We start from the raw sequence: 72,089 nt of genomic DNA, 5'->3' as shown, positions 1-72,089 counted from the left end.
GTCAGTTAGCTAATGCTTTATTAAGCAGACCACAGGGGAATCTCCCTAGTGATACAGAGGTACCACGTAAGAGGGACCCTAAAGAGCAAATCCAATCCATTACGCTGAGATCTGGAAAAACTACAACAGGGCCAACCTCAACGTTAGTACAAGATCAGGATGATGAACCGCAAGAAATTCCAGCAGAACTTCCGTCGAATACAATTGGCATAAAACCTACTGTTGAATTGGACAAGGCTATCCCTGCAGTTGCTCCGGTATCAAAGCCATTATATCCACCACCTCCGTTTCCTAGGAGGTTAAAAAAACAGCAGCTGGATAAGCAATTTGGTAAATTCCTTGAAGTTTTCAAAAAGCTTCACATCAACATTCCGTTTGCTGAAGCACTCGAGCAAATGCCTAGCTATGCCAAGTTCATGAAGGGTATTCTGTCAAAAAAGCTAAAGCTAGAGGAGTTAGAGACAGTAGCTTTAACGGAGGAATGTAGTGCTGTGCTTCAACAAAAATTACCACCTAAGCTGAAAGACCCGGGAAGCTTTACTATCCCTTGCACTATTGGGAAGTTCTCTTTTGATAAGTGTTTGTGCGACTTGGGAGCTAGCATCAATCTGATGCCTCTATCGATCTTCACACAACTTGGCCTGCCAGAGCTCAAGCCGACAAACATGTCTTTACAGCTGGCTGATCGTTCGATCACATATCCGAGGGGTATAATTGAAGATGTGCTGGTCAAGGTTGATAAATTAATATTTCCAGCCGACTTCGTGATTCTTGATTTTGAAGAAGACAAAAGAATTCCTATCATCTTGGGTAGACCCTTCTTAGCCACCGGGCAAACTTTGATCGATGTCCAAAAAGGGGAACTTAAAATGAAAATACAAGATCAGACGGTCACGTTCAACGTATTCAATGCAATGAAATTACCAACTGATGAGGAATCTTGTTTCAGTATGGATGTACTTGATACTACGGCAGAAGCTAATAGCCAGCGGGTTTTACAGAATGATGTATTGGAAGCAATCCTTACCAATGATGAGGAATTGGACAATGAAGAAGAATTGGAAGAAATCCATCATCTTAACTCATCACCTTGGCGAAGGAATTTTGAACCACCTGTCGAATCTCTTGGCTTGGAGGAACAAAAGGAAGATCATAAACCATTACAACCATCAGTGATCGAAGCACCTAAACTTGAACTTAAACCGTTACCGGATCACTTGAGGTATGCTTTTCTTGGTGAAGGTTCTACTCTTCCTGTTATTATTGCAGCTAACTTGTCAGGTGAGGACGAGGAAAAACTTTTGAGGGTGCTAAGGGAATTCAAAACAACAATTGGTTGGACTATAGCTGATATCAAGGGAATCAGCCCATCTTTTTGTCAACACAAAATTCTCATTGAAGAAGGAAGCAAACCGTCAGTGGAACAACAGAGAAGGTTAAATCCTATCATGAAGGAAGTTGTAAAGAAAGAGATTCTTAAATGGCTCGATGCAGGTATCATATATCCAATTTCAGATAGCTCATGGGTGAGTCCAGTACAATGTGTGCCTAAGAAAGGAGGCATGACAGTAGTAGCCAACGAAAAAGGGGAACTCATCTCAACTAAAACTGTCACTGGTTGGAGGATTTGCATGGACTACAGAAAGCTAAATAAAGCTACAAGGAAAGATCACTTCCCTCTGCCTTTTATTGATCAGATGCTTGACAGGTTGGCTGGTCATGAATTCTATTGCCTGTTGGATGGGTATTCTGGCTATAATCAGATTGCTATTTCTCCGGAGGATCAAGAAAAGACAACCTTTATATGCCCTTATGGTACATTTGCATTCCGAAGAGTACCTTTTGGCTTATGCGGTGCACCAGCCACTTTTCAAAGGTGCATGATGGCAATATTCTCAGAGATGATCGGCATCAATGTGGAGGTATTCATGGACGATTTTTCTGTATTTGGAACATCTTATGACGAATGCCTCACGAATCTGAGAATGGTTCTTAAGCGCTGTGTGGAGACTAATCTGATTCTCAATTGGGAAAAATGCCATTTCATGGTGCAAGAAGGAATCATATTGGGACATAAAGTATCTGCCAAGGGACTGGAAGTTGATAAAGCAAAAGTGGAAACAATTAAAAATCTCCCTCCACCACTCTCGGTTAAGGGCATCCGAAGCTTCCTTGGTCATGCAGGTTTCTATCGGAGGTTCATCAAAGACTTCTCAAAAATTTCCAAACCTCTTTGCAATCTGTTAGAGAAAGACATTCCATTCAAATTTGATGAGGAGTGCTTGGAAGCATTTGAAATTTTGAAAAAGAAGTTGACATCAGCACCTATTGTTCGCAAAAATCTACACGCAAGCGCACGTGATCACAAGTAATATATTTGTTCGTTCCCACAGAGACTGGTGAATTAAGAATACGCACCTATGCAACAATGTATGAATAATTTTCACTGCCAAGACAATTAACAAGGATGGGTTCTTTTATACTAATAACTAAATTTACTAATCAAATTCAGAATAGGAAAACACATGGGATTCTAACTTCATTATCGAATTCATCTAGAATTGAAATTACTGATTAACATGTGACTGTTGATCCTAATCAGACAACACGAAAGTAATACATGCCAACTCTCGTTGCACACATATCATACCAATCAAAACCCACAATTAAGACAGAAATCTCATGGACACCAACAAAGCTCATACCCTATATCTCTATAGCGGTAGTGTAAGCAGAGAGGTTTAATAACAGGTCGTCTATCGTGATTACACAGGGTGATAAAAATAGTTCAAGTCTACCACAAATTATGTTTCATTCACATAATCCTATGTTTACATGGCATAGTTCTAAATTCAATCATCCACTCTCGCTTCAGAAAGAATTAACAAACAACTTAGAAGTTAGCTACGCTTCTAAGAAGAATAAGCACGGCTCATGCAAAGAAATCAACGTACGTCACAAAATCAATCAAACAATCTCGTTACTAATCTACATCGATAAATCCATTAGAATCCCATGAAGGCGGTTAGTTCATAATCGAACTAATCGACATCATGGGTTCTAACGAAAACATGATAAATAAAAGACGAGAATTAAACGGAATAAAAGTACTTGAATTAATAATAAAGAACACAACGTTACAGATTTGATGTTCACGATCTCGCTCGAAACTGTCACTTCCTCGCGAAGAACGATCCAATACAAAACTGATAATGTGCTTGATTACAAAAGAAAACTAACTATGAAATTGTTCCGATATTCTAACTACTTCGAGGCTAGGGTTTTTACACTTGAGAATTTAAAATGCTTTGACTAAGTCAACCGGGCCTCGTCCGCTGCGAAAATCCATCAGAAAAGCTGTAAAAATCGGCCCGGACACTTCTGGAGGGCGCGGCCGTGCTAAACTAGCGCAGGCGCGCTAGTGGCAGCAGTAGGTAGCGCGGGCGCGCTAGAGGTTAGCGCGGGCGCGCTACTGTCTACCACTGGCAGCCCCATTCTTCGTTTTTCAGCTCGTTCTCGCGTGCATGTCCTTCCTCGCTCTAGTACCACTTCCGTAGGTGATCACGGTTGCATTTAGCACATGCAACAAGCCCTTTAAACCCCTAGATAGCTCTAGTGGACGAGTGTGCTCTCGTGAGGGTTTGTAGAAGATATACCCACAAAATCCCAAGTCGCGATGAATCCACAATTCTCTATTCTTGCAAATAATGCACCAAAAACAACTTAAAATGATAGAAAATCACTTCATCACCTCAACTCGTGACCTGCACAGAAAAACACTAAAAACACATCAAAAGACACTAAACACTTAAGTACAACCACCCAATTTAAGTGGAACTGAAGGCTTATAAGTGTGTATAAATACCACTTATCACACCCCCAAACTTAAACTGATGCTTGTCCTCAAGCGTCAACGACACTATACAATAATACAATGCAATGCATGAATGCAACTACGTGATGAATGAGTAAACTATGAAATAATTGCCTTGCCAATTATAATACCTCAGATTGTGCTAATGTTCTCGAATTTCATCTCTCTCGCTACTAAGTCAATTACTCTTCTTTTTACAAGTGTGGAGTGCCAGTGTGTGCAAGCATGCTCTTTTATTGAGACAAGACAAAAACTACTACTCACACAGAATCCCCATCAAGAATCGTAAAAGTTTAAAACTAACACCCCGTCACTCAAGTCCAACTAAAAGCCAAGGTCCCAAAGAATGTCCACACCCTTCTATTTTATTCACTACTATTTTTTTTTCTTTTTTTTTATTTTTATTGGTGATTAATTGCTCGGTCTAAGGTCAGAGCGCTTCGCAGTGTAAATGCGTTACGAACACCACAAGACTTCACACACCAATTATTCACTCTATTCTAGTGGTTTATTTAACCGTGCAATGGTTGAGATCCCTAAAGATTTATACACTAGTACCCATGTAGCGAGTGTTGGGTCAACAATCCCAAACCACGAAGGGCTTTAGGTTGTTAGGTACAAAGTCCCCTCAGACTTAATTACTCGAGTACTAATGAGCTCAACCTAGTTAATTCTACCACTTATTTTTTTTTAGTGAATTTATTTACTACTTTTTTTTTCTTTTTCTTTTTTTTTTTTTAGAAAGGTATATCTACTCCTCAGTTCCCCCAAACTTAAGATTTACAGACCTAAGCTGAAGGATGCTCAATTCAATCCTAGAATTCATGGAATTTCGTCTAAATCCTATCTCAAGAACATATGTGAATTACAATTTCCAACACAAGCAATTTCCAAGTACTAACCTAGCATTGCAATTGAAACTACTAATCAAGATCTACGCACATATCTCATCATAGGCAATTAACTTGGCTTAACTTCATAATTCATGCAAATGCTCGTGATACTAACTACGACAATTACCACTAAACATGTAAAATAAAATAAAATATGAGAAAATTAAAAAAAAACGTGAGAGATAATCAAAGCAAAAAAAAACGTGAACTACATGAACTAAAAATAACATAATATATGCTCTTCCTTAGATTACCACCCCCAAACTTAAAATTTTCAATGTCCCCATTGAAAGTGATAAAAAGGCTAGAGCACCCACATACCTACTCGGAGTCCGAGTCCTCCCCCTCCTCCGCTGGAGGTGAATCAGGTGGAGGATACTGCATCCCTGCTCCGAATACTGGCCACTGAACTGTGACCCCCTGTGCCTGGAAAGCACTACCAAGAGCCTGTGTCAAGTCAAAAGCAAACCTCTGGTGGATGTCATGCATGGTGTCCATCCGTCTCGCTAATCGGCGATAATGAACATCTCCCATCGGCTCGGAGCTCCTCTCCGTCTGTGAAGTACCAGCTCCAGAAGCTCTAGTACGCTCCCTCCTAATGAACTCTGGACGTCCCCCTGGCATCTCATCATATATATACCCGAGACCTCGAGGGTGGGGAACTCCTCCATCCCACTCCGTCATCCAACGGATCGCCGAATGATCAATAGGTGCTGCTAGCAACTGTAATTGCTCGTTGGCTGGCCAACGAACACCGCTTGATCGACAGAGCTTCGTAACAATTGTGCCATATGGAATAGCACCAGTGGTTCCTCCCTGTAAGAACCTCAGAATCCCCTGATGAATAACATGTCCCAGATCAATATACTTGCCCGAGACAATCCCAAAGAGCAGAATAGCTCTATCCACTGTCACCTCATGCCCATGTGAAGATGGCATGATGTTAGCACAGATGAAGGCGTTCCACGCCTTCGCATACCGGTTCAACGCGGCTGCAGGAAAAGAAACATGTGCCGGCAAAGGAGGTGCAGTCATCTTCCAATTCGTATCCGGCACACCCATATCATACACCAACCGCTCAAGATCAACCGGATCATCATCAAACCGGCGTTTTGCACGCCCAATCCTCTCCACAACCCAATCTTCTTCATTACGGCGCTTGGCACGCCCCCCAATCACTCTACGGATCGCCTCCGCACTATAATCCACACGGATTCCTCGCACCACCGTGAACCCATCGCGATTCTCCTTGGCATTAGCATAAAACTCTCGAATAATAGCCAAGGGAACCGCCTCCGGAGCCTCGCAAAAAGATTCCCAACCCCGTTCTTGAATCATGTTCAAGAGCTCACCATCTTCCGCCGTGGGTAGGAATCCCCTCTCCTTAACTATCGACTTATTCATAAGCCGTTGAAACTCGGTTCGTGCACCATCGGAGGTGAACTCAACCTCACCCATCGAGGAAGAATCGCTAGATGTAGGGGCTTGGGTGCTTGGTCCTTTTGATCTTCGGGCTCTTTTGGGTGCCATTGATAGAGATTTAGAGTTGCAAGAGATTTGTGTGTAGTGGGTTTGAGAGATTTGGAGGTAGTTGTGTGGATGAATGTGTATATATAATTAGGGTTTATAGAATTGTAATAGGAATTGGAGATGGGTTTTGTGTTTATATAAGGATTTGAGAGCTGAGTTAGGGTTATAGAGGATATATTTCGGGCTAGGCATGCAAAATTAGGATTGTGGGCTTTTAAAAACGGAAAATAAAATATTTTTGGGAGAAATTCGGACTCCTGGGCAGTCAGTAGCGCGGTCGCGCTAAGTGTAGCGCGGGCGCGCTGTTCACTTTAGCGCGGGCGCGCTGGACACTAGCGCGGGCGCGCTAGTGTCTGACACCCGGGGCTGAAATTTCTCGATTTTTGTGTTTTTGAGGTTTACAACGGTACAAAATGGTTCCAATGCGTGGGTTGCCTCCCACGAAGCGCTTGTTTAACGTCGTTAGCTCGACGTGAAGTCCTGAATTAATCCGATTCCGATGAAGTATCCTGTGGAGGATACCTCGTTCCATAATCAAACGAATCCCAAGTAACATTCACATCTAATGCTAAGAATGCTTCAGCAAGAGAGTCCGTTAATATATCAGCAAAGCGACCAATTCGTTCTTCCACCGCATCAATACGCCTGATTATCCTTCGGTACTGTACCTCATTCAATGTTGAATCAGCAGGTGATTGAATCACAGATTGACTACTCGCACTGCTAGAGAGTAGAGGACAAGTGTCTCCACATGCATTAGGAATTGAGTCTGAGTGAGCTCTAATTCTGTGCCAATTAGTCATCTGAATTTCCTGAGTGACTTCGACCGCTTCATCATTCTCTGATTCTTCCTCTTTTGGAATTTTCCACTTTAGGTCTCTGTGCTCAGCAGCAGCCAGGTTCTCTATCAGTTCGTAAGCCTCATCGAAGCTTTTGCTCCACAAGTTTCCTCCAGCTGCCATGTCTAACTCTGCTCTACATTGATCATTAAGACCCCTGTAGAAATAATGAATTGCCATTCCAGGAGGCATGCCATCTTCATTGAGATTTTCGAGAATCTTCTTGAATCGGTCCCAAGCTAAACAAAGATATTCTCCCGAGAATTGAGAGAATTTACTTTCGGTGTTTCTGATAGCTGATACTTTAATTAGAGGATAGAACCTGGTACAGAATATTTTCTCCAACTGGTTCCAGCTATTAGTAGTGCTTGCCGAGAGAGATAGAAACCACGATCGTGCTACATCACGTAGCGTGAACGGGAAGAGTCTCAGCTTCACCAGATCCATAGGTCCGATATTGAAATCCAATGCAATAATGAATTTCTCGAAATTCCTTAGATGCAGGTTTAGGTCCTCAAGAACAGATCCCCCAAATTGAATAGTATCCTGCAGCTTGAGAATGATTGATGGCTTGATTCGAATACCACTGGCTGATATCGCTGGCTCAATTGTGTCAGCCTGATTATCATTGATTTTCAACCGAGAAAATCCACGTGACGCCTCACCAACTGCTGTCCTAGCATAATCCATTGTTTCAGAATCAGAAGAAGAAGATGAATCCATTGCTTCCTTATGAGCTTTAGAGTGTGTTAGCATAAACGCGATCCAAGTACCTGAAATAAAGAAAAGAAGAAAAGTGAGAAGAGAATAGAATCCTAGTCAGTGAATTTTAATGCACACTGATGACAAGTACATAAACTAATTAATTAACACCGAGTCCCCGGCAGCGGCGCCAAAAACTTGTTCGCAAAAATCTACACGCAAGCGCACGTGATCACAAGTAATATATTTGTTCGTTCCCACAGAGACTGGTGAATTAAGAATACGCACCTATGCAACAATGTATGCATAATTTTCACTGCCAAGACAATTAACAAGGATGGGTTCTTTTATACTAATAACTAAATTTACTAATCAAATTCAGAATAGGAAAACACATGGGATTCTAACTTCATTATCGAATTCATCTAGAATTGAAATTACTGATTAACATGTGACTGTTGATCCTAATCAGACAACACGAAAGTAATACATGCCAACTCTCGTTGCACACATATCATACCAATCAAAATCCACAATTAAGACAGAAATCTCATGGACACCAACAAAGCTCAGACCCTATATCTCTATAGCGGTAGTGTAAGCAGAGAGGTTTAATAACAGGTCGTCTATCGTGATTACACAGGGTGATTAAAATAGTTCAAGTCTACCACAAATTATGTTTCATTCACATAATCCTATGTTTACATGGCATAGTTCTAAATTCAATCATCCACTCTCGCTTCAGAAAGAATTAACAAACAACTTAGAAGTTAGCTACGCTTCTAAGAAGAATAAGCACGGCTCATGCAAAGAAATCAACGTACGTCACAAAATCAATCAAACAATCTCGTTACTAATCTACATCGATAAATCCATTAGAATCCCATGAAGGCGGTTAGTTCATAATCGAACTAATCGACATCATGGGTTCTAACGAAAACATGATAAATAAAAGACGAGAATTAAACGGAATAAAAGTACTTGAATTAATAATAAAGAACACAACGTTACAGATTTGATGTTCACGATCTCGCTCGAAACTGTCACTTCCTCGCGAAGAACGATCCAATACAAAACTGATAATGTGCTTGATTACAAAAGAAAACTAACTATGAAATTGTTCCGATATTCTAACTACTTCGAGGCTAGGGTTTTTACACTTGAGAATTTAAAATGCTTTGACTAAGTCAACCGGGCCTCGTCCGCTGCGAAAATCCATCAGAAAAGCTGTAAAAATCGGCCCGGACACTTCTGGAGGGCGCGGCCGCGCTAAACTAGCGCAGGCGCGCTAGTGGCAGCAGTAGGTAGCGCGGGCGCGCTAGAGGTTAGCGCGGGCGCGCTACTGTCTGCCACTGGCAGCCCCATTCTTCGTTTTTCAGCTCGTTCTCGCGTGCATGTCCTTCCTCGCTCTAGTACCACTTCCGTAGGTGATCACGGTTGCATTTAGCACATGCAACAAGCCCTTTAAACCCCTAGATAGCTCTAGTGGACGAGTGTGCTCTCGTGAGGGTTTGTAGAAGATATACCCACAAAATCCCAAGTCGCGAGTTCTCTATTCTTGCAAATAATGCACCAAAAACAACTTAAAATGATAGAAAATCACTTCATCACCTCAACTCGTGACCTGCACAGAAAAACACTAAAAACACATCAAAAGACACTAAACACTTAAGTACAACCACCCAATTTAAGTGGAACTGAAGGCTTATAAGTGTGTATAAATACCACTTATCACCTATCATCACTGCACCGGATTGGAGTAAACCATTCGAATTAATGTGTGATGCCAGCGATTATGCTGTAGGAGCTGTACTGGGCCAGCGTACAAGTAATGTGTTTCATGTTATCTATTATGCCAGCAAAACATTAAATGATGCACAATTGAACTACACTAATACTGAAAAAGAACTTCTAGCTATTGTTTTTAGCTTTGAGAAGTTCAGGTCTTATCTTCTTGGAACAAGGGTAGTGGTATACACTGATCATGCAGCCATTCGGTATCTCATTTCAAAGAAGGATTCCAAACCAAGGCTAATTCGTTGGGTTCTATTACTCCAAGAGTTTGATGTAGAAATTAAAGATCGGAAGGGCACAGAAAATCAGGTAGCGGATCATTTATCCCGACTAGAAGATCATAGCAAACAAACTACCGACAACACTCTAATCAATGAATTCTTCCCAGATGAACAGTTGTTTGGAGTTGAGGCAGAAGAGCCATGGTTTGCTGACATTGTAAATTATCTGGTGAGTAAGGTCATTCCTCCAGAATTCTCTTATGCTCAACGCAAGAAATTCCTTCACGATGTGAAATGGTATATTTGGGATGAACCCTTTCTGTTTAAACAAGGAGTCGATCAGATTCTCAGACGGTGTATTCCTAATAATGAAGTTGAGGGAGTTTTGCGCGAGTGCCATTCCACTGGTTATGGGGGCCATTATAGCGGAGAGAAGACAGCAAAGAGGGTACTTCAAGCAGGTTTTTACTGGCCAACTCTGTTTAAAGATTCTCATCAATTTGTGTTGGGTTGCGATCGATGTCAACGTACAGGTAATATTTCTAGGAGGAATGAAATGCCTCTTAAAATGCTTTTGGAAGTCGAAATATTTGATGTTTGGGGTATTGACTTTATGGGACCGTTCGTTTCGTCTTGCAACAACCAGTATATTCTATTAGTAGTTGATTACGTGTCTAAATGGGTGGAGGTGAAAGCCTTACCTACAAATGATGCTAAGGTGGTCTTGCAATTTCTACAAAAACAAATCTTTACCCGTTTCGGAGTCCCTAGAGTCATTATCAGTGATGAAGGTTCTCATTTCTGCAATCGGAAATTCACAACCGTGATGACGAGGTATAACATCAATCATCGGGTTGCTACTGCTTATCATCCTCAAACGAATGGTCAAGCTGAAGTGTCTAACAGAGAGATAAAACGCATATTAGAGAAGGTGGTTAACCCTTCTAGGAAAGACTGGTCCTTGCGATTAGATGAGGCTGCTTGGGCTTATCGAACAGCTTACAAAACACCGTTGGGTACTTCTCCATTTCAGCTAGTGTTTGGGAAAGCTTGTCACTTACCAGTAGAGTTGGAACATAAAGCTTATTGGGCACTAAAGAAGTTGAATTTCGACTTACAGTTAGCGGGAGAGAAACGCATGATTCAACTCAATGAGTTGGAGGAGTTCCGCCTCCGTGCTTATGAAAATAACAAACTCTACAAAGAGAAGGTCAAAAGATTGCATGATCAGCGGTTGATACAAAAATCCTTTGTGGTAGGATAATTGGTTCTATTGTATAACTCTCGGTTGAAGCTGTTTCCAGGGAAACTCAAGTCACGCTGGTCGGGGCCGTTTACAGTCAAGACGGTATTCCCCCACGGTGCGGTAGAAATCTATGCCAAATCACCAGATGAATCATTTAAAGTTAATGGTCAACGGTTGAAGCCTTACTTTGGCGGAAATGTGAATCGTGAGGTACAAACCACGATTCTTCAATCGGAATCGGATTAATTCAGGACTTCACGTCGAGCTAACGACGTTAAACAAGCGCTTCGTGGGAGGCAACCCACGCATTGGAACCACACTGTACCGTTGTAAACCTCAAAAAACGCAAAAAACGAGAAAATTCGGCCCTGGGTGTCAGACACTAGCGCGCCCGCGCTAGTGTCCAGCGCGCCCGCGCTAAAGTGTCCAGCGCGCCCGCGCTACACATAGCGCGGCCGCGCTACTGACTGTCCAGAAACTCGATTTTCTCCCAAAAATATTTTCTTTTCGTTTTTAAAAGCCCATAATCCTAATTTTGCATGCCTAGCCCGAAATATATCCTCCAAAACCCTAACTCAGCTCTCAAAATCCTATATAAACACGAAACCCATCTCCAATTCCTATTCTAATTCTATAAACCCTAATTATATATATACACATCCATACACACAACCACCATCAAATCTCTCAAACCCACTACACATAAACCTCTTGCAACTCTAAATCTCTACCAATGGCACCCAAAAGAGCCCGAAGATCACAGGGACCAAGCACCCAAGCCCCTGCATCTAGCGATTCTTCCTCGATGGGTGAGGTTGAGTTCACCTCCGATGGTGCACGAACCGAGTTTCAACGGCTTATGAATAAGTCGATAGTCAAGGAGAGGGGATTCTTACCCACGGCGGAAGATGGTGAGCTCTTAAACATGATCCAAGAAAGGGGATGGGAGTCTTTTTGCGAGGCTCCGGAGGCGGTTCCCTTGGCTATTATTCGCGAGTTCTATTCTAATGCCAAGGAGAATCGCGATGGTTTCACGGTGGTGCGAGGAATCCGTGTGGATTATAGTGCGGAAGCGATCCGTAGAGTGATTGGGGGCGTGCCAAGCGCCGTAATGAAGAAGATTGGGTTGTTGAGAGGATTGGGCGTGCCAAACGCCGGTTTGATGATGATCCGGTTGATCTTGAGCGGTTGGTGTATGATATGTGTGTACCGGATATGAATTGGAAGATGACTGCACCTCCTTTGCCGGCACATGTTTCTTTTCCAGCAGCCGCTTTGAACCGGTATGCGAAGGCGTGGAACGCCTTCATCTGTGCTAACATCATGCCATCTTCACATGGGCATGAGGTGACAGTGGATAGAGCTATTCTGCTCTTTGGAATTGTCTCGGGCAAGTATATTGATCTGGGACATGTTATTCATCAGGGGATTCTGAGGTTCTTACAGGGAGGAACCACGGGTGCCATTCCATACGGCACAATTGTTACGAAGCTCTGTCGATCAAGCGGTGTTCGTTGGCCGGCCAACGAGCAATTACAGTTGCCAGCAGCACCTATTGATCATTCGGCGATCAGTCGGATGACGGAGTGGGATGGAGGAGTTCCCCACCCTCGAGGCCTCGGGTACTTATATGATGAGATGCCAGGGGGACGTCCAGGATTTATTAGGAGGGAGCAGACCAGAGCTTCTGGAGCTGGTACTTCTCAGACGGAGAGGAGCTCTGAACCGATGGGAGATGTTCATTATCGCCGATTAACGAGACGGATGGACACCATGCATGACATCCACCAGAGGTTTGCATTTGATCTGACACAAGCTCTTGGTACTGCTTTCCAGGCACAGGGGGTCACAGTTCAGTGGCCAGTTTTCGGAGCAGGGATGCAGTATCCTCCACCTGATTCACCTCCAGCAGAGGAGGGGGAGGACTCGGACTCCGAGTAGGTATGTGGGTGCTTTAGCCTTTTTATCACTTTCAATGGGGACATTGAAAATTTTAAGTTTGGGGGTGGTAATCTAAGGAAGAGCATATATTATGTTATCATTGCATGTGTTAGTTAGTTCATGTAGTTCACGTTGTTTTTTTTTTCTCATGTTTTTCTATTTTTCTCATATTTTTTATTTATTTTTATTTTATTTTATTTTACATGTTTAGTGGTAATTGTCGTAGTAGTATCACGAGCATTTGCATGAATTATGAAGTTAAGCCAAGTTAATTGCCTATGATGAGTTATGTGCGTAGTTCTTGATTAGTAGTTTCAATTGCAATGCTAGGTTAGTACTTGGAAATTGCTTGTGTTGGAAATTGTAATTCACATATGTTCTTGAGATAGGATTTAGACGAAATTCCATGAATTCTAGGATTGAATTGAACACCCTTCAGCTTAGATCTGTAAATCTTAAGTTTGGGGGAACTGAGGAGTAGATATACCTTTCTAGAAAAAAGAAAAAAAAAAGAAAAAAAAAAGAAATAGTAGTAAATAAATTCACTAGAAAAATAAGTGGTAGAATTAACTAGGTTGAGCTCATTAGTACTCGAGTAATTAAGTCTGAGGGGACTTTGTGCCTAACAACCTAAAGCCCTTCGTGGTTTGGGATTGTTGACCCAACGCTCGCTACATGGGTACTAGTGCATAAATCTTTAGGGATCTCAACCATTGCACAGTTAAATAAACCACTAGAATAAAGTGAATAATTGGTGTGTGAAGTCTTGTGGTGTTCGTAACGCATTTACACTGCGAAGCGCTCTGACCTTAGACCGAGCAATGAATCACCAATAATAAAAAAAAATATAGATAGTGAATAAAATAGAAGGGTGTGGACATTCTTTGGGACCTTGGTTTTTAGTTGGACTTGAGTGACGGGGCGTTAGTTTTAAACTTTTACGATTCTTGATTGGGATTCTGTGGGAGTAGTAGTTTTTGTCTTGTCTCAGTAAAAGAGCATGCTTGCACACATTGGCACTCCACACTTGTAAATAGAAGAGTAATTGACTTGGTAGCGAGAGAAGTGAAATTCGAGAACATTAGCACAATCTGAGGCATTATAATTGGCAAGGCGATTACTTCATAGTTTACTCATTCATCACGTAGTTGCATTCATGCATTGCATTGTATTATTGTAAAGTGTCGTTGACGCTTGAGGACAAGCATCAGTTTAAGTTTGGGGGTGTGATAAGTGGTATTTATACACACTTATAGGCCTTCATTTCCACTTAAATTGGTTGGTTGTACTTAAGTGTTTAGTGTCTTTTGATGTGTTTTTAGTGTTTTTCTGTGCAGGTCAGGAGTTGAGGTGATGAAGTGATTTTCTATCATTTTAGGTTGTTTTTGGTGCATTATCTGCAAGAATAGAGAATTGTGGATTCATCGCGACTTGGGATTTTGTGGGTACATCTTCTACAAACCCTCACGAGAACACACTCGTCCACTAGAGCTATCTAGGGGTTTAAAGGGCTTGTTGCATGTGCTAAATGCAACCGTGATCACCTACGGAAGTGGTACTAGAGCGAGGAAGGACATGCACGCGAGAACGAGCAGAATTGGAGAAGTTGGCCATCCGGGGGCAGACACTAGCGCGCCCGCGCTAGTGCCTAGCGCGCCCGCGCTACCTCACAGTCCACTAGCGCGCCTGCGCTAGTTTAGCGCGGCTGCGCCCAGCAGAAGTGTTCCGGGCCGATTTTTACAGCTTTTCTGATGGATTTTAGCAGCGGTCGAGGCCCGGTTGACTTGGTCAATTTATTTTAACTTCTCATGTGTAAAACCCTAGCCTCCAAGTAGTTTTAGTAGAGAGAACAATATCATAGTTAGTTTAATTTTTCAAGCACATTATCAGTTTTGTAGTAGATCGTTCTGCGCGAGGAAGTGACAGTTTCGAGCGAGATCGTGAACATCAATTCTGTAACGTTGTGATCTTTATTATTAATTCAAGCATTTTTATTCATATTAATTCTTGTCTGTTATTTATCATGCTTTCATTAGAACCCATGATGTCGATTAGTTCGATTATGAACTAACCGCCTTCATGGGATTCTAATGGATTTATCGATGTAGTCTAGTAACGAATATTAGTTGCTTGATGTTGCGACGTACGTTGAATTCTTTGCATGAGCCGTGCTTATTCTTCTTAGGAGCGTAGCTAACTTCTAAGTTGTTTGTTAATTCTTTCTGAAGCGAGAGTGGATGATTGAATTTAGAACTATGCCATGTAAACATAGGATTATGTGAATGAAGCATAATTTGTGGTAGACTTGAACTATTTTTATCACCCTGTGTAATCACGATAGACGACCTGCTATTAAACCTCTCTGCTTACACTACCGCTATAGAGATATAGGGTCTGAGCTTTGTTGGTGTCCATGAAATTTCTGTCTTAATTGCGGATTTTGATTGGTAGGATATGTGTGCAACGAGAGTTGGCATGTATTACTTTCGTGTTGTCTGATTAGGATCAACAGTCGCATGTTAATCAGTAATTTCAATTCTAGATGAATTCGATAATGAAGTTAGAATCCCATGTGTTTTCCTATTCTGAATTTGATTAGTAAATTTAATTATTAGTATAAAAGAACACATCCTTGTTAAGTGTCTTGGCAGTGAACATTACTCATACATTGTTGCATAGGTGCGTATTCTTAATTCACCAGTCTCTGTGGGATCGAACTTAATATATTACTTGTGATCACGTGCGCTTGCGTGTAGATTTTTGCGAACATGAAGCTAAAAGTTGTTTCCAACTTCAATCTAGTCAATAATGAAGCTACAAGTTGTTTCCGGGCTCAAACGAGTCAAGAATGAAACTACAAGTTGATTACAATTTCAAAGAACCGAAACTGAAGCTACATGTTGTTTTTAACTTCAAACGAGTCTGGAATGAAACTACAAGTTGTTTCCAACTTCAATCTAGTCAATAATGAAGCTACAAGTTGTTTCCGGGCTTAAACGAGTCAAGAATGAAACTACAAGTTGATTACAATTTCAAACAACCAAAAATGAAGCCACAAGTTGTTTTTAACTTCAAACGAGTCTAGAATGAAGCTACAAGTTGTTTCCAACTACAATCTAGTCAATAATGAAGCTACAAGTTGTTTCCGGGCTCAAACGAGTCAAGAATGCAACTACAAGTTGATTAAAATTTCGAACAACCGAAAATGAAGCTACAAGTTATTTTTAACTTCAAAGGAGTCTGGAATGAACCTACAAGTTGTTTCCAACTTCAATCTCGTCAATAACGAAGCTACAAGTTGTTTCTGGGCTCAAACGAGTCAAGAATGAAACTACAAGTTGATTACAATTTCAAACAACCGAAAATGAACTGGAATGAAGCTAAAAGTTGTTTTCAACTTCAATCTACAAATAATGAAGCTACAAGTTGTTTCCGGGCATAAACGAGTCATGAATGGAACTACAATTGATTCCAATTTTAAACACCCGAAAATGAAGGAACAAGTTGTTTTGAACTTCAAACGAGTCTGGAATGAAGCTACAAGTTGTTTTTAACTTCAAACGAGTCTGGATTGAAGCTACAAGTTGTTTCCAACTTCAATCTGCCAATAATGAAGCTACAAGTTTTTTCCGTGCTCAACCGAGTCAAGAATGAAACTACAAGTTGATTCCAATTTCAAACAACCGAATATGAATGTACAAGTTGTTTTCAACTTCAAACGAGTCTGGAATGAAGCTAAAAGTTGTTTCCAACTTCAATCTAGTCAATAATGAAGCTACAAGTTGTTTCCGGGCTCAAACGAGTCAAGAATGAAACTACAAGTTGATTACAATTTCAAACAACCGAAAATCAAGCTTCAAGTTGCTTTTAACTTCAAACGAGTCTGGAATGAAGCTAAAAGTTGTTTCTAACTTCAATCTACCAATAATGAAGCTACAAGTTGTTTCCAGGCTCAAACGAGTCAAGAATGGAACTACAATTGATTCCAATTTTAAACACCCGAAAATGAAGGCACAAGTTGTTTTCAACTTCAAACGAGTCTGGAATGAAGCAACAAGTTGTTTTTAACTTCAAACGAGTCTGGATTGAAGCTACAAGTTGTTTCCAACTTCAATCTGCCAATAATGAAGCTACAAGTTATTTCCGTGCTCAAACGAGTCCAGAATGAAACTACAAGTTGATTAAAATTTCGAACAACCGAAAATGAAGCTACAAGTTGTTTTTAACTTCAAACGAGTCTGGAATGAAGCTACAAGTTGTTTCCAACTTCAAAGTCAATAATGAAGCTACAAGTTGTTTCCGGGCTCAAACGAGTCAAGAATGAATCTACAAGTTGATTACAATTTCAAACAACCGAAAATGAAGCCACAAGTTGTTTTTAGCTTCAAACGAGTCTGGAATGAAGCTAAAAGTTGTTTCCAACTTCAATATACCAATAATGAAGCTACAAGTTGTTTCCGGGCTCAAACGAGTCAAGAATGGAACTACAAATTGATTCCAATTTTAAACAACCGAAAATGAAGGCACAAGTTGTTTTCAACTTCAAACGAGTCTGGAATGAAGCTACAAGTTGTTTTTAACTTCAAACGAGTCTGGAATGAAGCTACAACTTGTTTCCAACTTCAATCTACCAATAATGAAGCTACAAGTTATTTCCGGGCTCAAACGAGTCAAGAATGAAACTACAAGTTGATTCCAATTTCAAACAACCGAAAATGAAGGCACAAGTTGTTTTTAACTTCAAGCGAGCCTGGAATGAAGCTACAAGTTGTTTCCAACTTCAATCTAGTCAACAATGAAGCTACAAGTTGTTTCCGGGCTCAAACGAGTCAAGAATGAAACTACAAGTTGATTGCAATTTCAAACAACCAAAAATGAATGTACAAGTTGTTTTCAATTTCAAACGAGTCTGGAATGAAGCTAAAAGTTGTTTCCAACTTCAATCTAGTCAATAATGAAGCTACAAGTTGTTTCCGGGCTCAAACGAGTCAAGAATGAAACTACAAGTTGATTACAATTTCAAAGAACCGAAACTGAAGCTACATGTTGTTTTTAACTTCAAACGAGTCTGGAATGAAACTACAAGTTGTTTCCAACTTCAATCTAGTCAATAATGAAGCTACAAGTTGTTTCCGGGCTTAAACGAGTCAAGAATGAAACTACAAGTTGATTACAATTTCAAACAACCAAAAATGAAGCCACAAGTTGTTTTAACTTCAAACGAGTCTAGAATGAAGCTACAAGTTGTTTCCAACTACAATCTAGTCACTAATGAAGCTACAAGTTGTTTCCGGGCTCAAACGAGTCAAGAATGCAACTACAAGTTGATTAAAATTTCGAACAACCGAAAATGAAGCTACAAGTTGTTTTTAACTTCAAACGAGTCTGGAATGAACCTACAAGTTGTTTCCAACTTCAATCTCGTCAATAACGAAGCTACAAGTTGTTTCTAGGCTCAAACGAGTCAAAAATGAAACTACAAGTTGATTACAATTTCAAAATACCGAAAATGAAGCCACAAGTTGTTTTTAGCTTCAAACGAGTCTGGAATGAAGCTAAAAGTTGTTTTCAACTTCAATCTACAAATAATGAAGCTACAAGTTGTTTCCGGGCATAAACGAGTCATGAATGGAACTACAATTGATTCCAATTTTAAACACCCGAAAATGAAGGAACAAGTTGTTTTGAACTTCAAACGAGTCTGGAATGAAGCTACAAGTTGTTTTTAACTTCAAACGAGTCTGGATTGAAGCTACAAGTTGTTTCCAACTTCAATCTGCCAATAATGAAGCTACAAGTTATTTCCGTGCTCAAACGAGTCAAGAATGAAACTACAAGTTGATTCCAATTTCAAACAACCGAATATGAATGTACAAGTTGTTTTCAACTTCAAACGAGTCTGGAATGAAGCTAAAAGTTGTTTCCAACTTCAATCTAGTCAATAATGAAGCTACAAGTTGTTTCCGGGCTCAAACGAGTCAAGAATGAAACTACAAGTTGATTACAATTTCAAACAACCGAAAATCAAGCTCCAAGTTGTTTTTAACTTCAAACGAGTCTGGAATGAAGCTAAAAGTTGTTTCTAACTTCAATCTACCAATAATGAAGCTACAAGTTGTTTCCAGGCTCAAACGAGTCAAGAATGGAACTACAATTGATTCCAATTTTAAACACCCGAAAATGAAGGCACAAGTTGTTTTCAACTTCAAACGAGTCTGGAATGAAGCAACAAGTTGTTTTTAACTTCAAACGAGTCTGGATTGAAGCTACAAGTTGTTTCCAACTTCAATCTGCCAATAATGAAGCTACAAGTTATTTCCGTGCTCAAACGAGTCCAGAATGAAACTACAAGTTGATTAAAATTTCGAACAACCGAAAATGAAGCTACAAGTTGTTTTTAACTTCAAACGAGTCTGGAATGAAACTACAAGTTGTTTCCAACTTCAAAGTCAATAATGAAGCTACAAGTTGTTTCCGGGCTCAAACGAGTCAAGAATGAATCTACAAGTTGATTACAATTTCAAACAACCGAAAATGAAGCCACAAGTTGTTTTTAGCTTCAAACGAGTCTGGAATGAAGCTAAAAGTTGTTTCCAACTTCAATATACCAATAATGAAGCTACATGTTGTTTCCGGGCTCAAACGAGTCAAGAATGGAACTACAAATTGATTCCAATTTTAAACAACCGAAAATGAAGGCACAAGTTGTTTTCAACTTCAAACGAGTCTGGAATGAAGCTACAAGTTGTTTTTAACTTCAAACGAGTCTGGAATGAAGCTACAACTTGTTTCCAACTTCAATCTACCAATAATGAAGCTACAAGTTATTTCCGGGCTCAAACGAGTCAAGAATGAAACTACAAGTTGATTCCAATTTCAAACAACCGAAAATGAAGGCACAAGTTGTTTTTAAATTCAAATGAGTCTAGAATGAAGCTAAAAGTTGTTTCCAACTTCAATCTACCAACAATGAAGCTACAAGTTGTTTCCGGGCTCAAACGAGTCAAGAATGAAACTACAAGTTGATTCCAATTTCAAACAACCGAAAATGAATGTACAAGTTGTTTTCAATTTCAAACGAGTCTGGAATGAAGCTAAAAGTTGTTTCCAACTTCAATCTAGTCAATAATGAAGCTACAAGTTGTTTCCGGGCTCGAACGAGTCAAGAATGAAACTACAAGTTGATTACAATTTCAAACAACCGAAAATGAAGCTACAAGTTGTTTTTAACTTCAAACGAGTCTAGAATGAAGCTAAAAGTTGTTTTTAACTTCAAACGAGTCTGGAATGAAGCTACAAGTTGTTTCCAACTTCAATCTACCAATAATGAAGCTACAAGTTATTTCCAGGCTCAAACGAGTCAAGAATGAAACTACAAGTTGATTCCAATTTCAAACAACCGAAAATGAAGGCACATGTTGTTTTTAACTTCAAGAGAGCCTGGAATGAAGCTACAAGTTGTTTCCAACTTCAATCTAGTCAATAATGAAGCTACAAGTTGTTTCCGGGCTCAAACGAGTCAAGAATGAAACTACAAGTTGATTACAATTTCAAACAACCGAAAATGAAACTACAAGTTGTTTTTAACTTCAAACGAGTCTAGAATGAAGCTAAAAGTTGTTTCCAACTTCAACCTACCAACAATGAAGCTACATGTTGTTTCCGGGCTCAAACGAGTCAAGAATGAAACTACAAGTTGATTGCAATTTCAAACAACCAAAAATGAATGTACAAGTTGTTTTCGATTTCAAACGAGTCTGGAATGAAGCTAAAAGTTGTTTCCAACTTCAATCTAGTCAATAATGAAGCAACAAGTTGTTTCCGGGCTCAAACGAGTCAAGAATGAAACTACAAGTTGATTACAATTTCAAAGAACCGAAACTGAAGCTACATGTTGTTTTTAACTTCAAACGAGTCTGGAATGAAACTACAAGTTGTTTCCAACTTCAATCTAGTCAATAATGAAGCTACAAGTTGTTTCCGGGCTTAAACGAGTCAAGAATGAAACTACAAGTTGATTACAACTTCAAACAACCAAAAATGAAGCCACAAGTTGTTTTTAACTTCAAACGAGTCTAGAATGAAGCTACAAGTTGTTTCCAACTACAATCTAGTCAATAATGAAGCTACAAGTTGTTTCCGGGCTCAAACGAGTCAAGAATGCAACTACAAGTTGATTACAATTTCAAACAACCGAAAATGAAGCCACAAGTTGTTTTTAGCTTCAAACGAGTCTGGAATGAAGCTAAAAGTTGTTTCCAACTTTAATCTACCAATAATGAAGCTACAAGTTGTTTCCAGGCTCAAACGAGTCAAGAATGGAACTACAATTGATTCCAATTTTAAACACCCGAAAATGAAGGCACAAGTTGTTTTCAACTTCAAACGAGTCTGGAATGAAGCAACAAGTTGTTTTTAACTTCAAACGAGTCTGGATTGAAGCTACAAGTTGTTTCCAACTTCAATCTGCCAATAATGAAGCTACAAGTTATTTCCGTGCTCAAACGAGTCAAGAATGAAACTACAAGTTGATTCCAATTTCAAACAACCGAATATGAATGTACAAGTTGTTTTCAACTTCAAACGAGTCTGGAATGAAACTAAAAGTTGTTTCCAACTTCAATCTAGTCAATAATGAAGCTACAAGTTGTTTCCGGGCTCAAACGAGTCAAGAACGAAACTACAAGTTGATTACAATTTCAAACAACCGAAAATCAAGCTACAAGTTGTTTTTAACTTCAAACGAGTCTGGAATGAAGCTAAAAGTTGTTTCCAACTTCAATCTAACAATAATGAAGCTACAAGTTGTTTCCAGGCTCAAACGAGTCAAGAATGGAACTACAATTGATTCCAATTTTAAACACCCGAAAATGAAGGCACAAGTTGTTTTCAACTTCAAACGAGTCTGGAATGAAGCAACAAGTTGTTTTTAACTTCAAACGAGTCTGGATTGAAGCTACAAGTTGTTTCCAACTTCAATCTGCCAATAATGAAGCTACAAGTCATTTCCGTGCTCAAACGAGTCAAGAATGAAACTACAAGTTGATTCCAATTTCAAACAACCGAAAATGAATGTACAAGTTGTTTTCAACTTCAAACGAGTCTGGAATGAAGCTAAAAGTTGTTTCCAACTTCAATCTAGTCAATAATGAAGCTACAAGTTGTTTCCAGGCTCAAACGAGTCAAGAATGAAACTACAAGTTGATTACAATTTGAAACAACCGAAAATCAAGCTACAAGTTGTTTTTAACTTCAAACGAGTCTGGAATGAAGCTAAAAGTTGTTTCCAACTTCAATCTACAACCAATGAAGCTACAAGTTGTTTCCGGGCTCAAACGAGTCAAGAAGGAAACTACAAGTTGATTCCAATTTCAAACAACCGAAAATGAATGTACAAGTTGTTTTCAACTTCAAACGAGTCTGGAATGAAGCTAAAAGTTGTTTCCAACTTCAATCCAGTCAATAATGAAGCTACAAGTTGTTTCCGGGCTCAAACGAGTCAAGGATGAAACTACAAGTTGATTATAATTTCAAACAACCGAAAATCAAGCTACAAGTTGTTTTTAGCTTCAAACGAGTCTGGAATGAAGCTAAAAGTTGTTTCCAACTTCAATCTACAAATAATGAAGCTACAAGTTGTTTCCGGGCTCAAACGAGTCAAGAATGGAACTACAAATTGATTCCAATTTTAAACACCCGAAAATGAAGGCACAAGTTGTTTTCAACTTCAAACGAGTCTGGAATGAAGCTACAAGTTGTTTTTAACTTCAAACGAGTCTGGAATGAAGCTACAAGTTGTTTCCAACTTCAATCTACCAATAATGAAGCTACAAGTTATTTCCGGGCTAAAACGAGTCAAGAATGAAACTACAAGTTGATTCCAATTTCAAACAACCGAAAATGAAGGCACAAGTTGTTTTTAACTTCAAACGAGCCTGGAATGAAGCTACAAGTTAATTCCAACTTCAATCTAGTCAATAATGAAGCTACAAGTTGTTTCCGGACTCAAACGAGTCAAGAATGCAACTACAAGTTGATTAAAATTTCAAACAACCGAAAATGAAGCTACAAGTTGTTTTTAACTTCAAACGAGTCTGGAATGAAGCTACAAGTTGTTTCCAACTTTAATCTCGTCAATAATGAAGCTACAAGTTGTTTCCGGGCTCAAACGAGTCAAGAATGAAACTACAAGTTGATTCTAATTTCAAACAACCGAAAATCAATGTACAAGTTGTTTTCAACTTCAAACGAGTCTGGAATGAAGCTAAAATTTGTTTCCAACCTCAATTTAGTCAATAATGAAGCTACAAGTTGTTTCCAGGCTCAAACGAGTCAAGAATGAAACTATAAGTTGATTACAATTTCAAACAACCGAAAATCAAGCTACAAGTTGTTTTTAACTTCAAAAAAGTCTGGAATGAAGCTAAAAGTTTTTTCCAACTTCAATCTACAACCAATGAAGCTACAAGTTGTTTCCGGGCTCAAACGAGTCAAGAAGGAAACTACAAGTTGATTCCAATTTCAAACAACCGAAAATGAATGTACAAGTTGTTTTCAACTTCAAACGAGTCTGGAATGAAGCTAAAAGTTGTTTCCAACTTCAATCCAGTCAATAATGAAGCTACAAGTTGTTTCCGGGCTCAAACGAGTCAAGGATGAAACTACAAGTTGATTACAATTTCAAACAACCGAAAATCAAGCTACAAGTTGTTTTTAACTTCAAAAAAGTCTGGAATGAAGCTAAAAGTTTTTTCCAACTTCAATCTACAACCAATGAAGCTACAAGTTGTTTCCGGGCTCAAACGAGTCAAGAAGGAAACTACAAGTTGATTCCAATTTCAAACAACCGAAAATCAATGTACAAGTTGTTTTCAACTTCAAACGAGTCTGGAATGAAGCTAAAATTTGTTTCCAACTTCAATCTAGTCAATAATGAAGCTACAAGTTGTTTCCAGGCTCAAACGAGTCAAGAATGAAACTACAAGTTGATTACAATTTGAAACAACCGAAAATCAAGCTACAAGTTGTTTTTAACTTCAAACGAGTCTGGAATGAAGCTAAAAGTTGTTTCCAACTTCAATCTACAACCAATGAAGCTACAAGTTGTTTCCGGGCTCAAACGAGTCAAGAAGGAAACTACAAGTTGATTCCAATTTCAAACAACCGAAAATGAATGTACAAGTTGTTTTCAACTTCAAACGAGTCTGGAATGAAGCTAAAAGTTGTTTCCAACTTCAATCCAGTCAATAATGAAGCTACAAGTTGTTTCCGGGCTCAAACGAGTCAAGGATGAAACTACAAGTTGATTATAATTTCAAACAACCGAAAATCAAGCTACAAGTTGTTTTTAGCTTCAAACGAGTCTGGAATGAAGCTAAAAGTTGTTTCCAACTTCAATCTACAAATAATGAAGCTACAAGTTGTTTCCGGGCTCAAACGAGTCAAGAATGGAACTACAAATTGATTCCAATTTTAAACACCCGAAAATGAAGGCACAAGTTGTTTTCAACTTCAAACGAGTCTGGAATGAAGCTACAAGTTGTTTTTAACTTCAAACGAGTCTGGAATGAAGCTACAAGTTGTTTCCAACTTCAATCTACCAATAATGAAGCTACAAGTTATTTCCGGGCTAAAACGAGTCAAGAATGAAACTACAAGTTGATTCCAATTTCAAACAACCGAAAATGAAGGCACAAGTTGTTTTTAACTTCAAACGAGCCTGGAATGAAGCTACAAGTTAATTCCAACTTCAATCTAGTCAATAATGAAGCTACAAGTTGTTTCCGGACTCAAACGAGTCAAGAATGCAACTACAAGTTGATTAAAATTTCAAACAACCGAAAATGAAGCTACAAGTTGTTTTTAACTTCAAACGAGTCTGGAATGAAGCTACAAGTTGTTTCCAACTTTAATCTCGTCAATAATGAAGCTACAAGTTGTTTCCGGGCTCAAACGAGTCAAGAATGAAACTACAAGTTGATTCTAATTTCAAACAACCGAAAATCAATGTACAAGTTGTTTTCAACTTCAAACGAGTCTGGAATGAAGCTAAAATTTGTTTCCAACCTCAATCTAGTCAATAATGAAGCTACAAGTTGTTTCCAGGCTCAAACGAGTCAAGAATGAAACTATAAGTTGATTACAATTTCAAACAACCGAAAATCAAGCTACAAGTTGTTTTTAACTTCAAAAAAGTCTGGAATGAAGCTAAAAGTTTTTTCCAACTTTAATCTACCAATAATGAAGCTACAAGTTGTTTGCGGGCTCAAACGAGTCAAAAATGAAACTACAAGTTGATTCCAATTTCAAACAACCGAAAATGAATGTACAATTTGTTTTCAACTTCAAACGAGTCTGGAATGAAGCTAAAAGTTGTTTTCAACTTCAGTCTAGTCAATAATGAAGCTACAAGTTGTTTTCGGGCTCAAACGAGTCAAGAATGAAACTACAAGTTGATTACAATTTCAAAGATCCGAAAATGAAGCTACATGTTGTTTTTAACTTCAAACGAGCCTGGAATGAAGCTACAAGTTGTTTCCAACTTCAATCTAGTTAATAATGAAGCTACAAGTTGTTTCCGGGCTCAAACGAGTCAAGAATGAAACTACAAGTTGATTACAATTTCAAACAACCGAAAATGAAGCTACAAGTTGTTTTTAAACTTCAAACGAGTCTAGAATGAAGCTAAAAGTTGTTTCCGACTTCAATCTACCAACAATGAATCTACAAGTTTTTTCCGGCCTCAAACGAGTCAAGAATGAAACTACAAGTTGATTCCAATTTCAAACAACCGAAAATGAATGTACAAGTTGTTTTCAACTTCAAACGAGTCTGGAATGAAGCTAAAAGTTGTTTCCAACTTCAATCCAGTCAATAGTGAAGCTACAAGTTGTTTCCGGGCTCAAACGAGTCAAGGATGAAACTACAAGTTGATTATAATTTCAAACAACCGAAAATCAAGCTACAAGTTGTTTTTAGCTTCAAACGAGTCTGGAATGAAGCTAAAAGTTGTTTCCAACTTAAATCTACAAATAATGAAGCTACAAGTTGTTTCCGGGCTCAAACGAGTCAAGAATGGAACTACAAATTAATTCCAATTTTAAACACCCGAAAATGAAGGCACAAGTTGTTTTCAACTTCAAACGAGTCTGGAATGAAGCTACAAGTTGTTTTTAACTTCAAACGAGTCTGGAATGAAGCTACAAGTTGTTTCCAACTTCAATCTACCAATAATGAAGCTACAAGTTATTTCCGGGCTAAAACGAGTCAAGAATGAAACTACAAGTTGATTCCAATTTCAAACAACCGAAAATGAAGGCACAAGTTGTTTTTAACTTCAAACGAGCCTGGAATGAAGCTACAAGTTATTTCCAACTTCAATCTAGTCAATAATGAAGCTACAAGTTGTTTCCGGACTCAAACGAGTCAAGAATGCAACTACAAGTTGATTAAAATTTCAAACAACCGAAAATGAAGCTACAAGTTGTTTTTAACTTCAAACGAGTCTGGAATGAAGCTACAAGTTGTTTCCAACTTTAATCTCGTCAATAATGAAGCTACAAGTTGTTTCCGGGCTCAAACGAGTCAAGAATGAAACTACAAGTTGATTCTAATTTCAAACAACCGAAAATCAATGTACAAGTTGTTTTCAACTTCAAACGAGTCTGGAATGAAGCTAAAATTTGTTTCCAACCTCAATCTAGTCAATAATGAAGCTACAAGTTGTTTCCAGGCTCAAACGAGTCAAGAATGAAACTTTAAGTTGATTACAATTTCAAACAACCGAAAATCAAGCTACAAGTTGTTTTTAACTTCAAAAAAGTCTGGAATGAAGCTAAAAGTTTTTTCCAACTTTAATCTACCAATAATGAAGCTACAAGTTGTTTGCGGGCTCAAACGAGTCAAAAATGAAACTACAAGTTGATTCCAATTTCAAACAACCGAAAATGAATGTACAATTTGTTTTCAACTTCAAACGAGTCTGGAATGAAGCTAAAAGTTGTTTTCAACTTCAGTCTAGTCAATAATGAAGCTACAAGTTGTTTTCGGGCTCAAACGAGTCAAGAATGAAACTACAAGTTGATTACAATTTCAAAGATCCGAAAATGAAGCTACATGTTGTTTTTAACTTCAAACGAGCCTGGAATGAAGCTACAAGTTGTTTCCAACTTCAATCTAGTTAATAATGAAGCTACAAGTTGTTTCCGGGCTCAAACGAGTCAAGAATGAAACTACAAGTTGATTACAATTTCAAACAACCGAAAATGAAGCTACAAGTTGTTTTTAAACTTCAAACGAGTCTAGAATGAAGCTAAAAGTTGTTTCCGACTTCAATCTACCAACAATGAATCTACAAGTTGTTTCCGGCCTCAAACGAGTCAAGAATGAAACTACAAGTTGATTCCAATTTCAAACAACCGAAAATGAATGTACAAGTTGTTTTCAACTTCAAACGAGTCTGGAATGAAGCTAAAAGTTGTTTCCAACTTCAGTCTAGTCAATAATGAAGCTACAAGTTGTTTCCGGGCTTAAACGAGTCAAGAATAAAACTACAAGTTGATTACAATTTCAAACAACCGAAAATGAAGCCACAATTTGTTTTAACTTCAAACGAGTCTAGAATGAAGCTACAAGTTGTTTCCAACTTCAATCTAGTCAATAATGAAGCTACAAGTTGTTTCCGGGCTCAAACGAGTCAAGAATGCAACTACAAGTTGATTAAAATTTCGAACAACCGAAAATGAAGCTACAAATTGTTTTTAACTTCAAATGAGTCTGGAATGAAGCTACAAGTTATTTCCAACTACAATCTCGTCAATAATGAAGCTACAAGTTGTTTTCGGGCTCAAACGAGTCAAGAATGAAACTACAAGTTGATTACAATTTCAAAGATCCGAAAATGAAGCTACATGTTGTTTTTAACTTCAAACGAGCCTGGAATGAAGCTACAAGTTGTTTCCAACTTCAATCTAGTTAATAATGAAGCTACAAGTTGTTTCCGGGCTCAAACGAGTCAAGAATGAAACTACAAGTTGATTACAATTTCAAACAACCGAAAATGAAGCTACAAGTTGTTTTTAAACTTCAAACGAGTCTAGAATGAAGCTAAAAGTTGTTTCCGACTTCAATCTACCAACAATGAATCTACAAGTTGTTTCCGGCCTCAAACGAGTCAAGAATGAAACTACAAGTTGATTCCAATTTCAAACAACCGAAAATGAATGTACAAGTTGTTTTCAACTTCAAACGAGTCTGGAATGAAGCTAAAAGTTGTTTCCAACTTCAGTCTAGTCAATAATGAAGCTACAAGTTGTTTCCGGGCTTAAACGAGTCAAGAATAAAACTACAAGTTGATTACAATTTCAAACAACCGAAAATGAAGCCACAATTTGTTTTAACTTCAAACGAGTCTAGAATGAAGCTACAAGTTGTTTCCAACTTCAATCTAGTCAATAATGAAGCTACAAGTTGTTTCCGGGCTCAAACGAGTCAAGAATGCAACTACAAGTTGATTAAAATTTCGAACAACCGAAAATGAAGCTACAAATTGTTTTTAACTTCAAATGAGTCTGGAATGAAGCTACAAGTTATTTCCAACTACAATCTCGTCAATAATGAAGCTACAAGTTGTTTCCAGGCTCAAACGAGTCAAGAATGAAACTACAAGTTGATTACAATTTCAAACAACCGAAAATGAAGCCACAAGTTGTTTTTAGCTTCAAACGAGTCTGGAATGAAGCTAAAAGTTGTTTCCAACTTCATTCTACAAATAATGAAGCTACAAGTTGTTTCCAGGCTCAAACGAGTCAAGAATGGAACTACAAATTGATTCCAATTTTAAACACCCGAAAATGAAGGCACAAGTTGTTTTCAACTTCAAACGAGTCTGGAATGAAGCTACAAGTTGTTTCAAACTTGAATCTAGTCAATAATGAAGCTACAAGTTGTTTCCGGGCTCAAACGAGTCAAGAATGAAACTACAAGTTGATTACAATTTCAAACAACCGAAAATCAAGCTCCAAGTTGTTTTTAACTTCAAACGAGTCTGGAATGAAGCTAAAAGTTGTTTCTAACTTCAATCTACCAATAATGAAGCTACAAGTTGTTTCCGGGCTCAAACGAGTCAAGAATGGAACTACAATTGATTCCAATTTTAAACACCCGAAAATGAAGGCACAAGTTGTTTTCAACTTCAAACGAGTCTGAAATGAAGCAACAAGTTGTTTTTAACTTCAAACGAGTCTGGATTGAAGCTACAAGTTGTTTCCAACTTCAATCTGCCAATAATGAAGCTACAAGTTATTTCCGTGCTCAAACGAGTCCAGAATGAAACTACAAGTTGATTAAAATTTCGAACAACCGAAAATGAAGCTACAAGTTGTTTTTAACTTCAAACGAGTCTGGAATGAAACTACAAGTTGTTTCCAACTTCAAAGTCAATAATGAAGCTACAAGTTGTTTCCGGGCTCAAACGAGTCAAGAATGAATCTACAAGTTGATTACAATTTCAAACAACCGAAAATGAAGCCACAAGTTGTTTTTAGCTTCAAACGAGTCTGGAATGAAGCTAAAAGTTGTTTCCAACTTCAATATACCAATAATGAAGCTACAAGTTGTTTCCGGGCTCAAACGAGTCAAGAATGGAACTACAAATTGATTCCAATTTTAAACAACCGAAAATGAAGGCACAAGTTGTTTTCAACTTCAAACGAGTCTGGAATGAAGCTACAAGTTGTTTTTAACTTCAAACGAGTCTGGAATGAAGCTACAACTTGTTTCCAACTTCAATCTACCAATAATGAAGCTACAAGTTATTTCCGGGCTCAAACGAGTCAAGAATGAAACTACAAGTTGATTCCAATTTCAAACAACCGAAAATGAAGGCACAAGTTGTTTTTAAATTCAAATGAGTCTAGAATGAAGCTAAAAGTTGTTTCCAACTTCAATCTACCAACAATGAAGCTACAAGTTGTTTCCGGGCTCAAACGAGTCAAGAATGAAACTACAAGTTGATTCCAATTTCAAACAACCGAAAATGAATGTACAAGTCGAGTCTGGAATGAAGCTAAAAGTTGTTTCCAACTTCAATCTAGTCAATAATGAAGCTACAAGTTGTTTCCGGGCTCGAACGAGTCAAGAATGAAACTACAAGTTGATTACAATTTCAAACAACCGAAAATGAAGCTACAAGTTGTTTTTAACTTCAAACGAGTCTAGAATGAAGCTAAAAGTTGTTTTTAACTTCAAACGAGTCTGGAATGAAGCTACAAGTTGTTTCCAACTTCAATCTACCAATAATGAAGCTACAAGTTATTTCCAGGCTCAAACGAGTCAAGAATGAAACTACAAGTTGATTCCAATTTCAAACAACCGAAAATGAAGGCACATGTTGTTTTTAACTTCAAGAGAGCCTGGAATGAAGCTACAAGTTGTTTCCAACTTCAATCTAGTCAATAATGAAGCTACAAGTTGTTTCCGGGCTCAAACGAGTCAAGAATGAAACTACAAGTTGATTACAATTTCAAACAACCGAAAATGAAACTACAAGTTGTTTTTAACTTCAAACGAGTCTAGAATGAAGCTAAAAGTTGTTTCCAACTTCAACCTACCAACAATGAAGCTACATGTTGTTTCCGGGCTCAAACGAGTCAAGAATGAAACTACAAGTTGATTGCAATTTCAAACAACCAAAAATGAATGTACAAGTTGTTTTCGATTTCAAACGAGTCTGGAATGAAGCTAAAAGTTGTTTCCAACTTCAATCTAGTCAATAATGAAGCAACAAGTTGTTTCCGGGCTCAAACGAGTCAAGAATGAAACTACAAGTTGATTACAATTTCAAAGAACCGAAACTGAAGCTACATGTTGTTTTTAACTTCAAACGAGTCTGGAATGAAACTACAAGTTGTTTCCAACTTCAATCTAGTCAATAATGAAGCTACAAGTTGTTTCCGGGCTTAAACGAGTCAAGAATGAAACTACAAGTTGATTACAATTTCAAACAACCAAAAATGAAGCCACAAGTTGTTTTTAACTTCAAACGAGTCTAGAATGAAGCTACAAGTTGTTTCCAACTACAATCTAGTCAATAATGAAGCTACAAGTTGTTTCCGGGCTCAAACGAGTCAAGAACGAAACTACAAGTTGATTACAATTTCAAACAACCGAAAATCAAGCTACAAGTTGTTTTTAACTTCAAACGAGTCTGGAATGAAGCTAAAAGTTGTTTCCAACTTCAATCTAACAATAATGAAGCTACAAGTTGTTTCCAGGCTCAAACGAGTCAAGAATGGAACTACAATTGATTCCAATTTTAAACACCCGAAAATGAAGGCACAAGTTGTTTTCAACTTCAAACGAGTCTGGAATGAAGCAACAAGTTGTTTTTAACTTCAAACGAGTCTGGATTGAAGCTACAAGTTGTTTCCAACTTCAATCTGCCAATAATGAAGCTACAAGTCATTTCCGTGCTCAAACGAGTCAAGAATGAAACTACAAGTTGATTCCAATTTCAAACAACCGAAAATGAATGTACAAGTTGTTTTCAACTTCAAACGAGTCTGGAATGAAGCTAAAAGTTGTTTCCAACTTCAATCTAGTCAATAATGAAGCTACAAGTTGTTTCCAGGCTCAAACGAGTCAAGAATGAAACTACAAGTTGATTACAATTTGAAACAACCGAAAATCAAGCTACAAGTTGTTTTTAACTTCAAACGAGTCTGGAATGAAGCTAAAAGTTGTTTCCAACTTCAATCTACAACCAATGAAGCTACAAGTTGTTTCCGGGCTCAAACGAGTCAAGAAGGAAACTACAAGTTGATTCCAATTTCAAACAACCGAAAATGAATGTACAAGTTGTTTTCAACTTCAAACGAGTCTGGAATGAAGCTAAAAGTTGTTTCCAACTTCAATCCAGTCAATAATGAAGCTACAAGTTGTTTCCGGGCTCAAACGAGTCAAGGATGAAACTACAAGTTGATTATAATTTCAAACAACCGAAAATCAAGCTACAAGTTGTTTTTAGCTTCAAACGAGTCTGGAATGAAGCTAAAAGTTGTTTCCAACTTCAATCTACAAATAATGAAGCTACAAGTTGTTTCCGGGCTCAAACGAGTCAAGAATGGAACTACAAATTGATTCCAATTTTAAACACCCGAAAATGAAGGCACAAGTTGTTTTCAACTTCAAACGAGTCTGGAATGAAGCTACAAGTTGTTTTTAACTTCAAACGAGTCTGGAATGAAGCTACAAGTTGTTTCCAACTTCAATCTACCAATAATGAAGCTACAAGTTATTTCCGGGCTAAAACGAGTCAAGAATGAAACTACAAGTTGATTCCAATTTCAAACAACCGAAAATGAAGGCACAAGTTGTTTTTAACTTCAAACGAGCCTGGAATGAAGCTACAAGTTATTTCCAACTTCAATCTAGTCAATAATGAAGCTACAAGTTGTTTCCGGACTCAAACGAGTCAAGAATGCAACTACAAGTTGATTAAAATTTCAAACAACCGAAAATGAAGCTACAAGTTGTTTTTAACTTCAAACGAGTCTGGAATGAAGCTACAAGTTGTTTCCAACTTTAATCTCGTCAATAATGAAGCTACAAGTTGTTTCCGGGCTCAAACGAGTCAAGAATGAAACTACAAGTTGATTCTAATTTCAAACAACCGAAAATCAATGTACAAGTTGTTTTCAACTTCAAACGAGTCTGGAATGAAGCTAAAATTTGTTTCCAACCTCAATCTAGTCAATAATGAAGCTACAAGTTGTTTCCAGGCTCAAACGAGTCAAGAATGAAACTCTAAGTTGATTACAATTTCAAACAACCGAAAATCAAGCTACAAGTTGTTTTTAACTTCAAAAAAGTCTGGAATGAAGCTAAAAGTTTTTTCCAACTTTAATCTACCAATAATGAAGCTACAAGTTGTTTGCGGGCTCAAACGAGTCAAAAATGAAACTACAAGTTGATTCCAATTTCAAACAACCGAAAATGAATGTACAATTTGTTTTCAACTTCAAACGAGTCTGGAATGAAGCTAAAAGTTGTTTTCAACTTCAGTCTAGTCAATAATGAAGCTACAAGTTGTTTTCGGGCTCAAACGAGTCAAGAATGAAACTACAAGTTGATTACAATTTCAAAGATCCGAAAATGAAGCTACATGTTGTTTTTAACTTCAAACGAGCCTGGAATGAAGCTACAAGTTGTTTCCAACTTCAATCTAGTTAATAATGAAGCTACAAGTTGTTTCCGGGCTCAAACGAGTCAAGAATGAAACTACAAGTTGATTACAATTTCAAACAACCGAAAATGAAGCTACAAGTTGTTTTTAAACTTCAAACGAGTCTAGAATGAAGCTAAAAGTTGTTTCCGACTTCAATCTACCAACAATGAATCTACAAGTTGTTTCCGGCCTCAAACGAGTCAAGAATGAAACTACAAGTTGATTCCAATTTCAAACAACCGAAAATGAATGTACAAGTTGTTTTCAACTTCAAACGAGTCTGGAATGAAGCTAAAAGTTGTTTCCAACTTCAATCCAGTCAATAATGAAGCTACAAGTTGTTTCCGGGCTCAAACGAGTCAAGGATGAAACTACAAGTTGATTATAATTTCAAACAACCGAAAATCAAGCTACAAGTTGTTTTTAGCTTCAAACGAGTCTGGAATGAAGCTAAAAGTTGTTTCCAACTTAAATCTACAAATAATGAAGCTACAAGTTGTTTCCGGGCTCAAACGAGTCAAGAATGGAACTACAAATTAATTCCAATTTTAAACACCCGAAAATGAAGGCACAAGTTGTTTTCAACTTCAAACGAGTCTGGAATGAAGCTACAAGTTGTTTTTAACTTCAAACGAGTCTGGAATGAAGCTACAAGTTGTTTCCAACTTCAATCTACCAATAATGAAGCTACAAGTTATTTCCGGGCTAAAACGAGTCAAGAATGAAACTACAAGTTGATTCCAATTTCAAACAACCGAAAATGAAGGCACAAGTTGTTTTTAACTTCAAACGAGCCTGGAATGAAGCTACAAGTTATTTCCAACTTCAATCTAGTCAATAATGAAGCTACAAGTTGTTTCCGGACTCAAACGAGTCAAGAATGCAACTACAAGTTGATTAAAATTTCAAACAACCGAAAATGAAGCCACAAGTTGTTTTTAACTTCAAACGAGTCTGGAATGAAGCTACAAGTTGTTTCCAACTTTAATCTCGTCAATAATGAAGCTACAAGTTGTTTCCGGGCTCAAACGAGTCAAGAATGAAACTACAAGTTGATTCTAATTTCAAACAACCGAAAATCAATGTACAAGTTGTTTTCAACTTCAAACGAGTCTGGAATGAAGCTAAAATTTGTTTCCAACCTCAATCTAGTCAATAATGAAGCTACAAGTTGTTTCCAGGCTCAAACGAGTCAAGAATGAAACTATAAGTTGATTACAATTTCAAACAACCGAAAATCAAGCTACAAGTTGTTTTTAACTTCAAAAAAGTCTGGAATGAAGCTAAAAGTTTTTTCCAACTTTAATCTACCAATAATGAAGCTACAAGTTGTTTGCGGGCTCAAACGAGTCAAAAATGAAACTACAAGTTGATTCCAATTTCAAACAACCGAAAATGAATGTACAATTTGTTTTCAACTTCAAACGAGTCTGGAATGAAGCTAAAAGTTGTTTTCAACTTCAGTCTAGTCAATAATGAAGCTACAAGTTGTTTTCGGGCTCAAACGAGTCAAGAATGAAACTACAAGTTGATTACAATTTCAAAGATCCGAAAATGAAGCTACATGTTGTTTTTAACTTCAAACGAGCCTGGAATGAAGCTACAAGTTGTTTCCAACTTCAATCTAGTTAATAATGAAGCTACAAGTTGTTTCCGGGCTCAAACGAGTCAAGAATGAAACTACAAGTTGATTACAATTTCAAACAACCGAAAATGAAGCTACAAGTTGTTTTTAAACTTCAAACGAGTCTAGAATGAAGCTAAAAGTTGTTTCCGACTTCAATCTACCAACAATGAATCTACAAGTTGTTTCCGGCCTCAAACGAGTCAAGAATGAAACTACAAGTTGATTCCAATTTCAAACAACCGAAAATGAATGTACAAGTTGTTTTCAACTTCAAACGAGTCTGGAATGAAGCTAAAAGTTGTTTCCAACTTCAGTCTAGTCAATAATGAAGCTACAAGTTGTTTCCGGGCTTAAACGAGTCAAGAATAAAACTACAAGTTGATTACAATTTCAAACAACCGAAAATGAAGCCATAATTTGTTTTAACTTCAAACGAGTCTAGAATGAAGCTACAAGTTGTTTCCAACTTCAATCTAGTCAATAATGAAGCTACAAGTTGTTTCCGGGCTCAAACGAGTCAAGAATGCAACTACAAGTTGATTAAAATTTCGAACAACCGAAAATGAAGCTACAAATTGTTTTTAACTTCAAATGAGTCTGGAATGAAGCTACAAGTTATTTCCAACTACAATCTCGTCAATAATGAAGCTACAAGTTGTTTTCGGGCTCAAACGAGTCAAGAATGAAACTACAAGTTGATTACAATTTCAAAGATCCGAAAATGAAGCTACATGTTGTTTTTAACTTCAAACGAGCCTGGAATGAAGCTACAAGTTGTTTCCAACTTCAATCTAGTTAATAATGAAGCTACAAGTTGTTTCCGGGCTCAAACGAGTCAAGAATGAAACTACAAGTTGATTACAATTTCAAACAACCGAAAATGAAGCTACAAGTTGTTTTTAAACTTCAAACGAGTCTAGAATGAAGCTAAAAGTTGTTTCCGACTTCAATCTACCAACAATGAATCTACAAGTTGTTTCCGGCCTCAAACGAGTCAAGAATGAAACTACAAGTTGATTCCAATTTCAAACAACCGAAAATGAATGTACAAGTTGTTTTCAACTTCAAACGAGTCTGGAATGAAGCTAAAAGTTGTTTCCAACTTCAGTCTAGTCAATAATGAAGCTACAAGTTGTTTCCGGGCTTAAACGAGTCAAGAATAAAACTACAAGTTGATTACAATTTCAAACAACCGAAAATGAAGCCACAATTTGTTTTAACTTCAAACGAGTCTAGAATGAAGCTACAAGTTGTTTCCAACTTCAATCTAGTCAATAATGAAGCTACAAGTTGTTTCCGGGCTCAAACGAGTCAAGAATGCAACTACAAGTTGATTAAAATTTCGAACAACCGAAAATGAAGCTACAAATTGTTTTTAACTTCAAATGAGTCTGGAATGAAGCTACAAGTTATTTCCAACTACAATCTCGTCAATAATGAAGCTACAAGTTGTTTCCAGGCTCAAACGAGTCAAGAATGAAACTACAAGTTGATTACAATTTCAAACAACCGAAAATGAAGCCACAAGTTGTTTTTAGCTTCAAACGAGTCTGGAATGAAGCTAAAAGTTGTTTCCAACTTCATTCTACAAATAATGAAGCTACAAGTTGTTTCCAGGCTCAAACGAGTCAAGAATGGAACTACAAATTGATTCCAATTTTAAACACCCGAAAATGAAGGCACAAGTTGTTTTCAACTTCAAACGAGTCTGGAATGAAGCTACAAGTTGTTTCAAACTTGAATCTAGTTGAAAGGCATATGTTTAGCCTATTTGTATTTAAAGAGGTACAACTCAATTCAGATAAGAAAGCTCAGTAAATAGCAAGTCACCGGAATCCGTACGAAGAACGTCAAATGATTTATCGGAATTTTATATCAGAAAAATTCCAGGATGCTGCTGCAGTCCACTGAGAGAAGTTCATTAATATGTTCAAGCCTCAGTGCACAAATAATCTTTTGTGGCACGTCCAGGAGTTCAGAAGGTATGAAGTTTCTATACTTTATTTATTCAGATGATTCCAATTTGTGAAGAAGAACTTACAAGACGAAGACTCGACGAACAAGCCACAGCTTAATTGTTTTAATGACGAGGAATATTTTATTCAGCTAGATACAAATGAACCAGACAGTACATTTGTGTATCAGCTACAAGGATTAAATATTCTACGTCAAACAAAGGTGGTAGTTCAATTGATTGACAATTCAAGATGAAGATATTAAAGTTTCAAAGAAGACAGAAGCTCTGTTAAAGAAAGAAAGTGATTAAATATTAAATAGATTATATATATTCACTTCTAATATAATTATATTAGTTGTATATTTTATTTAGTAAATTGATTCACTCTTGAATTAATTTATTAAATGAATATATTCAACTAGTTTAATTAAGTGGATTATATTCTATTTATTATTTAGTAAAGAAATCACTTTAAAGCACTTCAACATTAGTTAGGCAAAGAAATGCTTTGTCTAGCTCCTTTAAAGACACTCCAAGACATTGAAAAGCTTTGTCCTACCTTGTTCATAAAGCACATGGTCAAGACAACTCCTTTCTTTGTAAAAGACAAGCTAGCACACTTAAAGCCATGTCAACTATGCCTTTTCCATGCTTTAATCGAGTGCTACAAAGACTTGGCATGTCTTTCCACATGCTTCCATGCTTTAATCATTAGTACAAAGACATGGAATGTCTTTCTTGCTTTTGATGACATCAAAAGCAATCTTCCTTGTCATTATAATCGATGGCATGCTTTCTTGGAAGGTGACTAGTTGACATGTGTTAGTTTGCTTTGTCTTTCCTTTCTTTACTTTGTCATGACTAGCTTAAAGTAGTCATACTTTGCTTTATTATGTCTTACCTTGTCTTGTTTTGTCATGGCAAAGCTAGTATATTGTCATACCTTGCTTAGCTTTGTCATGTCTTGCTTTAGTTGTCAAACCTTTAGGTTGTCTTGTTAGTTCAAATGGTTTTGCCTATAAATATGGCCACCATTCTTCATTTGAAAGTGTTCACTCACTTTGACAAACACAAGCACTTGTAAAAGCTTTCAAGTTTTGCTAAAACTTGCTATTGTTACATCCACAGTTTTACTGTGCTTTGTTACCGGTTGTTTTAATCACTAATCTAGAATATACCATGTCGAATTTATTCTACGAACATTAGTGGACATTAAAACTGAACCAATTTAATTATATAACGACTTCAAACATTGTTATATTAATTAATTAAAATCTGATTAAAAAATTATATTCCGATCAGATTTATTCCGCGATTATTTTGTGACGATTGTATTCAACCCCCCCTTCTACAATCGCTTCCGGACCTAACAATTGGCATCAGAGCGGTTAATACGAATATACCGTGTTAGATCCTATACACACTCTGAAACGTCCAAATAATATTTTATTCGAATTAATTTTATTCCAAAAATTAATTTTAATATTATATTATTTTTCTTTCAATTTCTATATCTCATCCAAACACTATACACTTTCAAATCTTCAAAATGAGTACACAAAAGATCAGTAGCATTAAAATCCCACCGTTCAGCCAGGAACACTTTGGCCTATGGAAAAGGCACATGTTCCTATTCCTCCGAACAGCAAACAGAAAATACATCGGGATTTTGGACAAAGGTGTTACTACTCCGATGAATGTCATATTAGCACACGAAGAGGATGGTGTGTTAATACCTCATCAGGTCATTCCGAAAGAACTTTCTGAGTACACAGATGAAGAGAGTGAACAGATGAACTTAGATGACGCTCTTCAATTAATTTTGGTTGAATCTCTAAATCCTGTCATGTACAATGCTGTTGTGAACTGTACAAATGCAAAACAAATCTGGGATACACTAGAGATCATAAACGAAGGCTCAGAAGAAGTTAGGGAAAACAAGAAAGAAATACTGATGGCTCAGTATGAACAGTTTGGTTCCAATCCCGGAGAAGGGATTTCAGAAGTGTTTATCAGACTTAATAATTTGATAAATAATTTAAATCTGAATGGGAAATTCTATGACAAGAAAGAGGTCAACATGAAGTTTCTCTTAACACTTCCTGAACATCTGGAACACAGAATCACTGCCATCAGGGAAAGCAGAGATCTGAATGAGATATCTCTGGAGAGACTCTACGGAGTTTTGAAAACTTATGAACTCGAGCAAGTTCAAAGCAAGCAGAGATATGGCTGGGGTAAAACACAGAACCATTCGAGAGCTCTAGTTGTTGAGTCACCTGTACCGGAAGAGAAGAAGGATGTTGTTGTTCCTTCTAAAACCACTCAGGAATTTGTTGTACCTGAGATGGGTCAGACTGCTTCTTCCAGTGGTGACGAAGAGTTCTATACAATGGAAGAGCTTGAACAGTTAGAAGATCAATCTCTATCTCTGTTTGCCAAGAAGTTTGGAAACATGAGATTCAGGAAGAATCCCTCCTACAAGTACAAACCTACTGTAAACAAGTTTCAAAAAGGAGGTTACTCATCTTCTACAAGCAAAGGAGGATACAAGACTGGGATGGTGGATAGAAGCAAGTTTAAATGCTTCAACTGTGGTGAACCTGGACACTTTGCGACTGAGTGCAAGCAGCCCAAGGTTCAAGGAAAAAGAAAAGATTCGTACGATGAGCTGAAACAGAAGTATGATGCATTGGTTAGAAAGCATCATGGTAATTCTGGAGGTCAAAGCTTCAAGAGCAAATCATATCTAGCAGAAGGGAAAAGCTGGGATGATACAGATAGTGATGAAGAAGAGCAGATTGGGAATGTTGCTCTCATGGCTAATGCTGGATCATCTTCACCTCCTCCTGCTGGAATCTTTCAGGTAGATCCTACATGCCCTAAACTGTTTATGCAATTAGGACTTGAAAGAGATGATGCTATTAAAAAGATGAAAGCTGCCAATCTTAAAATTGATACTTTAGTCTTAGAAATTCATGCTTATAAGATGAATGAGATGAAAGTATTAAAACCTAAAATAGAACAATTGACTATGGATTTAGGATTACAATGTGCTAAAGTCAAAGTTCTAGAGAAAGGTGAGATTGCTTTAAGACTTCAGCTAGACGAAGAGAAAGTTAAGTGTAAAGCCTTTAAGGATGCCTCCACTATAGTCAAAGAACTTAATGATAAACAAGAGATCAAGAGAACTGTTGGAATAGGTTTTGACTATAACAAATCCGTAGGTAAGGCTAGTAACATTACTCCTTTTAAGAAGAGTGCTGAGGAAAGAGGGATTCCTTTTGTTTTGAAAGATTCCCTTAAACCTCTGTTTAAATCCTCAGAAGCTGAACCCCTGTTAGAGACACCTATTGTCATTAACTATGAACTCAAACAGGAAGACCTTAAACTGAAAGAGAGTAATGAGAAGAGAGATGAGATCCTGACATCACTGAAACCAATAAAAGTGAAAGGCAATGTTAGGTTGCCTAATGCTGGTTTAGGTGTCAACTCAGAAAGAACAAAATTCAACAAGCCTAATAATTTTGTGAATAGTAAGAACATAAACAATAGATGCCATTCTACTGAGAACTTCAAATCTGTCAACAAAGTTAGAGTAGAATCTATTGATGTTCCTACTGTTGTGAATGATATTCCTGTTGCCCATGTTTTTGATGCATGTCATAAATATTGTGGTGTTGATAACTGTATGCTTTGTGCTTTCAATACTATGTCTGCTTATTTTAGAAATTTGCATGCTAAAAATGAAAACACATCCCCAAGACAACACACAAACTGCAAGCATGCTAGGGCAAAGACTGCTAGTCCTCCTCGTGTTAGGAAGGAGACTTATGTTCCAAAGCCTAAAACGAAAGTTTACAAGGCTGTTGTTAAGGAAGTAAGTTCAGTCAAGTCAGAATCGAATGTCAGTCCAAAAGGCTCTGTTGTCTTGCCAGATACAAATCAATTCTTTAAGTATGCTGGACCCAATCAAGTGTGGGTCCCAAAGATTGTTTAATCAGTTGTCTTGTGCAGGGTGCCAGAGGAATTGTACGAGTTGTTTGGGTGCTTGACAGTGGAGCGTCAAGGCACATGACTGGCATGAATTCCCTGCTGACAGAAGTAAGAGAGGCAACTGGCCCTTCAGTTACTTTTGCTGACAATAGCAAAGGTCGAACTGTAGGATATGGCAAGTACAAAGTTGGAAAGATCATCATAGAAGAGATTGCTATAGTTGAAGGACTTGAACATAATCTCCTCAGTATCAGTCAGTTCTGTGACAAGGGATACTCTGTTCATTTTGAAAAGGAGACATGTACAATCAGACATATCAAGAATGAACGTCCTTCACTATTTGGCATAAGGAAAGGTGATATCTATGTAGCTGACTTATCTTCTGGACCAGGAAATGCAATACAATGTTTTTATGCAAAGGCATCTACTGAAGAAAGTTGGTTATGGCATAAGAAGCTCTCACATCTCAACTTTAAAACTATGAACTCTCTGGTCAAGAGAGATCTAGTGAGAGGCTTACCTTCCCTGGAATTTACAACTGATGATCTCTGTGAAGCTTGTCAGAAAGGAAAAGCAAAGAGAGCATCTCACAAAAGCAAGACCATCAATAGCATCACTGATCCATTGCAGCTATTGCATATGGATTTGTTTGGCCCAGTGAATGTTATGTCAATTGATGGAGGAAGATTTGCTTTGGTTATTGTGGATGACTTCTCTAAATTTACTTGGGTTTACTTCCTATCTTCCAAGGATGAAACTCCCCTGACAGTAATTGATCATATCAAGAAAGTTGAATTAGAAAAGGGTGTTCCTGTGAAAGCTATAAGGTCAGATAATGGTACGGAGTTCAAGAATCAAACATTAGTCAACTATTACTCTGAGAAAGGAATTAATAGACAGTACTCAGCACCAAGGACTCCTCAACAGAATGGAGTCGTCGAAAGAAAGAATCGTACATTGATTGAAGCTGCAAGGACAATGATTGCTGAAGCAAAGCTTCCTTTGTACTTTTGGGCTGAAGCTGTGAGCACTGCCTGTTACACCCAAAATCGAACTTTGATCAATAAGGATCACATGAAAACTCCATTTCAGCTGTTTAACAATAAGAAACCACATGTCAAACATCTTCATGTCTTTGGAGCTAAATGCTATGTTCTCAAGGATGGAGAAGAGCATTTGAACAAGTTTGAACCAAAGGCATATGAAGCCATCTTTGTTGGTTACACCAATACAGCTTATAAAGTTTTTGTGATTGACACTCTGTCAGTGAAAGTTAGTGTCAATGTAACATTTGATGACACTAAACTACCAAGTCTACAATCTGCTGATTCATCTGAGTCTCTGAAATTTGACAACTATCCAGATTCAGATTCAGATGATGATTTGCCACCTGAGGTTGCAACAGGAGATGGCAACAATGATGGTGTTGATCCAGGCAATGGTGGAGGAAATGGTGGAAACACTGGAGATTCCACTAATGCTAGTGGTGGATCATCAAGTCATCCTGGCAGCAACTCAGGGGGAGCTGATGGATCAACTAGTCACACATTTCAGCATAATGACAATACTGCTGAATCATCAAGATCACATCTTCCAAGGGAAAGGATCTGGAGCAGAGATCATCCCTTTAATTTAATTATTGGTGATCCTGATGTTGGTGTAAAGACTAGAAGTGCTACGTCTAATGAATGTTTATTTTCTGGTTTTCTATCTCAACTGGAACCAAAGAAAATAGATGAAGCACTTGCTGATCCTGATTGGGTTCTTGCCATGCAAGAAGAGCTCAATCAATTTGAGAGACAAGAAGTCTGGGCCCTGGTTCCAAGGCCTAAGGGTAAATCTATAATTGGAGCTAGATGGGTCTACCGGAACAAGTTAGATGGTGATGGCATTGTTGTGAGAAACAAAGCCAGACTGGTTGCAAAAGGTTATTCTCAAGAGGAAGGAATTGACTATGATGAAACCTATGCTCCAGTTGCTCGCCTTGAAGCCATCAGAATATTTCTTGCATTTGCTGCACACTCCAACTTCAAGGTTTATCAAATGGATGTGAAAAGTGCATTTCTGAATGGAAAGCTTGAAGAAGAAGTATATCTTGAACAGCCTCCTGGCTTTGAAAATCCAGAATTTGCTGACTTTGTCTACTTCTTATTCAAAGCTGTCTATGGCCTCAAGCAGTCACCAAGAACCTGGTATGACACCCTCTCTGAGTTTTTAATTGAAAATAATTTCACTAGAGGTGTCATAGACAAAACTCTCTTTTACAAATTGCATGATAATAATATGATATTTGTTCAAATATATGTTGATGATATTATATTTGGTTCTACTAACGATGACTTGTGCAAGAGATTTGCTAAGTTAATGCAGAGTAATTATGAGATGAGTATGATGGGTGAGCTGTCCTACTTCCTTGGTCTTCAAGTAAGCCAAAAGGAAGATGGTATTTTTATTTGCCAATCTAAGTATGTTAGAGATCTTTTACGAAAGTACAATCTAGAAGACTCTTCACCGGCAAAGACACCCATGGCCACTGCCACAAAGCTTGACCAGGATAAATCTGGTAAGAAAGTTGATATCTCAAGCTATCGAGGTATGATTGGCTCATTACTTTATCTCACTGCTAGTAGGCCAGATATTATGTTTGCAACATGTTTGTGTGCTAGGTTCCAAGCTGATCCTAAAGAATCACATCTTATAGCCGTCAAAAGAATCTTTAGATATCTTAAGGGTACACCTGGCTTAGGTATTTGGTACCCTAAGAATACTGGTTTTGACTTAACTGGCTATACAGATTCTGATTATGCAGGATGCAGGATTGATAGGAAGAGTACGTCTGGAAGCTGTCAATTTCTAGGACGACGGTTGGTTTCCTGGTACAGCAAGAAGCAGCACTCCGTGTCTACTTCTACTGCTGAAGCTGAGTATATAGCTGCTGGTAGCTGCTGTGCTCAGATACTCTGGATCAGGAATCAATTAAATGATTATGGTATTGTAGTAAACAAAATTCCTATATTTTGTGACAATACAAGTGCCATAGCCATTTCCAACAATCCAGTTCAACATTCAAGGACCAAGCACATTGATATAAGGTATCATTTTATTCGAGAACATGTCATGAATGGTACAGTGGTGTTACATTTTGTACCCACGGCTGAGCAAATTGCTGACATCTTCACTAAACCACTTGATGAATCCACTTTCTCTAAGTTGGTTTGTGAGCTAGGGATGTTAAATATGACATAGTTCTCACTGTATATTTTTTTTTTGCTTTATATGTTTTTATATAATTTTGTGAATTTTCTGTGTAATTATATTTGTGTTATTAGATTTTATATAATACCCTGTAAATTATCTGATAATATTTTATGTAATGATGCATGTTTGTATATTAGTCTTTAATTTTCTAAATGCTTGCGTACTCCCCTGTATTATTTTCTAAGCATCTAGATAATTATTTTTAATTAATTGTAATTATTTTGTATTTTTCAAAATTAATTAAGTTTATATATATTTATATTTAATTAAAGTTGGAATTTACAAAATATGTATAATATTTGTCTTGACAGATCCCGCACACACGCGTACGTAACAAGTCGCCCAGTTTTTTTTTCTTTCACGCGTGTCATGTCACTAGTGGCCAATGACAACTACTTCGGTTGTCTTACGAGTTATAGCGAGTCGTATCGTACACACCTGATTTACACACGGGACGACAATATGTTTTATTGTCTTACTCATTTATAACCGCCTCTTGCGTCTCACGTGCCATGCACAGACATATGATCATTTTGTCTTTCTATTTCACTGATATAAATCACTTGTCCTTTGTCTTAACCCGTTAATTCACTAAGACATTCGTTTTACTTTACAAAACCCTCACCCAAGACTTATTGTGTATTTGTCTTACCAAATCAGCAAAAACCCCTTCTCCTTTTCTTGTTCACTTCGACTTCTTTACACCGAAAACCATCTCGCTTGTCTTTCCCTCCTAAACATCGTCTTCTCCGAGTGTTATACACGCCGATACACACATACTTCACACACTGATCTTTGGGTTTTCAAGTTTTATACCAAAAACTTGCTGGTTCTTTCGCGTTCAAGCTCTACGCTTGCTGGCTACTTCGATTGTCTCGATTTACAGTCGAAGTTCTGCCAGTTTTTCGTGAAAATCCGGCGAGTTTCCGCCGATTCGCAGTGCTGTGTTTCATGGGTTTATAATCTGTGTTTTTCCTGTGTGCTACTTGACGGAATCGAACCCTGTTCTTGTTCGATTTGTCCGTTTTTAAGCAGAAAGAACTCTGGACTGTTAAGGTGCTGGGTTTGATCGATGGTGTGCTGAGTTAATTCCTCGAATGTTTGTTTTTGTTAAATCGTTTCGTTTACCTGGGTTTTGCAGCCGAGTTGTGTCAAGTATGGGTTTGAGTTTTTGAGATTAATTTGTGTTTAATCCGTTTGGTTTTACGGACTGATTTGTTGGTTTTACTGCGTATGTACTCGTTGCTGTTGATCGAGTTCTAGCAATTAGGGTTCTTAAAATCTGATTTGGGGCTTTTGTTTTAGTTTGGGGATTTTAAGGCAGCGTTTGGTTATTTGTGGATGCTGGATTATTGATGTTAATTGGAGTTTGTATTAAGGCTGTGTTTGGTTTGTGGTTTAATTAGTTTTGTGTTAAGGCTCCGTTTGGCACTTTGAAATTGTTTTGGGTTTTTGAAGCTTACTTGGAGTTATTTGGACTTAAGACCGCGTTTGGTTATTGGTGATTATTGGACTAAGTTGATCTTGAACCATTCACTAATTAATTAAGTTTTAATTCGAGTTTATTCTATTAATTCGAATTATTAATTAATTAATTAATTGTCCATTAATTATTAATTGAAATTTGCGAGATATTTGAGAATTATCATTTTATTTGAAAAATTCTCGCTTAATTCAATTTCTAATTATAAAAATGAATGGTCAATTCAGAATTAAGGAGACTAACTATTATGGGTACTTGGATCCCGATTCTTGCTCACGTCGCTTCAGACCGTGGATTCGTTTTCTGAATGAACAGTGTTTAGTCAGCACGGCCATTACTGCCTATGCAGACATTCAAGTGCAACCCCTCTATGACTTTTATTCCACTGCAGTTAATTCAACTACTTTGGACAATTACAAGATCATTGGTGAAATTAGAGGAGGCAAGCGAATCACAATTACTACGGATGATGTGAACAGAATACTTGGATTCCCGAGGAATAATTTTGCTGAGGTTCCGTCTAACCATGAGTTGACTCACTTCTTTCAGACAATCCACTACCAAGGGGAAATCCAGCTGTCAAAAATGTCTAAGGGCAACCTAAGAGCTGAGTGGGATTTGTACTTTGATACTTTTGCGAAAGTATTTGCTCCCACTGACCGGAGAAATTTTGGTAATATATCTTCCCTTCTACAGGTCTTTGGATTCTGTTGTGCGCATAATCGTCCTATCAATTTTGGGGAGATTCTTATGAAGGTTATTATCAACAAGCTTGGTCCCGTAAAGAATCGGAATGTGCTAGACAATGCCAAAGTTGACTGCTTTTATCCAAGGTTCTTTATGTTGTTTTTGAATGACAAGATGTCTCAAGAAGACAAGATCTTCTACATGAACTCACCAGTGGCTCCTACATCTAAGTCTTGTACTAAGCTGATGACCACACTTACTGCTGCAAAGAAACATAATCGGGTTCCTCTCACTGTCACTCCTTTCATGCTGGAACAGTTCAATGCACAGTTACAGCCATATCAGCTACAAGTGGCACCACCTCCTCAACCACTGCAACAACTTCAACCAGGAGAACCACTTCCACCATTTCAACCTCAACAAGAACAACCTCAACAACAACCAGAACCACAAGAGATGCAACAACAACATCACATTCCACCACTTCTACTCATCCAAGACTACCAATCCTCTAGCCAATCCTCACACTACTCTCCATACCAATCTCCTCACCAATCACCTCTACATCACCCTTCACCACCACCTGAAACAGAACCACCTCAACACAACTTCTTCCCTGTACAACAATCATCTATCCTTCCATCACAATCTGAACCAACACCCTCAAATGTCCAAACACAATACTTCCCCCAAACACAATCAACCTCTCAGCCACTGCCAGCTGATTCTGACATCGACATTGAGCTACAGAACTTCCGTGACGACTTACAGGTAGCTGAGGTACTTTCTAACTTGTCATCTAATTTTACTGTTGATGTATCAGATTATGATTGTGATATTGATCTTGTATGTCAGACTGCCAGCATTGAACCTGAAAACACCCAGGTTCATAACCAAGCTGATGAATTTGTTTCAACCACTGATTCTTCGTCAAACACTTCCACCAACACTACTACACCTGGTGTTAAGAAGGTAGCCCGGAAACGGAGTGGGAGTGCTATGATTCGTCAACCCGCAGCTCTGTCTCATAAGAAGCTAAGGGTGTATGAACCTGAGACAACTGCAGCCGCATCCATTTCCTCCCAAAAGGATTTGGATACTGAAATGGTAAATATACAGTCTCTAGATTCATTCTCTCAACAGGATGCGTTTATTGAAATTTGCCGTCCTACCGCGGTACCCTGTAAAGAGTCAAGCACATCACTAGCACTCACGCTAGTAAACACTCAACCTGATCCTTTTGTTACTACACTTAATGAGTGCACAGATTTTCAAAACATGTTTAATGAAAACTTTTCTGATCACTCTTTCTTTATTGATCAGGGACTACTTGGCAGCTTGCAAGTAAATCTGCCTTCACAGGCATCCGAAGGACAATTTGTTCCTTCACTACCTATGGTTCCATCTCAAGGAACTTTGGTAGTTTATACAGGTACTGGTGACGGTGTGATAAACACGAGTGAAGAAAGGCAAACACCGAGTGAAACACATGCACGTGAGAATAGAGATCATTATTCGAGTGTTCGTGAGGTGAGTGCACACACCAACACGGATCTGTTACAGGAACAAATGGCTGCCCTGAGAGCTGAATGTGAAAGACTTCTTGCTGAAAATGCTAAGTTGAAGAGTGGAGAGCTAGTCACTCTACAGAAGCAAGTTGCTGATACTTCCTACACTTCTCTGCAAAGGAAAATGGACGAACATGTCAAGGGTATTTACTCTCGGATTGACAAGAATCATGAGCTCTGTATGTCAAAACTTCATAGCGTGGAGCAAACATTGGCCCAGGTTGTTGATTTTTTGAAGATTCCTAAGTCTACAGCTCAGTCAACTCCAGAGGATCCCTCAACTAAGGGGGAGAAGGATAAGGACAAAGATCCGGAGGATAAGGGTGGAGCAAGCAAAGGGAAAGAAAGTTCAAAGTACTCTTCTGAAGCAGCTAAACATGACAAGTCTAAAGGCAAAATGCCTGCATCTGATGACATCTTCTCTAATCAAGATTATGATAACATTCCTGATGATGTTGCTGATGATGATGCATTTGATGCTGCCTACTTCCAAGCTGAAGAAGAAGGTCATTTTGAGGAAAGATTTTTATTCACCGAGCAAGAGCCTATTGACCCTGAGCACTTGGAAAGGGTTCAAAAGTTTAAAGCTGAACATGAAGCTAGCAAGGCAAAGCTTCGTGAACTACAAAGGCTGGTGGATGAAAAGAAGATTACTGATGAGCATATCAAGTTGGAGAAACAGAAACTTTGGGATGCTGCTTGTAAGCAGAAGAAAGAAGATATTGCTCGGAAAGTTGGAGAAAGCTGGGACATCGCAAGGAGGATCTTCTCTGGACCTCAAAGGGAACCTTTTCAAGATAAAAAATTCAAATCATTCATATATGATTTAAGAGAGGTAAACCCTAACGAGGATATGTTTATGCGTGCCTTTGCTTTTGAATTAGATTATATAACTGTTGGCGTCAGGAATCTCCTCGATCAATGGGAGATTATCATTTCTACTCATAGAAACGGGACATTCAGAGTTTCAGTTGATTCGTTCAAGTTGTTATCTCTTACTGAAATCTGGGTGGCTCGTAACAAGATCCGACGCAGTTCGAATCTGAATGAACTCCTTCGTGACCGACTTATGGAATATGCTGTTCATAATAGTCCACAAGTCGTCAGAAACCCATACTGTGTAAAGTTCATTCACGAGAGCAAGTTTGGAACCTTCTACTTGGACCATCGACATCTTCAGAAATATGGTGTTAATCAGATGGTTCTTGTATCTACTTTTCTGCGTACCAAGGGCTTCGCTTCGAAAGCCAAAGCTGATGCTGATGCTGAGATTGTGGCTTACTGCACAAAGAGAAAGGTACATCACTACTTCAGAAAGATGAAGTATATCAACCCAACTCAGCCCTCAGACTTTATAGAAGACCCTGTGGATACAGAAGTTCAGTTCCAGCTGTCCTTGGCTCGAGAACGAAAGAAGCGTGGTGAATCCACCATATCTGAAGAGCCTACTCAGGATGAGCCGTCTACTCCTATTATTCATGTGTCAGATATTGAAGAAGGAGAAGTCACTCGCTCTGAGTGAAATAGATTGACTAGGATATTTGTAAGATATGTTCATAGAACATCCTTTTGTAATCTATTATTATTCTGGTTCAGGTTTAATTTAATACCAGAAACTTTTGCTATTTACATTTGTATGTTTAATCCTTTGTCTTATCTGTTAGTTGAGTTATCCTCTAGGAAATTTGCCTGTTATGTTAACAAACAAATAGGGGGAGATTGAAAGGCATATGTTTAGCCTATTTGTATTTAAAGAGGTACAACTCAATTCAGATAAGAAAGCTCAGTAAATAGCAAGTCACCGGAATCCGTACGAAGAACGTCAAATGATTTATCGGAATTTTATATCAGAAAAATTCCAGGATGCTGCTGCAGTCCACTGAGAGAAGTTCATTAATATGTTCAAGCCTCAGTGCACAAATAATCTTTTGTGGCACGTCCAGGAGTTCAGAAGGTATGAAGTTTCTATACTTTATTTATTCAGATGATTCCAATTTGTGAAGAAGAACTTACAAGACGAAGACTCGACGAACAAGCCACAGCTTAATTGTTTTAATGACGAGGAATATTTTATTCAGCTAGATACAAATGAACCAGACAGTACATTTGTGTATCAGCTACAAGGATTAAATATTCTACGTCAAACAAAGGTGGTAGTTCAATTGATTGACAATTCAAGATGAAGATATTAAAGTTTCAAAGAAGACAGAAGCTCTGTTAAAGAAAGAAAGTGATTAAATATTAAATAGATTATATATATTCACTTCTAATATAATTATATTAGTTGTATATTTTATTTAGTAAATTGATTCACTCTTGAATTAATTTATTAAATGAATATATTCAACTAGTTTAATTAAGTGGATTATATTCTATTTATTATTTAGTAAAGAAATCACTTTAAAGCACTTCAACATTAGTTAGGCAAAGAAATGCTTTGTCTAGCTCCTTTAAAGACACTCCAAGACATTGAAAAGCTTTGTCCTACCTTGTTCATAAAGCACATGGTCAAGACAACTCCTTTCTTTGTAAAAGACAAGCTAGCACACTTAAAGCCATGTCAACTATGCCTTTTCCATGCTTTAATCGAGTGCTACAAAGACTTGGCATGTCTTTCCACATGCTTCCATGCTTTAATCATTAGTACAAAGACATGGAATGTCTTTCTTGCTTTTGATGACATCAAAAGCAATCTTCCTTGTCATTATAATCGATGGCATGCTTTCTTGGAAGGTGACTAGTTGACATGTGTTAGTTTGCTTTGTCTTTCCTTTCTTTACTTTGTCATGACTAGCTTAAAGTAGTCTTACTTTGCTTTATTATGTCTTACCTTGTCTTGTTTTGTCATGGCAAAGCTAGTATATTGTCATACCTTGCTTAGCTTTGTCATGTCTTGCTTTAGTTGTCAAACCTTTAGGTTGTCTTGTTAGTTCAAATGGTTTTGCCTATAAATATGGCCACCATTCTTCATTTGAAAGTGTTCACTCACTTTGACAAACACAAGCACTTGTAAAAGCTTTCAAGTTTTGCTAAAACTTGCTATTGTTACATCCACAGTTTTACTGTGCTTTGTTACCGGTTGTTTTAATCACTAATCTAGAATATACCATGTCGAATTTATTCTACGAACATTAGTGGACATTAAAACTGAACCAATTTAATTATATAACGACTTCAAACATTGTTATATTAATTAATTAAAATCTGATTAAAAAATTATATTCCGATCAGATTTATTCCGCGATTATTTTGTGACGATTGTATTCAACCCCCCCTTCTACAATCGCTTCCGGACCTAACACTAGTCAATAATGAAGCTACAAGTTGTTTCCGGGCTCAAACGAGTCAAGAATGAAACTACAAGTTGATTACAATTTCAAACAACCGAAAATGAAGCTACATGTTGTTTTCAACTTCAAACGAGTCTGGAATGAAGCTACAAGTCGTTTCCAACTTCAATCTAGTCAATAATGAAGCTACAAGTTGTTTCCGGGCTTAAACGAGTCAAGAATGAAACTACAAGTTTATTACAATTTCAAACAACCGAAAATGAAGCCACAAGTTGTTTTTAACTTCAGACGAGTCTGGAATGAAGCTACAAGTTGTTTCCAACTTCAATCTAGTCAATAATGAAGCTACAAGTTGTTTCCGGGCTGAAACGAGTCAAGAATGAAAATACAAGTTGATTACAATTTCAAACAACCGAAAATGAAGCTACAAGTTGTTTTTAACTTCAAACGAGTCTGGAATGAAGCTACAAGTTGTTTCCAACTTCAATCTAGTCAATAATGAAGCTACAAGTTGTTTCTGGGCTCAAACGAGTCAAGAATGAAACTACAAGTTGATTACAATTTCAAAGATCCGAAAATGAAGCTACATGTTGTTTTCAACTTCAAACGAGTCTGGAATGAAGCTACAAGTCGTTTCCAACTTCAATCTAGTCAATAATGAAGCTACAAGTTGTTTCCGGGCTTAAACGAGTCAAGAATGAAACTACAAGTTTATTACAATTTCAAACAACCGAAAATGAAGCCACAAGTTGTTTTTAACTTCAGACGAGTCTGGAATGAAGCTACAAGTTGTTTCCAACTTCAATCTAGTCAATAATGAAGCTACAAGTTGTTTCCGGGCTGAAACGAGTCAAGAATGAAACTACAAGTTGATTACAATTTCAAACAACCGAAAATGAAGCTACAAGTTGTTTTTAACTTCAAACGAGTCTGGAATGAAGCTACAAGTTGTTTCCAACTTCAATCTAGTCAATAATGAAGCTACAAGTTGTTTCTGGGCTCAAACGAGTCAAGAATGAAACTACAAGTTGATTACAATTTCAAAGATCCGAAAATGAAGCTACATGTTGTTTTTAACTTCAAACGAGGCTGGAATGAAGCTACAAGTTGTTTCCAACTTCAATCTAGTCAATAATGAAGCTACAAGTTGTTTCCGGGCTCAAACAAGTCAAGAATGAAACTACAAGTTGATTATAATTTCAAACAACCGAAAATGAAGCTACAAGTTGTTTTTAACTTCAAACGAGTCTAGAATGAAGCTAAAAGTTGTTTCCGACTTCAATCTACCAACAATGAATCTACAAGTTGTTTCCGGCCTCAAACGAGTCAAGAATGAAACTACAAGTTGATTCCAATTTCAAACAACCGAAAATGAATGTACAAGTTGTTTTCAACTTCAAACGAGTCTGGAATGAAGCTAAAAGTTGTTTCCAACTTCAGTCTAGTCAATAATGAAGCTACAAGTTGTTTCCGGGCTTAAACGAGTCAAGAATAAAACTACAAGTTGATTACAATTTCAAACAACCGAAAATGAAGCCACAATTTGTTTTAACTTCAAACGAGTCTAGAATGAAGCTACAAGTTGTTTCCAACTTCAATCTAGTCAATAATGAAGCTACAAGTTGTTTCCGGGCTCAAACGAGTCAAGAATGCAACTACAAGTTGATTAAAATTTCGAACAACCGAAAATGAAGCTACAAATTGTTTTTAACTTCAAATGAGTCTGGAATGAAGCTACAAGTTATTTCCAACTACAATCTCGTCAATAATGAAGCTACAAGTTGTTTCCAGGCTCAAACGAGTCAAGAATGAAACTACAAGTTGATTACAATTTCAAACAACCGAAAATGAAGCCACAAGTTGTTTTTAGCTTCAAACGAGTCTGGAATGAAGCTAAAAGTTGTTTCCAACTTCAATCTACAAATAATGAAGCTACAAGTTGTTTCCAGGCTCAAACGAGTCAAGAATGGAACTACAAATTGATTCCAATTTTAAACACCCGAAAATGAAGGCACAAGTTGTTTTCAACTTCAAACGAGTCTGGAATGAAGCTACAAGTTGTTTCAAACTTCAATCTAGTCAATAATGAAGCTACAAGTTGTTTCTGGGCTCAAACGAGTCAAGAATGAAACTACAAGTTGATTACAATTTCAAAGATCCGAAAATGAAGCTACATGTTGTTTTCAACTTCAAACGAGTCTGGAATGAAGCTACAAGTCGTTTCCAACTTCAATCTAGTCAATAATGAAGCTACAAGTTGTTTCCGGGCTTAAACGAGTCAAGAATGAAACTACAAGTTTATTACAATTTCAAACAACCGAAAATGAAGCCACAAGTTGTTTTTAACTTCAGACGAGTCTGGAATGAAGCTACAAGTTGTTTCCAACTTCAATCTAGTCAATAATGAAGCTACAAGTTGTTTCCGGGCTGAAACGAGTCAAGAATGAAACTACAAGTTGATTACAATTTCAAACAACCGAAAATGAAGCTACAAGTTGTTTTTAACTTCAAACGAGTCTGGAATGAAGCTACAAGTTGTTTCCAACTTCAATCTAGTCAATAATGAAGCTACAAGTTGTTTCTGGGCTCAAACGAGTCAAGAATGAAACTACAAGTTGATTACAATTTCAAAGATCCGAAAATGAAGCTACATGTTGTTTTTAACTTCAAACGAGGCTGGAATGAAGCTACAAGTTGTTTCCAACTTCAATCTAGTCAATAATGAAGCTACAAGTTGTTTCCGGGCTCAAACAAGTCAAGAATGAAACTACAAGTTGATTATAATTTCAAACAACCGAAAATGAAGCTACAAGTTGTTTTTAACTTCAAACGAGTCTAGAATGAAGCTAAAAGTTGTTTCCGACTTCAATCTACCAACAATGAATCTACAAGTTGTTTCCGGCCTCAAACGAGTCAAGAATGAAACTACAAGTTGATTCCAATTTCAAACAACCGAAAATGAATGTACAAGTTGTTTTCAACTTCAAACGAGTCTGGAATGAAGCTAAAAGTTGTTTCCAACTTCAGTCTAGTCAATAATGAAGCTACAAGTTGTTTCCGGGCTTAAACGAGTCAAGAATAAAACTACAAGTTGATTACAATTTCAAACAACCGAAAATGAAGCCACAATTTGTTTTAACTTCAAACGAGTCTAGAATGAAGCTACAAGTTGTTTCCAACTTCAATCTAGTCAATAATGAAGCTACAAGTTGTTTCCAGGCTCAAACGAGTCAAGAATGCAACTACAAGTTGATTAAAATTTCGAACAACCGAAAATGAAGCTACAAATTGTTTTTAACTTCAAATGAGTCTAGAATGAAGCTACAAGTTATTTCCAACTACAATCTCGTCAATAATGAAGCTACAAGTTGTTTCCAGGCTCAAACGAGTCAAGAATGAAACTACAAGTTGATTACAATTTCAAACAACCGAAAATGAAGCCACAAGTTGTTTTTAGCTTCAAACGAGTCTGGAATGAAGCTAAAAGTTGTTTCCAACTTCAATCTACAAATAATGAAGCTACAAGTTGTTTCCGGGCTCAAACGAGTCAAGAATGGAACTACAAATTGATTCCAATTTTAAACACCCGAAAATGAAGGCACAAGTTGTTTTCAACTTCAAACGAGTCTGGAATGAAGCTACAAGTTGTTTCCAACTTCAATCTAGTCAATAATGAAGCTACAAGTTGTTTCCGGGCTCAAACGAGTCAAGAATGAAACTACAAGTTGATTACAATTTCAAACAACCGAAAATGAAGCTACATGTTGTTTTCAACTTCAAACGAGTCTGGAATGAAGCTACAAGTCGTTTCCAACTTCAATCTAGTCAATAATGAAGCTACAAGTTGTTTCCGGGCTTAAACGAGTCAAGAATGAAACTACAAGTTTATTACAATTTCAAACAACCGAAAATGAAGCCACAAGTTGTTTTTAACTTCAGACGAGTCTGGAATGAAGCTACAAGTTGTTTCCAACTTCAATCTAGTCAATAATGAAGCTACAAGTTGTTTCCGGGCTGAAACGAGTCAAGAATGAAACTACAAGTTGATTACAATTTCAAACAACCGAAAATGAAGCTACAAGTTGTTTTTAACTTCAAACGAGTCTGGAATGAAGCTACAAGTTGTTTCCAACTTCAATCTAGTCAATAATGAAGCTACAAGTTGTTTCTGGGCTCAAACGAGTCAAGAATGCAACTACAAGTTGATTAAAATTTCGAACAACCGAAAATGAAGCTACAAGTTGTTTTTAACTTCAAACGAGTCTGGAATGAAGCTACAAGTTGTTTCCAACTTCAATCTCGTCAATAATGAAGCTACAAGTTGTTTTCGGGCTCAAACGAGTCAAGAATGAAACTACAAGTTGATTACAATTTCAAACAACCGAAAATGAAGCTACAAGTTGTTTTTAGCTTCAAACGAGTCAGGAATGAATCTAAAAGTTGTTTCCAACTTCAATCTACAAATAATGAAGCTACAAGTTGTTTCCGGGCTCAAACGAGTCAAGAATGGAACTACAAATTGATTCCAATTTTAAACACCCGAAAATGAAGGCACAAGTTGTTTTCAACTTCAAACAAGTCTGGAATGAAGCTACAAGTTGTTTTTAACTTCAAACGAGTCTGGAATGAAGCTACAAGTTGTTTCCAACTTCAATCTACCAACAATGAAGCTACAAGTTATTTCCGGGCTAAAACGAGTCAAGAATGAAACTACAAGTTGATTCCAATTTCAAACAACCGAAAATGAAGGCACAAGTTGTTTTTAACTTCAAACGAGCCTGGAATGAAGCTACAAGTTATTTCCAACTTCAATCTAGTCAATAATGAAGCTACAAGTTGTTTCCGGACCCAAACGAGTCAAGAATGCAGCTACAAGTTGATTAAAATTTCAAACAACCAAAAATGAAGCTACAAGTTGTTTTTAACTTCAAACGAGTCTGGAATGAAGCTACAAGTTGTTTCCAACTACAATCTCGTCAATAATGAAGCTACAAGTTGTTTCCAGGCTCAAACGAGTCAAGAATGAAACTACAAGTTGATTACAATTTCAAACAACCGAAAATGAAGCCACAAGTTGTTTTTAGCTTCAAACGAGTCTGGAATGAAGCTAAAAGTTGTTTCCAACTTCAATCTACAAATAATGAAGCTACAAGTTGTTTCCGGGCTCAAACGAGTCAAGATTGGAACTACAAATTGATTCCAATTTTAAACACCCGAAAATGAAGGCACAAGTTGTTTTCAACTTCAAACGAGTCTGGAATGAAGCAACAAGTTGTTTCCAACTTCAATCTAGTCCATAATGAAGCTACAAGTTGTTTCCGGGCTCAAACGAGTCAAGAATGAAACTACAAGTTGATTACAATTTCAAACAACCGAAAATGAAGCTACATGTTGTTTTCAACTTCAAACGAGTCTGGAATGAAGCTACAAGTCGTTTCCAACTTCAATCTAGTCAATAATGAAGCTACAAGTTGTTTCCGGGCTTAAACGAGTCAAGAATGAAACTACAAGTTTATTACAATTTCAAACAACCGAAAATGAAGCCACAAGTTGTTTTTAACTTCAGACGAGTCTGGAATGAAGCTAAAAGTTGTTTCCAACTTCAATCTAGTCAATAATGAAGCTACAAGTTGTTTCCGGGCTGAAACGAGTCAAGAATGAAACTACAAGTTGATTACAATTTCAAACAACCGAAAATGAAGCTACAAGTTGTTTTTAACTTCAAACGAGTCTGGAATGAAGCTACAAGTTGTTTCCAACTTCAATCTAGTCAATAATGAAGCTACAAGTTGTTTCTGGGCTCAAACGAGTCAAGAATGCAACTACAAGTTGATTAAAATTTCGAACAACCGAAAATGAAGCTACAAGTTGTTTTTAACTTCAAACGAGTCTGGAATGAAGCTACAAGTTGTTTCCAACTTCAATCTCGTCAATAATGAAGCTACAAGTTGTTTTCGGGCTCAAACGAGTCAAGAATGAAACTACAAGTTGATTACAATTTCAAACAACCGAAAATGAAGCTACAAGTTGTTTTTAGCTTCAAACGAGTCAGGAATGAATCTAAAAGTTGTTTCCAACTTCAATCTACAAATAATGAAGCTACAAGTTGTCTCCGGGCTCAAACGAGTCAAGAATGGAACTACAAATTGATTCCAATTTTAAACACCCGAAAATGAAGGCACAAGTTGTTTTCAACTTCAAACAAGTCTGGAATGAAGCTACAAGTTGTTTTTAACTTCAAACGAGTCTGGAATGAAGCTACAAGTTGTTTCCAACTTCAATCTACCAATAATGAAGCTACAAGTTATTTCCGGGCTAAAACGAGTCAAGAATGAAACTACAAGTTGATTCCAATTTCAAACAACCGAAAATGAAGGCACAAGTTGTTTTTAACTTCAAACGAGCCTGGAATGAAGCTACAAGTTATTTCCAACTTCAATCTAGTCAATAATGAAGCTACAAGTTGTTTCCGGACTCAAACGAGTCAAGAATGCAGCTACAAGTTGATTAAAATTTCAAACAACCAAAAATGAAGCTACAAGTTGTTTTTAACTTCAAACGAGTCTGGAATGAAGCTACAAGTTGTTTCCAACTTTAATCTCGTCAATAATGAAGCTACAAGTTGTTTGCGGGCTCAAACGAGTCAAAAATGAAACTACAAGTTGATTCCAATTTCAAACAACCGAAAATGAATGTACAATTTGTTTTCAACTTCAAACGAGTCTGGAATGAAGCTAAAAGTTGTTTCCAACTTCAGTCTAGTCAATAATGAAGCTACAAGTTGTTTTCGGGCTCAAACGAGTCAAGAATGAAACTACAAGTTGATTACAATTTCAAAGATCCGAAAATGAAGCTACATGTTATTTTTAACTTCAAACGAGCCTGGAATGAAGCTACAAGTTGTTTCCAACTTCAATCTAGTCAATAATGAAGCTACAAGTTGTTTCCGGGCTCAAACGAGTCAAGAATGAAACTACAAGTTGATTACAATTTCAAACAACCGAAAATGAAGCTACAAGTTGTTTTTAACTTCAAACGAGTCTAGAATGAAGCTAAAAGTTGTTTCCGACTTCAATCTACCAACAATGAATCTACAAGTTGTTTCCGGCCTCAAACGAGTCAAGAATGAAACTACAAGTTGATTCCAATTTCAAACAACCGAAAATGAATGTACAAGTTGTTTTCAACTTCAAACGAGTCTGGAATGAAGCTAAAAGTTGTTTCCAACTTCAATCTAGTCAATAATGAAGCTACAAGTTGTTTCCGGGCTCAAACGAGTCAAGAATGAAACTACAAGTTGATTACAATTTCAAAGAACCGAAAATGAAGCTACATGTTGTTTTTAACTTCAAACGAGTCTGGAATGAAGCTACAAGTTGTTTCCAACTTCAATCTAGTCAATAATGAAACTACAAGTTGTTTCCGGGCTTAAACGAGTCAAGAATAAAACTACAAGTTGATTACAATTTCAAACAACCGAAAATGAAGCCACAATTTGTTTTAACTTCAAACGAGTCTGGAATGAAGCTACAAGTTGTTTCCAACTTCAATCTAGTCAATAATGAAGCTACAAGTTGTTTCCGGGCTCAAACGAGTCAAGAATGCAACTACAAGTTGATTAAAATTTCGAACAACCGAAAATGAAGCTACAAATTGTTTTTAACTTCAAATGAGTCTGGAATGAAGCTACAAGTTGTTTCCAACTTCAATCTCGTCAATAATGAAGCTACAAGTTGTTTCCAGGCTCAAACGAGTCAAGAATGAAACTACAAGTTGATTACAATTTCAAACAACCGAAAATGAAGCCACAAGTTGTTTTTAGCTTCAAACGAGTCTGGAATGAAGCTAAAAGTTGTTTCCAACTTCAATCTACAAATAATGAAGCTACAAGTTGTTTCCGGGCTCAAACGAGTCAAGAATGGAACTACAAATTTATTCCAATTTTAAACACCCGAAAATGAAGGCACAAGTTGTTTTCAACTTCAAACGAGTCCGGAATGAAGCTACAAGTTGTTTCCGGGCTCAAACGAGTCAAGAATGGAACTACAAATTGATTCCAATTTTAAACACCCGAAAATGAAGGCACAAGTTGTTTTCAACTTCAAACGAGTCTGGAATGAAGCTACAAGTTGTTTTTAACTTCAAACGAGTCTGGAATGAAGCTACAAGTTGTTTCCAACTACAATCTACCAACAATGAAGCTACAAGTTATTTCCGGGCTAAAACGAGTCAAGAATGAAACTACAAGTTGATTCCAATTTCAAACAACCGAAAATGAAGCCACAATTTGTTTTAACTTCAAACGAGTCTGGAAAGAAGCAACAAGTTGTTTCCAACTTCAATCTAGTCAATAATGAAGCTACAAGTTGTTTCCGGGCTCAAACGAGTCAAGAATGCAACTACAAGTTGATTAAAATTTCGAACAACCGAAAATGAAGCTACAAATTGTTTTTAACTTCAAATGAGTCTGGAATGAAGCTACAAGTTGTTTCCAACTTCAATCTCGTCAATAATGAAGCTACAAGTTGTTTCCAGGCTCAAACGAGTCAAGAATGAAAATACAAGTTGATTACAATTTCAAACAACCGAAAATGAAGCCACAAGTTGTTTTTAGCTTCAAACGAGTCTGGAATGAAGCTAACAGTTGTTTCCAACTTCAATCTACAAATAATGAAGCTACAAGTTGTTTCCGGGCTCAAACGAGTCAAGAATGGAACTACAAATTGATTCCAATTTTAAACACCCGAAAATGAAGGCACAAGTTGTTTTCAACTTCAAACGAGTCCGGAATGAAGCTACAAGTTGTTTCCGGGCTCAAACGAGTCAAGAATGGAACTACAAATTGATTCCAATTTTAAACACCCGAAAATGAAGGCACAAGTTGTTTTCAACTTCAAACGAGTCTGGAATGAAGCTACAAGTTGTTTTTAACTTCAAACGAGTCTGGAATGAAGCTACAAGTTGTTTCCAACTTCAATCTACCAACAATGAAGCTACAAGTTATTTCCGGGCTAAAACGAGTCAAGAATGAAACTACAAGTTGATTCCAATTTCAAACAACCGAAAATGAAGGCACAAGTTGTTTTTAACTTCAAGCGAGCCTGGAATGAAGCTACAAGTTATTTCCAACTTCAATCTAGTCAATAATGAAGCTACAAGTTGTTTCCGGACTCAAACGAGTCAAGAATGCAACTACAAGTTGATTAAAATTTCAAACAACCAAAAATGAAGCTACAAGTTGTTTTTAACTTCAAACGAGTCTGGAATGAAGCTACAAGTTGTTTCCAACTACAATCTCGTCAATAATGAAGCTACAAGTTGTTTCCAGGCTCAAACGAGTCAAGAATGAAACTACAAGTTGATTACAATTTCAAACAACCGAAAATGAAGCCACAAGTTGTTTTTAGCTTCAAACGAGTCTGGAATGAAGCTAAAAGTTGTTTCCAACTTCAATCTACAAATAATGAAGCTACAAGTTATTTCCGGGCTCAAACGAGTCAAGAATGGAACTACAAATTGATTCCAATTTTAAACACCCGAAAATGAAGGCACAAGTTGTTTTCAACTTCAAACGAGTCTGGAATGAAGCTACAAGTTGTTTCCAACTTCAATCTAGTCAATAATGAAGCTACAAGTTGTTTCCGGGCTCAAACGAGTCAAGAATGAAACTACAAGTTGATTACAATTTCAAACAACCGAAAATGAAGCTACATGTTGTTTTCAACTTCAAACGAGTCTGGAATGAAGCTACAAGTCGTTTCCAACTTCAATCTAGTCAATAATGAAGCTACAAGTTGTTTCCGGGCTTAAACGAGTCAAGAATGAAACTACAAGTTTATTACAATTTCAAACAACCGAAAATGAAGCGACAAGTTGTTTTTAACTTCAGACGAGTCTGGAATGAAGCTACAAGTTGTTTCCAACTTCAATCTAGTCAATAATGAAGCTACAAGTTGTTTCCGGGCTGAAACGAGTCAAGAATGAAACTACAAGTTGATTACAATTTCAAACAACCGAAAATGAAGCTACAAGTTGTTTTTAACTTCAAACGAGTCTGGAATGAAGCTACAAGTTGTTTCCAACTTCAATCTAGTCAATAATGAAGCTACAAGTTGTTTCTGGGCTCAAACGAGTCAAGAATGCAACTACAAGTTGATTAAAATTTCGAACAACCGAAAATGAAGCTACAAGTTGTTTTTAACTTCAAACGAGTCTGGAATGAAGCTACAAGTTGTTTCCAACTTCAATCTCGTCAATAATGAAGCTACAAGTTGTTTTCGGGCTCAAACGAGTCAAGAATGAAACTACAAGTTGATTACAATTTCAAACAACCGAAAATGAAGCTACAAGTTGTTTTTAGCTTCAAACGAGTCAGGAATGAATCTAAAAGTTGTTTCCAACTTCAATCTACAAATAATGAAGCTACAAGTTGTTTCCGGGCTCAAACGAGTCAAGAATGGAACTACAAATTGATTCCAATTTTAAACACCCGAAAATGAAGGCACAAGTTGTTTTCAACTTCAAACAAGTCTGGAATAAAGCTACAAGTTGTTTTTAACTTCAAACGAGTCTGGAATGAAGCTACAAGTTGTTTCCAACTTCAATCTACCAATAATGAAGCTACAAGTTATTTCCGGGCTAAAACGAGTCAAGAATGAAACTACAAGTTGATTCCAATTTCAAACAACCGAAAATGAAGGCACAAGTTGTTTTTAACTTCAAACGAGCCTGGAATGAAGCTACAAGTTATTTCCAACTTCAATCTAGTCAATAATGAAGCTACAAGTTGTTTCCGGACTCAAACGAGTCAAGAATGCAGCTACAAGTTGATTAAAATTTCAAACAACCAAAAATGAAGCTACAAGTTGTTTTTAACTTCAAACGAGTCTGGAATGAAGCTACAAGTTGTTTCCAACTTTAATCTCGTCAATAATGAAGCTACAAGTTGTTTGCGGGCTCAAACGAGTCAAAAATGAAACTACAAGTTGATTCCAATTTCAAACAACCGAAAATGAATGTACAATTTGTTTTCAACTTCAAACGAGTCTGGAATGAAGCTAAAAGTTGTTTCCAACTTCAGTCTAGTCAATAATGAAGCTACAAGTTGTTTTCGGGCTCAAACGAGTCAAGAATGAAACTACAAGTTGATTACAATTTCAAAGATCCGAAAATGAAGCTACATGTTATTTTTAACTTCAAACGAGCCTTGAATGAAGCTACAAGTTGTTTCCAACTTCAATCTAGTCAATAATGAAGCTACAAGTTGTTTCCGGGCTCAAACGAGTCAAGAATGAAACTACAAGTTGATTACAATTTCAAACAACCGAAAATGAAGCTACAAGTTGTTTTTAACTTCAAACGAGTCTAGAATGAAGCTAAAAGTTGTTTCCGACTTCAATCTACCAACAATGAATCTACAAGTTGTTTCCGGCCTCAAACGAGTCAAGAATGAAACTACAAGTTGATTCCAATTTCAAACAACCGAAAATGAATGTACAAGTTGTTTTCAACTTCAAACGAGTCTAGAATGAAGCTAAAAGTTGTTTCCAACTTCAATCTAGTCAATAATGAAGCTACAAGTTGTTTCCGGGCTCAAACGAGTCAAGAATGAAACTACAAGTTGATTACAATTTCAAAGAGCCGAAAATGAAGCTACATGTTGTTTTTAACTTCAAACGAGTCTGGAATGAAGCTACAAGTTGTTTCCAACTTCAATCTAGTCAATAATGAAGCTACAAGTTGTTTCCGGGCTTAAACGAGTCAAGAATAAAACTACAAGTTGATTACAATTTCAAACAACCGAAAATGAAGCCACAATTTGTTTTAACTTCAAACGAGTCTGGAACGAAGCTACAAGTTGTTTCCAACTTCAATCTAGTCAATAATGAAGCTACAAGTTGTTTCCGGGCTCAAACGAGTCAAGAATGCAACTACAAGTTGATTAAAATTTCGAACAACCGAAAATGAAGCTACAAATTGTTTTTAACTTCAAATGAGTCTGGAATGAAGCTACAAGTTGTTTCCAACTTCAATCTCGTCAATAATGAAGCTACAAGTTGTTTCCAGGCACAAACGAGTCAAGAATGAAACTACAAGTTGATTACAATTTCAAACAACCGAAAATGAAGCCACAAGTTGTTTTTAGCTTCAAACGAGTCTGGAATGAAGCTAAAAGTTGTTTCCAACTTCAATCTACAAATAATGAAGCTACAAGTTGTTTCCGGGCTCAAACGAGTCAAGAATGGAACTACAAATTGATTCCAATTTTAAACACCCGAAAATGAAGGCTACAAGTTGTTTCCGGGCTCAAACGAGTCAAGAATGGAACTACAAATTGATTCCAATTTTAAACACCCGAAAATGAAGGCACAAGTTGTTTTCAACTTCAAACGAGTCTGGAATGAAGCTACAAGTTGTTTTTAACTTCAAACGAGTCTGGAATGAAGCTACAAGTTGTTTCCAACTTCAATCTACCAACAATGAAGCTACAAGTTATTTCCGGGCTAAAACGAGTCAAGAATGAAACTACAAGTTGATTCCAATTTCAAACAAATGAAAATGAAGGCACAAGTTGTTTTTAACTTCAAACGAGCCTGGAATGAAGCTACAAGTTATTTCCAACTTCAATCTAGTCAATAATGAAGCTACAAGTTGTTTCCGGACTCAAACGAGTCAAGAATGCAACTACAAGTTGATTAAAATTTCAAACAACCAAAAATAAAGCTACAAGTTGTTTTTAACTTCAAACGAGTCTGGAATGAAGCTACAAGTTGTTTCCAACTTTAATCTCGTCAATAATGAAGCTACAAGTTGTTTGCGGGCTCAAACGAGTCAAAAATGAAACTACAAGTTGATTCCAATTTCAAACAACCAAAAATGAATGTACAATTTGTTTTCAACTTCAAACGAGTCTGGAATGAAGCTAAAAATTGTTTCCAACTTCAGTCTAGTCAATAATGAAGCTACAAGTTGTTTTCGGGCTCAAACGAGTCAAGAATGAAACTACAAGTTGATTACAATTTCAAAGATCCGAAAATGAAGCTACATGTTGTTTTTAACTTCAAACGAGCCTGGAATGAAGCTACAAGTTGTTTCCAACTTCAATCTAGTCAATAATGAAGCTACAAGTTGTTTCCGGGCTCAAACGAGTCAAGAATGAAACTACAAGTTGATTACAATTTCAAACAACCGAAAATGAAGCTACAAGTTGTTTTGAACTTCAAACGAGTCTAGAATGAAGCTAAAAGTTGTTTCCGACTTCAATCTACCAACAATGAATCTACAAGTTGTTTCCGGCCTCAAACGAGTCAAGAATGAAACTACAAGTTGATTCCAATTTCAAACAACCGAAAATGAATGTACAAGTTGTTTTCAACTTCAAACGAGTCTGGAATGAAGCTAAAAGTTGTTTCCAACTTCAATCTAGTCAATAATGAAGCTACAAGTTGTTTCCGGGCTCAAACGAGTCAAGAATGAAACTACAAGTTGATTACAATTTCAAAGAACCGAAAATGAAGCTACATGTTGTTTTTAACTTCAAACGAGTCTGGAATGAAGCTACAAGTTGATTCCAACTTCAATCTAGTCAATAATGAAGCTACAAGTTGTTTCCGGGCTTAAACGAGTCAAGAATAAAACTACAAGTTGATTACAATTTCAAACAACCGAAAATGAAGCCACAATTTGTTTTAACTTCAAACGAGTCTGGAATGAAGCTACAAGTTGTTTCCAACTTCAATCTAGTCAATAATGAAGCTACAAGTTGTTTCCGGGCTCAAACGAGTCAAGAATGCAACTACAAGTTGATTAAAATTTCGAACAACCGAAAATGAAGCTACAAATTGTTTTTAACTTCAAATGAGTCTGGAATGAAGCTACAAGTTGTTTCCAACTTCAATCTCGTCAATAATGAAGCTACAAGTTGTTTCCAGGCTCAAACGAGTCAAGAATGAAACTACAAGTTGATTACAATTTCAAACAACCGAAAATGAAGCCACAAGTTGTTTTTAGCTTCAAACGAGTCTGGAATGAAGCTAAAAGTTGTTTCCAACTTCAATCTACAAATAATGAAGCTACAAGTTGTTTCCGGGCTCAAACGAGTCAAGAATGGAACTACAAATTGATTCCAATTTTAAACACCCGAAAATGAAGGCACAAGTTGTTTTCAACTTCAAACGAGTCTGGAATGAAGCTACAAGTTGTTTTTAACTTCAAACGAGTCTGGAATGAAGCTACAAGTTGTTTCCAACTTCAATCTACCAATAATGAAGCTACAAGTTATTTCCGGGCTCAAACGAGTCAAGAATGAAACTACAAGTTGATTCCAATTTCAAACAACCAAAAATGAAGGCACAAGTTGTTTTTAACTTCAAACGAGCCTGGAATGAAGCTACAAGTTATTTCCAACTTCAATCTAGTCAATAATGAAGCTACAAGTTGTTTCCGGGCTCAAACGAGTCAAGAATGAAACTAGAAGTTGATTACAATTTCAAACAACCGAAAATGAAGCTACAAGTTGTTTTTAACTTCAAACGAGTCTCGAATGAAGCTAAAAGTTGTTTCCAACTTCAATCTACCAACAATGAAGCTACAAGTTGTTTCCGGGCTCAAACGAGTCAAGAAGGAAACTACATGTTGATTCCAATTTCAAACAACCGAAAATGAATGTACAAGTTGTTTTCAACTTCAAACGAGTCTGGAATGAAGCTAAAAGTTGTTTCCAACTTCAATCTAGTCAATAGTGAAGCTACAAGTTGTTTCCGGGCTCAAACGAGTCAAGAATGAAACTACAAGTTGATTACAATTTCAAACAACCGAAAATGAAGCTTGAAAGGCATATGTTTAGCCTATTTGTATTTAAGAGTTTTAACTGAACTCTGATAAGAAAGAAAGTAAATTAGCAAGCACTATTGAAGGAATCCGTACGAAGAACGTCAAGTGATTTATTAAAATCATATGTCTGAAGAATTTCAGGATGCTGCTGCACACCACTGAAAGAAGTTCATTAATATGTTCAAGCCTCAGTGTACAAATAATATTTTTTAGCACGTCCAGAAGTCCAGAAGGTATAAAGTTTTAATACTTTATTTGTTCAGAAGATTCCAAACTATTTCTACTTATGAAGAAGAACTACAAAGACAAAGACTCGACGAACAAGCCACTTCTCAAATGTTTAATTGATAAAGAATATTTGATTTAGCTAGATACAGATGAACCAGACAGTACATTTGTGTGTCAGCTACTCAGATTAAATATTCTGCATCAACAATAGGTGGTCGTTCAATCAAGACAAAGAATCAGATCTTTTAAAAGGAAGTCAGAAGACCTGCTGCTGAAGAAGTGCTCAATATAATTATTCTTTTAATTAATTCACATCTCAAAATAATTATATAAGTTATGTAATTTATTTATTAAATTAATTCACACTCGAATTAATTTAATTTATGAATTTATATAATTAATATAATTAAGTGGATAATTATTGAATTAATTATATAAGAAAAATCAATTGTTATATGGTTTTTGAGCACGGTATGACAATCTAATTGATTGTCATACCGCACTATGTCACCTGCCATAGTCAGGAGGCATGACAAACCTTTGGTTTGTCATACCGAATGACTTAGGCATGACAATGGGTCATTGTCATACCGAAGTCACAAGGTATGACAATGCCTTGGTTTGTCATACCGTTTGTCATACCACTTCAAGCCTTAGCCTCCAAGTTTCGATTGTCATACATTCCCACTGATTGTCATACCGTTTGTCATACGGATGTCATACCTATTCAAAGACAACATGACAATGCTTGTAATTGTCATACCTTCCCTTGTATTGTCATTCTGATTGTCATACCATCCCTTAGATTGTCATACCTTCTCACTTGTGCCATGACAATGCTTCTAATTGTCATACCTTTTGTCATAGCACTTGTGTAATTGTCATAGAGCTTCCTAAGGGTTGTCATGCCTAGCTTTGTCATATTAGTTCAATGGTTTGCCTATAAATATGGCTTCACCACTTCATTTGTTCTTGTTCATTGCATTGTAAAGCTTTCAAGTTGTGCTAAACTTGCTTTTGTTTAATCCACAGTTTTCTGTGCTTTGATCACTCGGTTGTTTTAATCCACTAAGTTAGAATACTTCCTGTCAAATTTATTCTACGAACTAGTGGACTTTAAAACGAACCATATTAATTATATAACGACTTAAAAATTGTTATATTAATTAATTTAAATCTGATTAACAAGTTAAACTCCAATCAGATTATTCCGCCGCGATTATTTTGTGACGATTGTATTCAAACCCCCCCCCCCCCCTTCTACAATCGTATCTGGACCTAACAAAGCTACATGTTGTTTTCAACTTCAAACGAGTCTGGAATGAAGCTACAAGTCGTTTCCAACTTCAATCTAGTCAATAATGAAGCTACAAGTTGTTTCCGGGCTTAAACGAGTCAAGAATGAAACTACAAGTTTGTTACAATTTCAAACAACCGAAAATGAAGCCACAAGTTGTTTTTAACTTCAAACGAGTCTGGAATGAAGCTGCAAGTTGTTTCCAACTTCAATCTAGTCAATAATGAAGCTACAAGTTGTTTCTGGGCTGAAACGAGTCAAGAATAAAACTACAAGTTGATTACAATTTCAAACAACCGAAAATGAAGCCACAATTTGTTTTAACTTCAAACGAGTCTGGAATGAAGCTACAAGTTGTTTCCAACTTCAATCTAGTCAATAATGAAGCTACAAGTTGTTTCCGGGCTCAAACGAGTCAAGAATGCAACTACAAGTTGATTAAAATTTCGAACAACCGAAAATGAAGCTACAAATTGTTTTTAACTTCAAATGAGTCTGGAATGAAGCTACAAGTTGTTTCCAACTTCAATCTCGTCAATAATGAAGCTAGAAGTTGTTTCCGGGCTCAAACGAGTCAAGAATGAAACTACAAGTTGATTACAATTTCAAACAACCGAAAATGAAGCCACAAGTTGTTTTTAGCTTCAAACGAGTCTGGAATGAAGCTAAAAGTTGTTTCCAACTTCAATCTACAAATAATGAAGCTACAAGTTGTTTCCGGGCTCAAACGAGTCAAGAATGGAACTACAGATTGATTCCAATTTTAAACACCCGAAAATGAAGGCACAAGTTGTTTTCAACTTCAAACGAGTCTGGAATGAAGCTACAAGTTGTTTTTAACTTCAAACGAGTCTGGAATGAAGCTACAAGTTGTTTCCAACTTCAATCTACCAATAATGAAGCTACAAGTTATTTCCGGGCTCAAACGAGTCAAGAATGAAACTACAAGTTGATTCCAATTTCAAACAACCGAAAATGAATGTACAATTTGTTTTCAACTTCAAACGAGTCTGGAATGAAGCTAAAAGTTGTTTCCAACTTCAGTCTAGTCAATAATGAAGCTACAAGTTGTTTTCGGGCTCAAATGAGTCAAGAATGAAACTACAAATTGATTACAATTTCAAAGATCCGAAAATGAAGCTACATGTTGTTTTTAGCTTCAAACGAGCCTGGAATGAAGCTACAAGTTGTTTCCAACTTCAATCTAGTCAATAATGAAGCTACAAGTTGTTTCCGGGCTCAAACGAGACAAGAATGAAACTACAAGTTGATTACAATTTCAAACAACCGAAAATGAAGCTACAAGTTGTTTTTAACTTCAAACGAGTCTAGAATGAAGCTAAAAGTTGTTTCCGACTTCAATCTACCAACAAAGAAGCTACAAGTTGTTTCCGGCCTCAAACGAGTCAAGAATGAAACTACAAGTTGATTCCAATTTCAAACAACTGAAAATGAATGTACAAGTTGTTTTCAACTTCAAACGAGTCTGGAATGAAGCTAAAAGTTGTTTCCAACTTCAATCTAGTCAATAATGAAGCTACAAGTTGTTTCCGGGCTCAAACGAGTCAAGAATGAAACTACAAGTTGATTACAATTTCAAAGAATCGAAAATGAAGCTACATGTTGTTTTTAACTTCAAACGAGTCTGGAATGAAGCTACAAGTTGTTTCCAACTTCAATCTAGTCAATAATGAAGCTACAAGTTGTTTCCGGGCTCAAACGAGTCAAGAATGAAACTAGAAGTTGATTACAATTTCAAACAACCGAAAATGAAGCTACAAGTTGTTTTTAACTTCAAACGAGTCTCGAATGAAGCTAAAAGTTGTTTCCAACTTCAATCTACCAACAATGAAGTTACAAGTTGTTTCCGGGCTCAAACGAGTCAAGAAGGAAACTACATGTTGATTCCAATTTCAAACAACCGAAAATGAATGTACAAGTTGTTTTCAACTTCAAACGAGTCTGGAATGAAGCTAAAAGTTGTTTCCAACTTCAATCTAGTCAATAGTGAAGCTACAAGTTGTTTCCGGGCTCAAACGAGTCAAGAATGAAACTACAAGTTGATTACAATTTCAAACAACCGAAAATGAAGCTTGAAAGGCATATGTTTAGCCTATTTGTATTTAAGAGTTTTAACTCAACTCTGATAAGAAAGAAAGTAAATTAGCAAGCACTATTGAAGGAATCCGTACGAAGAACGTCAAGTGATTTATTAAAATCATATGTCTGAAGAATTTCAGGATGCTGCTGCACACCACTGAAAGAAGTTCATTAATATGTTCAAGCCTCAGTGTACAAATAAAATTTTTTAGCACGTCCAGAAGTCCAGAAGGTATAAAGTTTTAATACTTTATTTGTTCAGAAGATTCCAAACTATTTCTACTTATGAAGAAGAACTACAAAGACAAAGACTCGACGAACAAGCCACTTCTCAAATGTTTAATTGATAAAGAATATTTGATTTAGCTAGATACAGATGAACCAGACAGTACATTTGTGTGTCAGCTACTCAGATTAAATATTCTGCATCAACAATAGGTGGTCGTTCAATCAAGACAAAGAATCAGATCTTTTAAAAGGAAGTCAGAAGACCTGCTGCTGAAGAAGTGCTCAATATAATTATTCTTTTAATTAATTCACATCTCAAAATAATTATATAAGTTATGTAATTTATTTATTAAATTAATTCACACTCGAATTAATTTAATTTATGAATTTATATAATTAATATAATTAAGTGGATAATTATTGAATTAATTATATAAGAAAAATCAATTGTTATATGGTTTTTGAGCACGGTATGACAATCTAATTGATTGTCATACCGCACTATGTCACCTGCCATAGTCAGGAGGCATGACAAACCTTTGGTTTGTCATACCGAATGACTTAGGCATGACAATGGGTCATTGTCATACCGAAGTCACAAGGTATGACAATGCCTTGGTTTGTCATACCGTTTGTCATACCACTTCAAGCCTTAGCCTCCAAGTTTCGATTGTCATACATTCCCACTGATTGTCATACCGTTTGTCATACGGATGTCATACCTATTCAAAGACAACATGACAATGCTTGTAATTGTCATACCTTCCCTTGTATTGTCATTCTGATTGTCATACCATCCCTTAGATTGTCATACCTTCTCACTTGTGCCATGACAATGCTTCTAATTGTCATACCTTTTGTCATAGCACTTGTGTAATTGTCATAGAGCTTCCTAAGGGTTGTCATGCCTAGCTTTGTCATATTAGTTCAATGGTTTGCCTATAAATATGGCTTCACCACTTCATTTGTTCTTGTTCATTGCATTGTAAAGCTTTCAAGTTGTGCTAAACTTGCTTTTGTTTAATCCACAGTTTTCTGTGCTTTGATCACTCGGTTGTTTTAATCCACTAAGTTAGAATACTTCCTGTCAAATTTATTCTACGAACTAGTGGACTTTAAAACGAACCATATTAATTATATAACGACTTAAAAATTGTTATATTAATTAATTTAAATCTGATTAACAAGTTAAACTCCAATCAGATTATTCCGCCGCGATTATTTTGTGACGATTGTATTCAAACCCCCCCCCCCTTCTACAATCGTATCTGGACCTAACAAAGCTACATGTTGTTTTCAACTTCAAACGAGTCTGGAATGAAGCTACAAGTCGTTTCCAACTTCAATCTAGTCAATAATGAAGCTACAAGTTGTTTCCGGGCTTAAACGAGTCAAGAATGAAACTACAAGTTTGTTACAATTTCAAACAACCGAAAATGAAGCCACAAGTTGTTTTTAACTTCAAACGAGTCTGGAATGAAGCTGCAAGTTGTTTCCAACTTCAATCTAGTCAATAATGAAGCTACAAGTTGTTTCTGGGCTGAAACGAGTCAAGAATAAAACTACAAGTTGATTACAATTTCAAACAACCGAAAATGAAGCCACAATTTGTTTTAACTTCAAACGAGTCTGGAATGAAGCTACAAGTTGTTTCCAACTTCAATCTAGTCAATAATGAAGCTACAAGTTGTTTCCGGGCTCAAACGAGTCAAGAATGCAACTACAAGTTGATTAAAATTTCGAACAACCGAAATTGAAGCTACAAATTGTTTTTAACTTCAAATGAGTCTGGAATGAAGCTACAAGTTGTTTCCAACTTCAATCTCGTCAATAATGAAGCTAGAAGTTGTTTCCGGGCTCAAACGAGTCAAGAATGAAACTACAAGTTGATTACAATTTCAAACAACCGAAAATGAAGCCACAAGTTGTTTTTAGCTTCAAACGAGTCTGGAATGAAGCTAAAAGTTGTTTCCAACTTCAATCTACAAATAATGAAGCTACAAGTTGTTTCCGGGCTCAAACGAGTCAAGAATGGAACTACAGATTGATTCCAATTTTAAACACCCGAAAATGAAGGCACAAGTTGTTTTCAACTTCAAACGAGTCTGGAATGAAGCTACAAGTTGTTTTTAACTTCAAACGAGTCTGGAATGAAGCTACAAGTTGTTTCCAACTTCAATCTACCAATAATGAAGCTACAAGTTATTTCCGGGCTCAAACGAGTCAAGAATGAAACTACAAGTTGATTCCAATTTCAAACAACCGAAAATGAAT

This window comes from Daucus carota, chromosome 2 (genome assembly GCF_001625215.2).
Source record: "Daucus carota subsp. sativus chromosome 2, DH1 v3.0, whole genome shotgun sequence".
In the NCBI taxonomy this organism is placed as follows: domain Eukaryota; kingdom Viridiplantae; phylum Streptophyta; class Magnoliopsida; order Apiales; family Apiaceae; genus Daucus; species Daucus carota.
Note: the sequence above shows the minus strand (reverse complement) of the source record.